A 71,788-nucleotide genomic window follows, 5' to 3' on the forward strand; every position below is an offset into this window, starting at 1 on the left:
GTCCGGTTAGCTATTTGTGAACAGTTCACTTGTCCGATAAAAGCTTAACGAACGAATATGACAAAAGGCCTCGTTCGGTTCGGTTCAATTCGTTTACAGCCCTAAGCAACTCTATTGTCGGTAAAACACAGTTGCATATATAAACAAAAGAATATCGTAACTACCAAAAGATCATGTACATAATCACATTTACTAAGACTATAATTTAACCTAAAACTCTTTGTAACTTCAAATTAATGTTAAAAACTTGAAACATAAATCGAGCAGCTACAAATTAAGCTAACTGCCATTGACCAATACCTAACACTTGAAATTATTCAGCTAGTTCATTTGCTAATAGATCATAAAACATCAGAAACAGATATAACACATGCGGCATTTCATCGAACACCTTGTGTGCAATAAAGCTGAAATAAAACACCTTGTGTGCAATAAAGCTGATATAACACATGCGGCATTTTATCTGCAATAAAACACCTTGTGTGCAATACAAACCTAACACAATTATTCATAATTTAGAGTCCAATTTCAAACAACAAAGCTGAAACCTAAGTTCACAAAACAAAATAACACGTATTCAGTAGCTTACCGCTACTCGAGCAAAGAGAAGCTAAATCGAAACACTAAATCTGAAACCTAGGTCGTTGGGAGTCAGATTTCAATCAGAGAGATAACCAATGGTGAATCTGATAGTGATCCGATTGGTGATTTGGTGGTGAACATTGACTGACTCGTTGCCGATCAAGTGTTCGATGAATTGAAATAGATGGTTTGATTGAGGTGTGGTTTGAAACTGTGCTCTCGTCTCCCGCCCTTTTTTTGCTTTTTAGAAAAAAAACCCTAGCGCCAGAGTATGTTTAAAAACTGGTTAACAAAACCAGTGAGTTGCGGTGGGAAAACATATTCGTTCGGTATTGGTTAACTTTGCCGCGGTGCTGGCATCAAACCATAAAAATAAATTATTGAATGTCGAATAAAATATAAATTTCATTCTTAATTTACAAAAGAGTAGATTGATTGAACAATTCATTAGTCAACACAATCAGTATCGGTTTAATTAATAACTCACTTGGTTAGTAACCGTTTTCTAAGAATGGAAAATCGCAACGGCACAATCTATATAGCCGGTTAGGTTAATACCCGAATCCGTTAACCAGGCCATAAAAATAAACAGCCAAAATCACAAATAAGAGATTTTGGGGGTGTTTGGGTAGGGTTTAAACAAAAAAGCACACGTACCATGTTTTATTGTAATAATGTAATTGTTAATGATTTATAACCTCTTAATGATAGTCTTTTAATGGTCATTAAGAGGCTACCTCTTAATGGTTCACACCCTCTTAATGATTAAGAGATAGTCTTAAGCCTGAATGGTTATGAATCGTTAAGATGTAGCCTCTTAATGACCATCAAAAGGCTACCAAACATGCCAAGTTACATTTTGTTTGTTATTGTTCAAGCAAACTTGCAATGTCAAGGTTAATAGAAGTTGTACCAACAATTTCTAAAATAAAAAGTAATGAACGCGAAACATTATGTGGCCCTCATTGATTAAAGGTATACTTGGCATTCTACAAATTTAGCAATGACAATGACGCGATGTTATCGTCACCGGGTTTTTTGAGAAGCTTGGTCCAGGTTTATACGAATATTTAGCCCAATACTACTATTAGTTTCTGATTAATCTTGTTGGCGAGCTTAGATGACAACTTTTGGAATTTTTTGCATGTGTGTGCAAAAACCTGTACCATTAATGCAAACATGCCTTTATGATAAGATATTGTTATTCGTACTATACATATATTTTGTAGTTAGGCATGATTAACCTCTTATAAAAATACATCGAGATTTTGGATTTCTTTCAATATATCCAATTTGTGTACATATATAATGTAACCGTCAACTTCATACCGACTAAATCATATATACAGTTGACGTAGTGGCACAATAAGATATTCATAAAGTTGATCGTTTTGCGTGTTGGATGGATTAAACGTACTAGGCATACACTCATGCGCCATACAGACTACTACGACTATTTTTGGATCGACGAAATAAGTTGTTTAAAACCAAGAATGGGTTGAATGGTAACAGCAGCAAATTTAATTTAACGTTAGTTGGGACACCCGCCACAACATGCTGGCTCTTCGCCTCTTCTACTAGTTTAATTAACAAGAATGTGTGTATCTTTTCTCCCTTGAGATTTAAATATTTCTTACATAATAGACTAACTTATCCGCATGGTGCTATGATATGTTCATATTATTACGTGTGTATAAAAATATGCATTTGTATCATGTTTATGTTTATTAATAAAAATCAATATTCATTATAGGTTGTTACATCAAGGGGAACAAATTAGTTATATACCCACTTTATAAAGTTATGATCCCAGTTTAATAAATTCACACAACTTATTCTTCGTATACCTCATTTGTTTGTAGGTAACTTTGCTTTATGTGGCTATGTGTAGTGGAGGTTTAATTAGCAGGTGCTAATAGCTAGCCAACACAACGAAAACGTGGCCGTCATGCTGGGGCGCTACAGACAAAATCACTAAGGTGTTGTTTGTTTTTTCAGAGATAAAACATCTGCAGTCTGCGGACCATATCTGCAGGCATCTGCAGCAGAAGAGGTGGACCAAACATCTGCAGACTGTAAGAAGAAGACTGTTTGTTTTTAACTAAATGAGCAATTTTTTGTTCATTTGTTAAATAAACGAATATCCTAACAAAAGTTTCATCAAATGTTCGGTTCATATACAGTCCTACTTAAGTTGATTCTGGGATTAAATTGCCTGGTCTGTTTTCTACTACTACTACTACTAGAAGCTTGTGTTCATGAACCAAATATGTGTCTGCAATGAACATATTTAAAATCAATGATATATAAAAAGTGAGAGATTGATTGATACCATCAGCGACAGCCATCTCGATATCTTCCATGGTTATAAGCCCCTTTTCCATAGCTTCCTTCTGGTCCTGTTCAGCAGATTATTCAGTTCAACAAGCTAATTTAAACATGGTAATAATGAATTAATAATACATAAATAGTGAATGAAAGAATAATACCCGGCGCCATTTCTTCATGAGCTTACGCTTACGCTTGCCGGAAATAGTGGTCTTTTGGGGCTTATGTTTCAGCTTTCCGGTAAGAGGGTCACCGTGCGCCGCTCGCTTACGGTCGGCGATGGCGGCTCTCCGCCGCTTCAGTACCACATTGAAGACGGCCATCCCGATATCTGCTTCTCCGTGACTAGAGTTTCAATTGGGCGTCCATGGTTCCTTATTTGTATTGTCGATGGAATAAGTTACACAATTTCCCCCTCATGTATTACGAGTGAAGTGTCTGATGATGAAGGAACAAAGAAGAAGAAGTGGAGAAGAGGTGAGAAGTCACATGTACAAGACTTCTGGGAGAAGAGGGCGCGCAGACGTTTTTTAATGAAACGTCTTCGGAAAAACAAACGCACTGCAGAGCCCAACGTCTGCGCGCCCTCTTCTCAGTGCAGACAAAAGTGGTCAGGAAGAGCTTTTGAGGAAAAACAAACAGCACCTAAAGGTTTAACGGACGTGAAGAGAAGAAAAGAAGGTGAACGTTGCACGAGGATGGTTTAACAAACCCTTAACCACTACACCCTTGAAAAATAGTGGCTTAGCTAAATGTATACGTGATCAAATCGGGTTGGTCAAAGGAACCGGAACCGGTTCAGAACCGGTTCCATTAGTCAACATCACTGTTTAAACCGGTTCCATGGTCGAACCGGTTAGGGAACCGAACCGGTTCCCCAACCCTCGGACCCGGAACCGGTGGAACCGGTTCTGACCGGTTCCTAAACCGGTTCTTACACTGTAACCGGTTCCAACCGGTTACAGTGTAAAATATTATTTTTTTTTCGTTTTTCGTTTCCGCTGCTTGTGTAGGTGATGATTTGTGTTCTTCTGATTTCTGAAGAGGCTCATGCTACTTTTGTTGTTCACCCACAGAGCAATGGTAAACAACATATTGAACTTAATGCTATGAGTGTCAGCGTGTTTGAATTGATTAGTCTGTATCGTGTATCGTGTAATGGTGAACTTAAATCTGTATCGTGTTACATTTGTTGAGTTTGCTATGTATTATAGTCTTTTGGCTTACGCAAGTCAAATGCTGAATTATAATCAAGAGCGGTGTTATACGATTCGTATTTGTATAAAATGTTAAATAAAAAAAACAATTAACATAAAATTCATTTTATTTACTTTAAGAAGTTCAAAAAAAAAAGGTTACATGTTTTAAAATATTAAAAAACAAACTAACAAAACATTAAACTTATAAATATAAAGTTGTGACATATTATTTCTAGAAAAGCCTTCTTGTTCGTCGTAATTATTGAGTGGCGACTTATTCATCAGAATTACTTGTAGAAACGCCTTCTTGTTCGTCGTGCACTCGAACATCAAGTGGTGTTTCGTCTTCCAGAGTGGTTACGTGTTGAACACGATCGATTGAGTCCAAGTGATCCTTCAAGCAAATGCACATCTCCACCGACTCCGAATTCAGTCTTGTTCTTCTCACCGATATTACCCTGCCACTAAGAGAAAAAGCAGATTCCGAAGCTACCGTAGAAGCTTGGGCGGTTAGTAAATCACGGGCCATGGTGGCAAGAATCGGAAACTCGGTTTCCTTTACCTTCCACCAAGCCAAAACATCAAAAGTGCCATATTCCTCTTCGGATAAACCGGTAGAGAAATCATATGCACTATACCTTCCTAGTTCGCTTGAAGGGGTGTTACCCCTTTGTTTTTTAGCCGTTACGTTGCGAACGGTGTTCATAAGGCTAATCATGGGGTCTCGTACTCTAGTAGCACTTGAACTTGATGAAGACCCCCCCGGCGTAGGCATGTGTATGTTTGACCCATATTTATTTATATAAAAGTCATACATAAATTTAAAATTCAAGTTAAAATCATTTTGTGCATCTGTTGAAAAGTTTGGGTCAACTTCATGCATATCTAAGGCTGAAAAAATTTCGTCTATCACACATTCAACCCCGTAACATTTAACATTGGGTTTAAAGCGGCGGCGCAAGTAAAAATCGGTGGCAATTCAAGAAAGTATTTTTTTAATTTAAACTTCATTGGTAATATGATGTTTGAAAACATTGGACTTTTATTTTCAAATTCTTTAAGATTGTTAACGATTAAAAATAACTCCGAAAGAACCAAGGGACTTGTCGGATAATACGTTCCCGATAGTTTCGTAGTTGATGTTTTAAAAACTTCAAGAAAAGTCGATAAGTCATTGATAATTTCCCATTTCTCATTTGAAAAGGGGATTGCCAAATCATTCTCGGCAAGACTAGAATGAAACATTTGTAAAGTTTCTCTTTGTTTCAAAGCACTTTGAAACATTATGCAAGTGGAATTCCATCGATGAGGTACATCCCAATTAACTCCCAAAGCTTTTCTTCCCGTATCTTTACAAAATTTTCTATAATCCATTTGTCTTTTTTTACTTTTCTTAAAAACTTCATGTAGCATTACTCTAAAATCGTTTATAACCGATGTAACCTCATCCGAAGCAAGTCCGTCTTGCACGATTAAATTAATGATATGTGCAACACACCTTGAGTGAAAAAATACACCATTGCAAATCGGCGTATATTTTAATTTTAATTTATCAACCGCCGATGTATTATTCGACGCGTTATCAAATGCAATTGAAAATATTTTATTTTCTAGTTTATAAGTTTTTATAACATAATCTAAAATTTCAAACAAATTATCTCCCGTATGTGGATACTCAAAGAGTTCGAAAGCAATGGTGCGTTTCATCATTTCCCACGATGACGGGTCTACCCAATGAGCGGTGACACAAAGATAAGATTCGGGTAGACCATGTGGAGCCGACCAAACATCACTAGTTAAGTTTATTCCCGTATTTATATTTTCAAAATATGCAATTAGTACCTCTTTGGCCTTCTTCCACAATTTTAAACAATAACGTTTAAGAGTATGACGACTTACGTGAGTGTATTGTGGTTGAAGCGTATCTCGAATCATGGCGGTTAAGCGAGGGTTGTCGAAGTGGCTAAAGTGCAAAGCTTCTTGAATCACAAACTTCGCCATACGATCTTGAACTCGATCAATTTGGTATGTAAATATTCCGCATTCACTATCCATTTGCGTTTGTTGCGACTCGACGTTCTGTTTCAACGCCCTGCAATACGGTGTTTCGATGTGTTTCTTCAAATTTGAATTCGAAAGTGGGTTTAAATAAATCCCACAAAACTTGCACCGAGCCTTCAATGAATGGTCACTCAATTCAACCAAATCCCAATTGCACCAAATCTCTTGATTACGATTATGAGGTACAATACGAACGAAACTTGGTCCGGCGGTGGAACCTTGACCAACCGATGATTGTGAGGCAGCCATAACAACAAATATGAATATAGAAGAAGAGAAAACAAGAGATTAGAGAACTCAGAACGTTGTAATAGCGTTTTTTTGTATTTTTTTGCGTTCGGGTTTGCGTTTTGAGTGTTGTGATGAACCCATTACACCAAATACCTATTTATACTAGTAGTGGGGTGTTTGGGGAGCCAAAAAACGGCCATTTTTGACCCCAACGGTCAAAAAACGGCCATAAAACCGTTTCCCAACGGCTAGAACTACTCCAACGGCTAGAACCGGTTCCGAACCGGTTCCGGTCGAACCGGTTCCAGAACCGGTTCCGGTTCGGTTCCGGTTCCTACCCGGTCCACCTCCAAAAATGTCAAACCGGTCCCGGATTGTCGGGTTGAAACGGAACCGAACCGGTTCCTACGAAAAACGGGTAGGAACCGGTTCGGTTCCGGTTCGGTTCCACCGAACCGGTTCCAGGAACCGGTTTTGTTGTCCACCTCTAGCTAAATGCATGGTAATTGCATAACAATTTAACATATTTTTTAAGTTAAAACTTAGTCTTATGTGCTATGCATAAACATCACTAAATCGCTAATAGATTATAGATCCCTTAATAAAATATTTGTTTATACTCTAGTATTCATGGTATTGAAAAAGATTAGTAACATGTTTTTAATATTGAAAACCAAAATTAAATTGGTGAAAAGTAGAAACTCATTAACACAATAAAAAACTGTTTGGTTTCACAATTTTCCCTAGCTTATTCTGCCTTTTACAAGTTTAAATTTGGTATATTAGCAACATTAGGTGTCAATGATATTGTTTGATAATTGATATGAGACGATTTTTAAACCAATCCGTAAACAAACTATTTCATTCCTGTTGGAGACAAAAAAATGCTATAAAGAACTTAAAAATTAAAATCAAGAAATTAACATAAACTTGTTAGATCCAATCTATTAAACCTTGTACACAAACACCAACATTCAAGAAACTAACATAAAACTATCAAAAAACAACCATGATCCAAAAGACTCAACTATTAACGCAACATCGCGCATGAACTTGTGATCGAATTATCAACGACTTGCCTCAACCGTGTGGGCTTGCATGAAAAAATCCTTAGGATGGAAACAAGACAACTGATCATCAGCCCAACATATCCTTAACGTGTCGTCAAGAATAACCCGAATCTTCAAATCCTCCCCGCATTGATCATATTCTTCAAGAACATAAGCAAGATCCTCATCAGACCGGACATGAACTAACGAGTCAAGATCTTCATAGGGCAACGTACACCTCAAACTCATAGACGGTCCACACGCATTATCCCACAACTTCACCACGAGCTCCGTGTAACTAATACCGCGGTCAACTTTCAGAATCCCATTCGTGCCACCTTTGTAACGGAGTTCACCGCCATTCTTACCGGGTGTGATTGTGCCGCCATAACCGTAGTGGAATTTGATCTTCTTGTTGTTGGAACTTGATGATGTTGCCATGGGTGTTTTTGATTGTATGAAAAATAAACTTGTAACCAAAGTACTTTGTTATATATACTTTTTCACGACCGCCTTATTATTTGGTTATTTTTTTACTAGTGCAAGGAATTTATTTAAGATAATAAGATTTCCTACTTATTGTTTAAATTCAAGATATTAGCCTAGATCTTCGGTATGCAATTAAATGAAAAATAATGTATATTGTTAGAAGAATTAGCATAGAGGATTTTGAATGAAATTAATTTCAATACAAATTTAAATTCTTTCACTAAATATTTAAATTTGAATTGGAATTTAGTTTTTCAATTATAAAATGGAAATCAACACTCCTTAAAAATTGGATTTCATTTTTGTATATATAAAATAGTTATTGTATTGAGCTGTTTAATTTGAAGATATTGTTCTTTTGGGATTTTTTTTACTTATAAAGATGGGCTTATGAATTGCTTCGGCCCAGATCGAATAACCAAGGAGCAAATGCCCAACAACAACAAGGGTTTTACCGCCTCTTGCTCTTTCATTATTTTCATTGTGCATGATTATTATCTTTTAAGATCTTAGGGTGTGTTTGCGATTCCTTATTTAAGGTGAAAATAACTTTTTGTGATAAGGTGAAAAGGTCTTGTGAGTATTTGATAGGGAGTTTTAAAAGAAGTGTTTGGATTAACATAAGTCAATAAGTTATTTTTTAAAAAGTGTTTGGTTTAACTGAATGATGTAAAATGACCAAAAAGGACACCAATTGCAACACATTTGGTTATTGATGCGATGCAACTGACGACAACACTTGATTGCAATGCTAATGGTAACTTCATTAAGAGGAACACCAATTGCACACATTTGGTTGAAAAGATGAAGAGAGCAAGTGTAATGCTCGATTTTAGTAAGAGCAGTTAGCAGCTAATTAAACTTAACAACCGAGGGCAGGGGGCGTGTTTGAGACATTTCATCGAACAGGTTCAGTGCATCATTCAAGTTCCTAACTTTATGAAGCTTAGACCGATTATCATCCAAGTGAATGGAAGCAGCTTTAATAATGTGAGTACCAAATTGTAAACCTAACTGTAAAGATGAGAAATGGGTACCTCTGAAAGCATCAACAGCAGCAGATTTTTGAAAGATTCATCATCATCATTAAAACCCATTTTGAAAGATTTATTTGTATTTTGATGATCGGCAGGGAGGTAGGAGGTGAAATAATGAAAGGGAGCTGGTGGAAGAAGGGTGAATTGAGTATTTAAAATGGATAAGGAGATAAGTTAGGATATCCCAACTTATACAAAACCCATTTTTTAGCCTTACCAATAAGGAGAAATGCATAAGGACTTGTTACTTCCGTAACACTAAAATAGAGAAAAAAAAACTTATTCATCTTAATAAGTTATAAGGAGTGGAAAATAAGGAATCCCAAACACCCCTTAATGTTAGCTGAGGGTATATCTTTTAAGATCTTAATAATATTAACTCTTGTTACCAATGATCATGGATGGAGAAATAATAATTTTAAGATCTTAATAATATTAACTCTTATTACCATAAATATGATCATGGATGGAGAAATAATAATTAGTATTACCGTGTGTTACAAGCCAATTTAAAAATACTAATACATAAAATTAGCATCTTTTTATTTGTAGCTTATAGTTGGAAAAATAATAATGATTTTTAATTTTGAAAATATCTAAAAAGTAAAATATCATCGGCTTATCAGGTGCTCCGAAAAGACATTAAGGGGCTGTTTGGTAGCCTCTTAAGTCATTAAGAGGCTACCAAATAACCCTTAACTAGTATTTAATGAAACCTATCTTTCATTCCTATTGAAAACAAAACTATATAATTAGATTTCAAAGTTTTATATATAAATAAATGTTTTCTAAGTATAATTATTATTTTTTTATATCAATTACTATTAGAAAAAAGAAAGTAAGGTTATTTTATATGAGAGATATGTGGGAAAAAATGGTGACAAATAATATGCAGACAACACGTGACATAAGTGATTATCGGTGGAAAAAAAGTAATTTCTTTAAACCGGTTTATGCAAACTTAATCCAAACCAATTTTAACGGCTAGGATCCTAAACCGATCTAAACCAGCGAGTCGATCCCAAACCAAATGCGTTTCACCTAAACCGTTTTGCCACCAAATCAGATCGTTTTTTACGACTATAGCTATTCGTTGTATTTTTATCAGCCCACTTAAAACCATATAACTTTTTTTTTCAAGGACAACTAAACCCTTAAACATAGCCCATGGCAAAGCCTAAAGTAAAACCATAAAATTATAACGTGATCATAAAGTAAGGGCGCGCATAGGTCGTTTGGATCAAAACTATTAATAATTGAGATATCGGTTAATTGATAATCATAATCATAAACGATCGCTTATAGAGGTTTAGTTATAAGAGGTTTAGTTATAAGGTTATAATTGATGACTGGTCAGTCATGAGTCGATTAACCGTAAATTTGAACATAACTAAAAGAAGCCCAAAACAATATAATTGAGCCTTATTTGAGGATAAAAGTTTGACTTTGAATTTGTTAAGCATAGAACAAATTGTTATTACATGTTTGTATAAATTATTATTACATAACATTAAAAATGAATACTACCTATAACATTAAAAAAAATTACATATAAACAATTCAGTTTTGTCATGTATGAAAACCTCGTAAGTTATAAGTATGCATTCTTGAGTTTTTTATTTAAGGGTTTAGAAAATAAAATATTATAATTTTTTTCTTTTTTCATTATTGAGTTTTGTTTTTAAAAGAAAAAAAAAGAGAATTGAAAGAAAAATTATGACTTTTTTCCTCCAAAACTTCCGTGTCAAATATGGCCTGATTGTGAAGGAAAGTTTATAGCCTATTACCATATTACTAATTTACCATATCTTAATTCTTTTTTCCATGTTGCTATGGGGACATAATAGTAAAGTTGCAATTTTTTTTCATATATTTTCTTTCTAATCTGACTCAAGAATGTAATTAACAATTTTTTTTTAACTCGAGAATGTCTTTTAAGTATATAATTGTTTTTTCTTTCTTCCTATATCCAATCTTATAATTTATTTTCCTTGTATTTTAAGCTTGAGAATGCAGTGTAACGATTTGTTATTGTGGGTTTTAAAAAATCTTTAACCGGCATACCAGTTTTTGGTACGGTTTTGTTGTATCTTCTAATTCGGTTTTGTTGACACCTATACCCAAAGTAACCATTTTTCTTTTTCAAAAATTGTTGACTCCTGACCTGACCTGACCTGACCTGACCCGACTCGATACCCGGAAATTACAAACTGTGCCATAGACCGAAACCTAATTCAGCAAACTCACTGCTGTGCAAATTCACTGCTTTCATATAATCGAATCAATTACAAATTCATCCTCAAACATCTCATCATCAGGTATGCATGCATAAAGTTTTAATCATCCATTTATTTTCATCTTTTATTACCATTTCGTTATATATAGATGATTCAATAAGTTAATTGATTTTGCATTTCTGGTGTCTAATTAATCAATGTGTAATAAAATTATTGTTTGATTGATATAGCACACCAACTGTTCGATGAAATGTCTGAATGAAGTTACCTTTGTATTTGTTGGTAATTAACCTTTGAATAGGCAAGCATCACTTTGACTAATAATTTTGATGTAAACATTAACAATAGTGATATGTTTTTAAAAAACAGGCCAACATGATTTTTTTAATTAATGATTTTTTTTTATAAAAGTTAGTGTTTGCTGGTAATTTTTTTATGATTTTTGACTTGTTTTCACGGGCTAATACCCGAGACCGAATTGCCCAAGAATTAACCAAATTTTCCGATCAGTTATTCAGTTTAATGTTATACTTAATTTCTGCAATTGTTCTTTATGTCATTATTATAATCTAAACCGGTAGGTAGTTTAATCAAAGAGAAACAACTAACTAACTAACAAGCATCAAGTTTATAGTTTAAACGCAAAAACTCTACACGCGTTCATATTTGTTGCTGTAAGTTTGTGATTTTAGAGTAATAATTTGCAATTTGTGCTTTTGAAGAACAAAAATAGGTTAAAATCAATCTTAAGTTAGTTTAAACATAATTATTTCACACACATTCATATTTGTTGGTGTAAACCTACATTTCACAACTAACCTAATGCACTCATTTGAAGATTAGGTAGCTATTTCAGCTGTATTTTGTGAATATGGCAAAGACGACAGTTGGTCTGCGACGATCCATCTTTACCATGCCTTTTCTCTCTGACAGAATTAAACAAACAGGTGATGTGCATTCTTATTTCATTCCTTAATTTTGTTCACTCTATTGTCTTTGGTGGATTTTTTTTAAATGAACACAAATATGATTTAGTGTGTGATAATAATAATAATTGTTAACAATAGTTAAGATGACTCAAATCATTGTCATCTCTTGAAGTCTGAACATACCAAATTTGTCACTGCAGAAAATGAAATTGTTCAAATGTTCCGGTCATCGAGTCCCAGAGAAGATACAAGAAACTCACCTGTCAATCAAAGAACATCAAGAAAGAACAACTCTGCAAGGACATTAGACGAGAGATTTATCAGGATATTAAAGATATTTAAGTGGGGCCCTGATTCAGAAAAGGCTCTAGAGGTACTAAAATTAAGAGTTGACCACCGTTTAGTTCGCGAAGTTTTAAGCATAGATGTAGACGTTAAAGTCAAGATGCAGTTTTTCAAATGGGCCGGTAAAAGAAGACACTTTGAGCATGATTCAACTACTTACATGTCTTTAATATATTGTTTGGCTGATTCTGGAATGTTTGGGGATATGTGGAAGATGATCCAAGAAATGGTACGCCAATCAGCTGTTATCGATCCTAAAGATTTATCAGAAATTGTGAAACTATTAGGCAAGTCAAAGATGGTCAACAAAGCACTCTCACTGTTTTATCAAGTCAAAGGTCGAAAATGCAAACCGACTGCAAGTACTTATAACTCCATTATTATAATGCTAATGCAAGAAAACCATCCGGACAAAGTATACGATCTTTACACCGAGATGTGTAATGAAGGTAATTGTTTTCCCGACACGATAACTTACAGCGCGTTAATGTCAGCGTTTGCCAAATTAGGTCACGATCAACCTGCTATAAGATTATTTGATGAAATGAAGGAAAACGGGTTTCAACCGAACGCTAAAATTTACACAACTTTATTAGCAATGCATTTTAAATCCGGTTGGGTTGAAAAGGCTCTAGATTTAGTGAAGGAAATGAAAGATAGAAACTGTGCACCGACTGTTTACACGTATACCGAGTTGATAAAAGGGCTCGCGAAAACGGGGAAAGTAGAAGAAGCGTATCGGGTTTATATAAACATGTTAAAACAGGGTTGTAAGCCGGATGTGGTTTTGATAAACAATGTTATAAACATATTGGGCCGGGCTGGGCTTATATCCGATGCTAAAAAGGTATTTGAAGATATGAAATTGTATCATTGTGAACCGAATGTAGTGACATACAACACTATGATTAAAGCTCTTTTTGAATCTAAAGGTTTGTCTCACGAAGCTTGTATATTGTTTGAGAAAATGAAGGAAAACGGGATCGTTCCCAGCTCGTTTACTTACTCGATTGTTATTGATGGTTTTTGTAAAACAAATAAAGTGGAAAAAGCGTTGTTGCTTCTAGAAGAAATGGATGAAAAAGGCTTTCCGCCTTGTCCAGCTGCTTATTGTAGTATTATTAACGCTCTCGGGAAAGCGAAACGTTACAAAGCTGCAAACGAGTTGTTTCAAGAGTTAAGGGAAAATTGTGGGTCTTCTAGCTCTAGGGTTTATGCTGTTATGATTAAAAATTTGGGGAAATGTGGGCGGTTGGATGAAGCCAAGGATCTGTTTAACGAGATGAAGAAACTGGGGTCCGTTCCGGATGTTTAAGCGTACAATGCACTTTTGTCGGGTATGGTACGAGGTGGTTTGATGGATGAAGCATATAGTTTATTTAGGGATATGGAAGAAAACGGTTGTGTGGCGGATATAAACTCGCATAATATTATTTTAAATGGTTTGGCTAAATCTGGTGGCCCGCAACGGGCGATGGCTATGTTTGAGAAAATGAAGCAGTCACAAATTAAGCCGGATGCGGTTAGTTATAACACACTTCTTGGATGTTTTAGTCACGCGGGTATGCTTGACGAGGCTGCAAAACTGATGAGAGAGATGAGGTTATGTGGTTTTGAATATGATGACTTTACTTATTCATCAATACTTGACGCGGTTGGAAAGATTGATGATGATCATGTACATGAAGCTGCATGAAATGATTTTTGTAAGCTTTTATTGTTTGATTCAGTTATTATAATATTGGAGTTGTGTGTTTTTTTGTTTCTTGGTAATAGTTATCTGCTGCAGCTAGACAAGCCTGGGTCGTGCTTAGCTCATTTAACCTATGAGAGTTGGAGCATGGCATTGGCCTGACTCGTTTATTTTTAATTTATAATGATAAGTATATAATTATATATTTAATAAGGGAATATCTCATAGAATAGTAACCAAGTTTCAATAGTGTTTCAATTAGGTCACATGCTCATTTAGGCTCTCGAGCTCAGCTTGTTCATTACTTTTTATTTTTAATATACTTTGTAATTATAATTGTATATATCGCATAATTGTTTAATAATATTTCAATATATGGTACTGACAAATATATAATTATATATATTATATTAAATTAAAATTGTATAATTCATAGTCTTGTTTAGGCCCGCAAGCCAATTGAACTCGATAAGTGAAGCTGAAGCTCGGGCTCGTTTAAACTCGGCTGATTTGAGCTTTTAGCACAGGCCGATCTCGAGTAGCTCATGAGAGGCTCGGTTAATTTACACTCCTAGCTGCCGCTGCTGCTCTAGTGATCTGTTTATGCTCTCGTGATCTTGTATAGTTGGAAGTTTAAGATCACCTTAAGGTGGGATGCCTCTTTTTCTTATCTATGGTTTACCTATATAATTTATAATTAGTTTCGACATTATGATATAAAGTGTATATGAATGGATACATCTTTCATAAAAGTAGTGTCACGTAAACGTTAGCTAATAATATAAATGTGTGTTTTTTTCTTATTAGACCATCTTTAATCCCGGCGTTTGTGAGAATCGCTAGGCCGATGTGAAAGAGACGCAGTGAGAAGACATGATGAAAAATATGTCTCCACGACTTCACGTGTGTTCAAGGACGGGAGAAGGAGATTTGCGAGCTTTCGGGTTGAGTACTATTAAAGGTGAGATTAAATGGCCTGTTATACGATACCAGGGTGTTATAATATTTGTTGTTTTCAGAAAAATTGCTCTTTTTCATATAATACTTGTCATCATTAGATAAAAGAATAAAAGAAAACTAGATGTGGTTGATATAGAATCTTAACTCATTTCTCTATAGCAAATCTATGAAAGTTCAAATTTAGATGACTTTTTCAGTGTACAGACTGTGGGCATTCGTATTAAATTGATTACGACCGGCCTTTTAATTCGTATAAAATTGAATAAGAAATTTAGGTTCAAAATACGTACTATTATTTTATTGTATCAGACTTTACTCCTTCAAACAGTCCTGGAAGAATGTTACAATTAAATATTAAATATAGAAAATGAATAATAAAATTACGCAAATTGTGTTAAGTCTAAATACGGATAGACTCAAGTCAGGTATATTATAGATTGAAACCATTGCAAGATATGCGGTGTGTCTCACATCGGTTGTATGAACATATGTGGGGTTTATAGACCAAATGAGTTCTCTCATCCACCATATTTATCTTTTTGGGCGAGTTCTACTGTTTGGATTGTAACATGATGGCATAGGGTGATGTTGCCACAGTGATGGCAACAGCGGCGTCGCGATGGTATAGTGACGGTGGTGGCGGCGGATGGCGGTGATGGTGAAGCATGCAACGACAATTGTGGTGGCAACAAATAAAATAAGGTGATGCTAACACGTTTGAAATTTCACAAATAAATAAGATGTTATAACCCGTTTAAGAAACCTCAAATTTTTGTTTGATGGTTAAGAAGTTATTTCACAAATAAATAAGGTGTTATAACCCGTTTAAGAGCTATCCGGATTTGATGAGACATGACCCGCGAAAAATATTGTTTGATGATGAAATGTTTTCACAAATAAATTAGATGTAAAAACACTCATTTAAGGACCATCCGAGTTTGGTGAGACTCGCATGAGAAACCTCTAATAATAAAATTAAGCAATAGGGTTGTCACTTTTACCCGAAACTCGAAAAAACCCGTACCCGAACTTACCCGACTTGAAGAACCCCCGAACCCGAGAAAAGACTACCCGAGCCCGAACCGAAGTAATTCGGGTTGGTTCTTAGGTTTGATTTATAATATTTGGGTCAACCCGAATAAACTTTTAGTTTTGAAATTAAATATATTTTTATGTATAATAAGCTAAGTCTTAGCCAATAAAGTTTAATTTGTAATCGACTGTTGTCATTCTAACTATTATGGATCAATTTCTTATTATTAATTTAAGGTTTCCGATTATTACTAATTGTAACCGTAATCGAACAACCAAATCACGCCCGATTGAATACGATTATGATACGAGTTAGTTTTACTCTTCTTTTGAATTGTTTTATCAAGTTAGGTTATTATTTGATTATATGTGTTATAAGCAAAGTAGAAGATGTTTTAATTTTAGCATTGTAGTTTTTTTTTTAAATTGGTTTTGTGTTTTTTTTTCTATAATACTCGAAACCCGATTAACCCAACCCGAAAAAATCCGAACCCGAAAAACCCGTGAGAGATTTGGGTTGGGTTTCGGGTCAAGATTTAAAACTTTGAAACCCGAACCCGACCAGAAAAACCCGAAACCCGAAAAAAGAACCCGAAGAACACCTTTATCAAGTAATTTGGTGGCTTAGGAGAGAGTGAAGAGCAACAATATAATGACACATAATGTTTTGATAGACATTCTCTATTCGTATAAATATAGATAGAATATTATACTAAAACATGTGAAAAACTTTAAACTAGTAATTAAGTTAAATAATAATATCAAGCATATGATTATTATTAGAGGCAGACGAAAGTCTTGGTTGCTAATGGCCGGACAAAAGGGGACTACGTACAATATGACGAATCAAATGACCTGGGCGGGCCATAGAAATTGTCAACGCCGTTGTTTGACCATGCTATGGTCGGTTTGGATTATTAATGAAGATGGTGATTAAACAAATGACCACATCATTGACCCATTCTAAGTCATAACTAATTGCCTAAGGAACTAGCATCATGTAACACATCACAACAAGACAATATTTTAAAAATAGTTTACTTATAATAAATAGTTTACTTTAGTCCAAAATTATAGCTTTATCATTATAATTCTAACATTCTATCACAAGTAACAACCAAGTCATCACATCATATTTTACCTGATTTACTTAATTTTCATTTCAATGGTTATGTTTAGTTACAAACTAAGATCATATTCATCTGAATCTCTATCTCCATCTATATAGTTTAACTAATTTAAAAACATTGTTTCCTCTAAACTTTGTTTATTTTTTAACAACCTCACACATCCGATTCTACGTCTAAATCTATATCCTATTCATGCACTTATTTTATTGTTTTTCCCGTGATTTTATACACTTCCAGATTTATATAGATTGATGAATAGTCACGTCTAAATATAAAGGGTAATTGATGCTTTTATCAAAAGTTTTTTTATTATAGAGATTTCAGGTTTTTTTTTATTTCATACTCTATATTATAGAGAAATTATAAGTTTAAAAGCTTAATATAAGTGTTTCAATACATATACGGCCATAGGAGAAAAAATGATTTATGTGTTATATTATAGTACATACTTTTTCATGTCTTGTTCTAATACATACTTTTTTATGTAATGTTCATCCCAACTTGAGTTCGAGTAACCCATTAAATATTTTCTAAAAGTAAGACTCGTAAAACTAATTATGAAGCTGTAACTGATTATATGAATTATAAAACAGGAAATAAGAGTTAAAATTAAATACATGAACAGCAATATTTTTGTATAGAAATATTATAATGACTATTTTTGTTGACGGAAAAACAAAAGGAGAGGGGGGTGTTTAAAGTTATAAATTTATAATGTTTAAAGATGTTTGACCTTTGGCAAGATCTGGTCTCATCTGGACCAAATATATGCTGATTTAATAACTTTTCATGAAAGTCTCATGCATGGTTGTACTTTATAGTTCTCTAACTTGCACATTCAGCGCGTGAAAGTTGAAACACATCATCGCCTCTTTTTTTTAAATAAAAGAGTTAATAGCCATTTTCGTCCCTGTGATTTGCTACTTTCGCCACTTCAGTCCAAAGTTTGAAATTTTGTCAATTTAGTCCTTATAGTTTTAAACATTAGCCAATTACGTCCCCACGTCTAACGGCATCCAACTATGCCGTTAGATTTAGGGGTATTATTGTCTTTCTCCTATTTATATTTAGTTAATGGTCAGTTTCGTCCCTATAGTTTGATACTTTTGCTACTTCAGTTCAAAGTTTGAAATTTGTCAATTTTATGTTTAATTTATTCAGTTTTTTTTGTTTTTTTTTTGTTTTTGCTACTTCAGTCCATGATGGAATTCATTGGTAATTTGGTAAAGTGGTCAGGGTAATTCTCTAAAACCGAACTATATCGAAAAAACCAAAATCGTTTATCTGATTAATGCATAATAGTTAGGGTTTAGAGATTAACATATCGTAGCAAACATTTGGGTCGAAATCAACATCAGGAGGTCGAATATCCCGTATTTCCATGTTTGCTCAAGAAATTAATGCACTAAATCGCATGTGTGTTCTTCAAATCGTGGTATTGTTCTTGAATTCGTCGGATTCAACCCTATAATTGTAGTCGATATGAAGAATTCAAGAACAACACCACGATTTGAAGAACACACATGCGATCTAGTGTATCGATTTCTTGAGCAAACATGGAAATGCGGGATATTTGACCTCCTGATGTGATTTCGACCAAGATGTTTGCTACAATATGTTAATCTCTAAACCGTAACTATTATGCATTAACCAAATAAACGATTTTAGTTTTATCGGTATAGTACGGTTTTAGGGAATTACCTTGACCACTTTACCAATGAATTCCACAATGAGGGAGAGTTTAGAAAATGTCTAGAAACTAAATACGAGGGGGGTATGATTATTGTTATCGACAGAGTAAACGTAAACCTGTTTTGGTCGATGCTTGATGGTTTTGGGCTTGGCTTATGCTCTTAAAGGCTATAGACAAAAAAAAAAGAAAAAAAAGCTGAATAAATTAAACATAAAATTGAAAAATTTTCAAATTTTGGACTGAAGTAGCAAAAGTATCAAACCACAGGGACGAAACTGGCCATTAACTAAACATAAATAGAAGAAAGACAAAAATACCCCTTAAACTAACGGCATAGTTGGATGCCGTTAGACTAGAGGACGTAATTGGCTAATATTTAAAACTATAAGGACTAAATTGACAAAATTTCAAACTTTGAACTGAAGTGGCGAAAGTAGCAAACCACATGGACGAAAATGGACATTAACTCTAAATAAAAAACTAGTTGATTGACTCATGCACGGTACGGTGGGAATAGGTGTGAAAATGGGATGTGTTATTCATACACCCTATAAAGGGTGTATGAATATCCAAAAATGATGTATAAATAACCATTACCGTGAAAATCGATTGATATGAGTTTAGTTTGTTACGGTATATGCGTTCACTATATATTAAACCATATGTGTCAACGAAACGATAAAGACTTAGATAAAATTCATATCGAAGCGTAGATAAAAATATTTTTAAAATGTCTTATTGTATCAAAACTAGTTAAAATAATATACGATATAAATTTAACTAATATTTCTAATAATAATGTAAAGTTTACTTTAAAATTTAATTTAACTTTGTCAAATTGTTAACCAAATTATTAAATTTACTAGACTTAAACTGCCAAATAAGCAGACTTAAATTAATGTTTTATATGTATGTAGTGGTTTAATTAAAAAGTAAAAAATTTTCATCTGGTCAGTGTTATGTAGATATGAAGGTTTTTACTAATTGTTTTTATTAGACAATATGATTGTTTAATTGAAAACACAATTATTTTTTCACTATAAAGACAGGAGGCCATTTTATTTGAAGTTTTTTTTGCCATGTTTGTTTGAACAAATGATGTTTTGCACATGGATGCAATTAACACATAATGTCAATTAAGACATGTGTTTTGCACTTGGGTGCCAATTTACACGTAGTATTTTACACGGTGCTAATTTATATATATGATGTTTTTCGCGCGTGTTTACACACAACTTTTGTAATCTTTCTCATTTACCCTTTCACTCCCAAAATGCATGGCGCGCTTTAATTGCTTTCTGGCCTTTTTAGCGGACCACACACACATACTCTCATACGAAACGTACGAATCAAAGAATAAAAAGTGAAGTTGTGGCATAGATGTAGTTATATTAACTTAATTACTTTAGTTATGATTTATGAAATAATCACGGTACAAAAAAGCAACTAGTCACATGCATATAAATAGTGAAGTTATTTGCTTAGCTAGAGTAATCATATAGTTATACCCAGTGTAATTGTTAAATAACATATTTTGAATGTGATGGAGTTTTATGTATATGTTATTTAATTACTCTACTCATGAAAACAACTACTCTAGTTATATACTTACATTATTTCTCTATTTATGAAAATAGTCACTCTAGTTATATGTTTAATATCTAATTATGTAAATACTCTGCTTATGAAACTAATTTCTTAATATTATAGTTTTTTTCTCTCTTCATGCAACTCAATGTTCCTCTTTCACCCATTAATATCAATTTATGACAAGCACAAATGCAACGACTTGATTTATATGATTGAATTTGCATGACATGTTAGTTCAATTGAACGAGTTCGTAAAATTTCAATTGATTGATTCAATTAATTTCGCATGAAACCTCTTGTAGAAATTCATGCTATGTTTTTTTTCAATTGATCAAGATGCATGCATGCATTGTCTCGTTTTTTTTACGACACATTATCCTATAGTAAATATTAAGTTGGTTTAAAATACTGTGTAGTTATATATGATACTGTTAAGTACAAATTATTTCCTTTATAATTATGCTAGATTTCAGATTATGTCTTTTAACTTAAAATAAGTGCAACAAATATCTCTGAACTTCAATACTCGTGCAGCGAAAATATCAGCAACAAAGTGTGAGAACAAGAACCTCTCCACGCCACCTGAAACGATTTTTGATTCTTCTAAGTTAGCACAAATAGACACATTATCTAATATATATAATAATATATATAAAAGAGAGTTTTGGTGTCGCGATGCATTCTACTGGACCAGGTGGCGATAGCTTACTCGGACATACCATTTTGATTAATTTTTTTGTTTTATTTTCATTTTTTTTTTTGCTTTGTTTTTATTTTTTTAGTTTAGGAATGGTAACATAAAATGACTGAATTCGTGTTGACTCACCGTCTTAACACTCGTGACTGACAACGCTTGCATTTTACTAACACTCAACTTTTACCAAACAAATAAACGTTGCTTTAAATATCTTAAAAATTTATATTTTAATCTTTTTATATGTTAATTTGACCGAATTCTTGCCAACTCACCGCCTCAAAACTCGGGACCAAGAATGCTTGAGTTTACCAACACCTGAGTTTTACCAAATAAATAGTCACCGTTTTAAATGCTTATTTCTTTTTATTTTTAATCCTTTATATGTTAATTTGACGAGCTTATTTTTTAGGTTCTAACGCACGGATTTTACCAATGTTATTTATGACATACCAAACATAACTGATACTAGCCGAATTCGTGTCGACTCACCGTTGTTACACTAGAATTTTACCAACGCATGAGTTTCAAGGCCCGGGTTTTGCCAATGTCCGGGTTTTACCGACCGAATAAATATCTCTTTATTCAAAATTTATTTTTCAGGTTTAGTTTCGGTACCGTAATGAATGTCCACTACTGCAACGCCACGAGTACATAAACAAATCCCAACTAAGGATGAGATCGGGACCGCACCGGTACCTACCGGTCCCGGTCCCGAAAATTGCGAATTCTTGGTACCGGTACCGAAATATTCGGTTCGGGACCGGGACGGTACCGGGATTAAAGGTAAATATTCAGGAAATACCGGTCCTGTCCCGTAACGTACCGGTCCCGGTCCCGTACCGATACCTGTACCGATTTTGCTCATCATTAATCCCCACTGCCCAGGTAAATTTCTAGTTATAGTATAATATAATTTCACTTTAAACATTAAAAATATTAGTAAATTCTTGTTTTTACATTTTTGCTGACTAAAAGAACGAGTACTTGTTGGAACATCAGTAAAGAAGTGTGTGGTCAAGAACCTATCCACGTCATCCTCGTGTTGAAACAAATGCATATAATATAATTTCACTTCAAAATTTGAAAATATATCTGAATTTCTGTTTTTTGACATCCATGTTGACTAGAAAAACGAGTACTGGTCGAAGCATCATCGATGGCGTGTAAGGGAAATAACCTCTCCACGTCACATATGTGATATGTATGAAACAAATCTCGACTAGATTATTTTAATGTCATTTTAAACTTTAGAAATATCATAAATTTTCGTTTTTACATCCATACTGAATAAATTAACAATTACTGACTAAAGCAATAACAACTAAACGAAAGGTCAGTAGCCTCTCCACGTCACCCCCGTCTGACGTCCCTCACTTAAAAAGCAACGCTTAATGTCTCCTAAAGTAAGAAACCTATTAACCCCATCTCTCTTTTCCCACCACAAACAGCTTGCCGCCCCATACCACCCTCTATCAAGTCGCCGTTCACAGAATTTCAAACCACGAATCACGGGTCCCGGTTCTCAAAAAGTTTAACTTAATTCAAAATCTCTAGTTATTTTTCAAATAGGTACTTTATTAAACTGAATCAACTTTTTTTTATCAACCGTTAAGATTTTCTATACTGGGTTCATACCCATAGTTCATACCCATATCTCAATCCATTATTCCTATTTTAGTATTTTCTAATATAGTATTTTTATCAAAAACATTTATGTCAAACATACCTTTTAACTTTTAAGTTTAAGGTACCATGAATATATGTCCTCCTAAATGCCACGTATGGTTAACCCAATTGACTGTCACGCGCTTAAGCAACACGTGAAATTAATAATTTAACAAAATCCTCCAAATAACTTCTATATTTGTATCTAGACCGTTACTGACTTAACATAGTTTTCAACGACTCCGTCATGAACGTGTATATATATACTTGTCATTAGCCAACACCAAAAATTATATTAAGCTTTCATCAAAAGTTGTACAACAATATTATTTTTGCTCTCATAACATGTCTGGCGCCATTGTAACAAACTCGCAGGGGTTTGTATCATCACCTATCTTTCGTCAACCTCCGTCATCACCGTTATCTATCCGTCACACATCTCCTAAGCCGTCATCTCCGGTTTCGTCTATAAATAAGCATGCTAATAAGTTCGTTGACTCAAATGCTACACCGTCTTTCCTTTCTAAGAGGAAGAGGCCAGCTAGGATTCAGATTCCCATAGCACAAGTGAGTTTTACTAATGAGGTTGTTAAGCCGGATGATGACGTGGCGGAGATCGAAGAACATGGGGAGGAGTACGCGGTTTATTGTAAGAAAGGAAAGAGAGGAGCTATGGAGGATCGGTTTTCTGTTGTTTTAAATCTCGTTGGAGATTCAAAACAGGTAAGGTTTAAACAGTTTTTAATTTTTTTTAATATAGCTATCGTTCTAAAAAAGTAAAAAAAAAATGAAAATACATTGTGTAATATTTCCATTAATGGTATTAACTATTAAGTATTAACATTGATATTTAATTGATATAGGCTTTCTTTGGGGTTTTTGATGGCCATGGAGGTGTGAAGGCTGCGGAATTTGTAGCGAAGAATTTGAATCGAAACATAATGTACAAATTTGCTAACAAATGTGAAGATGAGATTGTTGAAGCTGTTAGGGAGGGGTATCTGGCTACTGAAGAGGTAGGTCCCAGCAGAGCCCAGTTGGACCCGTAAGACTCACCTTGAAGAGGAACGTCTGCGCAGAAACCAACTGGATCCGCAGGACCAACCATGCTCAGAGACGTGACGTCCTTACGCGCAGTACGCAAGCTGTTCCCGCAGGAAATGCCTCCCAATGGTGAAGGACTCCGCCTGTCCCCGCAGCCTCGGATACAAGCCATCAGGGAAGGCCACCCGCGCAGCAAGGCTACACGCACAAGGCACTTAGCTCTCAATCACTCAGTGTCACCTGAAGGAATGAGCGAAGCCGGGAACTATCCCGCACAAGGGCGGGAGGGGGAATACTCCCGCCCAAATAAGCCAGTCCGTACGATACAGGAAGATCTTCTGTACTGTACCTGACGAGGTATGGGAAAAAGATCTGACTAAAGATACGACAGCTTATTGACAACAGTATGGCGAGCAACATGCTCCTGTACTGTGTCACTATTAGCCGCTGCCTACTCACCAACTACTGCCATACCACGTGCGTAGCCGGCAGTTGGTGGAAAAGGAATAGTACACAGCAGGCCTGGTCACTATCAGCCGCTGCCTACCCACCAACTACCAGCAGGGCACGTGCGTAGGCCACTGTTGGTGGAACAGGAACACTGTTGCAGCCGGCCACACCTCCTTGGAAACCTACCTTCAGCTATAAATACCACAAATGGTATGACCATCTCATCTTAACATATCTTATCATATTATCATCATATTATACCTGATATCTGCTCTAGCAATATCTTAATATACACTTATATTTAAAGAGCAATCTAGTCTGATTCTCACGCCGGAGGGTGGTCACAAGGAGGAACCCCCCCTTCTCAGTGACAAGCTCACGGTGTCTGTTTTGCAGGTTATCAGAAGAACCATCTTCTCAGGGTCTAACCCCTCGTGGGAAACATCTATCTAACCCCCAGGTTACCAGTAATCTGCCCGGGGTTCGATTAGTGTTTCTTCGTTGGCGCCATCCGTGAATAAAGCTAGAACATTTTTCTCCAGTTTTTTCAAACTTCTAAGATGGTTAAAGAAACTCCGGTAACCACAACCCCAGCTACTGGGGGGAATACCGGCAACACAGTTTTTACAAACACTACCCCGGTTACCCAAGCCGGGGCAAGTAAAGTAAATTTTACAAACACTACCCCAGTTACCCAAGCTGGGGCAAGTGCAGTAAATAATCGCTCACTGGGATTCACCGATACCCAGTTAGAGAAACGAACAAGACTCCCCCGCCAAACACTCGATGAAGTTAAGGCATGGGCGGAGGCACGTCAAAAGGAATTCCAAGCTGAGTTGGACGAACGCTTGCGTTCCGTCCAACAGGCTGACGAATTCGAATAATACTGGGAGGATGACTCGGAGGAGTCCGACTCCGACGCGAACCCTCGCCATAGGGCAAAAGGGAAGCTTAAGGAAACGGACTCCCAACCGAAAAGGTATTTTGGACAAGCCTTCAAACCAAAAAGCACATGTGGAAATCCACGAGACTTCTCCAAAACATTCAGATCAAACGTTGCAAATGCGGGAACGTCCAAATTTGCAAGGGACATTGCAGAAGCAATTGCCCCAAAAAGTGCCAAGCAAATGTCCAGCATAGGCACATGTGATGGTATATCCGACCCGGATGATCATTTGAACAGATTCATAGCGGGGCCAACCGTCTGTAGTTGGACGGAACCCACGTGGTGTTACATGTTCCAAATGACGCTTGTCGGGGCTGCTAGAGCGTGGTTCGATCGACTACCGGTCAACCACATCTACGACTGGGCAGACTTCCAACAGAAGTTTAGCCAACACTTCAGCCAGCAAAGAAAGTATACCGAGGAGCAATGGACAATCCTCAAGTGCATTCGAGAAAAAGAAGAATCCTTGCTAGACTTCATCACCCGCTTCAATTCGAAGAAGCTAAGTCTGGGTAACATTAGCGAAGATCTTGTTCGCGCTGCCTTTATTCAGGGCGCGAACGACCCAGAGCTCATCCGCACCTTAACGGGCAAAGACGGCATGCCATCCACATGGGATGCCATCATGACAGCAGCTAAACGCTTTGCGGAAACAGAGAAGCAACTGGGTAGAGATCTCCCACAGAGCACAAACCTCTACACCCAGAAAACAAGGGAAGACAACGTCCTTACCGCCCGATTAAACAAAAAACGGAAGCTAGGCATTTGGCAGTCAAGGGTAAACTTTGACACCTCATCCGGCTTGCAGCATCGGTTAGGCGGAGGGGATAATGTACATACAAACAAGAACTCCAGATGGACGCCGCTCACCAAAAGCGTCACCGAGATATTCACTACTGAGGAGCTCCCATGGCCAAAGCCACAAATAATCCGACATCGTCATAATGCTGATCGGAGTAAATACTGTGACTTTCACAGGACAAAAGGCCACAACACTGAAGAATGCATAGACGTAAAGGACATGGTCGAAGCATTCGTCAGAGATGGGACGCTCGCGCACCTCGTGGCGCAATGAACGCTGAGCAGGCTGATGCGTGTAGAACCTCGGCTGGGGAAAACACGAATAAAATTCCAGCTTCAATGTGGAGACTACATGCTGCGTAAAGAACGAGATTCCGAACAAGGTGCGTATCGGCTCGATGGCACTCCCATCCCAACAACATGGAAGGGAGCTCATTTACACAGTTTGCATGTAAATCAATTCCAAATTTGTAAAGAAAAGGCCAAGAGCCACTTCTAATGGAAATGATTCTCCTTAAAACATCGACACTGATGATTTTACATTTATACTTTTATGAACTATCAACACTAATATGCCGGTTTTCACCGCATAATTACGTGGAAAGTCGTTGCATGGGGAAGGCGGCAAAACCCGCATAAACCCAAAAAATGACAAACCTTCACGCAGGTCAGTTGAAGGGGAAAAGTTCAGTTATCCCACTAAATGAAAGTGCCGGTCTATCCGCATGAATCATAAGAGGAAACTGAACACTAACCTATTAACAACCGCGCGTCGAACGGTTAATTTATTCAACACTAATATGCCGGTTTTCACCGCATAATTACGTGGAAAGTCGTTGCATGGGGAAGGCGGCAAAACCCGCATAAACCCAAAAAATGACAAACCTTCACGCAGGTCAGTTGAAGGGGAAAAGTTCAGTTATCCCACTAAATGAAAGTGCCGGTCTATCCGCATGAATCATAAGAGGAAACTGAACACTAACCTATTAACAACCGCGCGTCGAACGGTTAATTTATTCAACACTAATATGCCGGTTTTCACCGCATAATTACGTGGAAAGTCGTTGCATGGGGAAGGCGGCAAAACCCGCATAAACCCAAAAAATGACAAACCTTCACGCAGGTCAGTTGAAGGGGAAAAGTTCAGTTATCCTACTAAATGAAAGTGCCGGTCTATCCGCATGAATCATAAGAGGAAACTGAACACTAACCTATTAACAACCGCGCGTCGAACGGTTAATTTATTCAACACTAATATGCCGGTTTTCACCGCATAGTTACGTGGAAAGTCGTTGCATGGGGAAGGCGGCAAAAACCGCATAAACCCAAAAAACGGCAAACCTTCACGCAGGTCTGTTGAAGGGGAAAAGTTCAGTTATCCCACTAAATGAAAGTGCCGGTCTATCCGCATGAATCATGAGAGGATACTGAACACTAACCTATTAACAACCGCGCGTCGAATGGTTATTCAAAACAGAGAATTTCTAACAAAAAGGATGAGGAAAACCTACACGCAGGTCAGATATGGGTAAAGTTTAGCCATCCTCCCAAGTGCAAGTGACGGTCCTACTCGCACAATCACGAAAGTGGAAGCAAAACTTCACACCTATTATCTACCACGTTCAAAGGCTAACTTATCCTCAAAAAGGATGAGGAAAACCTACACGCAGGTCAGATATGGGTAAAGTTTAGCCATCCTCCCAAGTGCAAGTGACGGTCCTACTCGCACAATCACGAAAGTGGAAGCAAAACTTCACACCTATTATCTACCACGTTCAAAGGTTAACTTATCCTCAGAAAAGATGAGGAAAACCTACACGCAGGTTAGACGCAGGTAAAGTTTAGCCATCCTACTAAGTGCAAGTGACGGTCCTACCCGCACAATCACGAAAGTGGAAGCAAAACTTCACAACCTATTATCTACCACGTTCAAAGGTTAACTTATTCTAAAAACACTTGGAAAATTGCTAATTTAAACTAAAGTATGGAAGTCATATAACGTTTATAAAGCAAGGAATCCAATAAAAGAAGCGGTCTTACCCGCACAAAGATTTATATTTCACAATGATTCATTACAAGAATGGCTGGGTAACTACCCGCCTACAAGAAAATAAATCTATACAAGCTAAATCTATCCTAGCAGTGGGAAGGGATCTTCAGGATCAGGCTTCAGGGCCACTTCCACTTGGACCAGCACCGTCAGTAGAGCGTGGCAGTTCAAGGAAAGCCTTAAAAATAGCTAGCCCATCATCAGCAGCAGCAACTTCATTCACCTTCTCCACCACCGGATGCGGGAAGGCGGCGTATTGATTCACTGCTTGGTCGTAAACAGCTTCAGTATCAACATTGTACAAAGGGAAGTTGGAAGGCGGGATGCCTTTCTCAACGAACCCTAGACCAAGCAGGAAGCCGACCTTTTCCCTATCTTCGTGAGAAGCGTTGAGGGCTGCGCTCATAGCATCGTCATACGACGTCTCAGCAAAGACTCGATGCACAACCTACAAAGAAAAAATACAAGTATCAGAACCTTTTCTATTTACAAAGAAAAGCGTAAAGACATGAAAACATACCTGAGACAACGCTTCTCGAAGAAGCCATTCCTTGGCAACCAGAGCTTCTTTGAGGGCAGCTTGAGCTTCGTTACGGGCGCGTTCGGCTTCACTCTTGTTGAGGTTGGCAAGCAACACTTCTTTAGCCGCAGCCTCTTCGACGCCCTTTAGCTTCCGCTCAGTATGGTCAAGCACTCCCCTCTGGTCCAAGATCTCCTGGAGCTTTTTGGCGTCTTCCATCGCCAAGGCATCATGAGCCTGCTGGAGAGCCTCTAATTTGGCTTTAAGCTCTTCATTCTCCACGCGTAGAGGCTCAGCAACAGCTTCAGCCTTGGTGGCCCTCTCGGTTGCGTTCCTCGCAGTTTCCTTAGCCAGCCGAAGCTGTTCATTAACAGCTTGGGCAGCCTTGGAACGGGCCTCGAGTCGAGCCTGAACTTCAACCTCGAGGGCCTTGAAGGCCTTCTCCTTTTCCGCAGCCACTGCGGAAAGCCTTTGGTTCTCCTCCCGGACAGCCCGCGCTTGAGCTACTTCTTTAAGGCGAGCTGCTTTTAACTTGTCGTTTTCACGACAAAGCAGCTCGACACGCGGCTGCATCCGGTCCAGGAGAACCCGAAGCTCATTGGTTAGCCTACCCTCCTGGTAGCTAGCCATGGCTTCCCCCAACGCACCACTGGGAGCAGCGTGACGAGCCCATTCCACTTACTCTTCAGGGGTGCGAAGGGTTGTTCCTCGGCGAATGTTCCATCGTGGAACATACACTTCATTGGAATCCGACACTGCAAAAGCACAAAGCAGTTAGGAAAAGATGATAAAAAATAAAAATAAAATAGGTCAAAAGAACCCTACGCACCTGTAGGGTCAATTACAGGCCGATAGCCGCCGAACCCATCACCTGAACCCAACGGAAATCCATCCAAGAGGTCAGGCAGATGGGAAGGTGGCAGAGATTGGCGAGAAGCCCCATGCTTACCTGATGGATCGGACGTCGTTGCCGATGGCGGGGGCATGGTAGCAGCCGCCGCGGTCGCCGCCGCGGAATCCGCAGCAATAGTAACCGCCGGCTCGGTGAAGGATGCTGTAAAAATAGCACTCACAGCCGGCGGTGACGTCATCACAGCTGGAACAGTCGGCTCAAAGGAGTGAGCAACTGAACCAGCGGATGCAGGCGCAGGCGCAGCCGCCTGGGTCGTCGCCTCAGGTAGGCTGACCGGGCATACCGTCATTGGCGGGGAGATACCACTCTGCACTCCACCCTGGAATGCGTCAACATCCACGCCTGCGTAAAGAAGATAAGTGTTAACGATATTAAACTATGAAGATAAAAGCTAAAGGAAATTTGTACTTACGGATTTTCTTGAGTCTGAAAGTACGGACGGGCGGGATGAACCCGATGGGGCCGGCCTCTTCACGCCGGTCACCGTTGTCATCCTGGGCTCTTCGGTGACAGTTGTCACAGCCTCCGGAATGGTGATCTTGTCACCACCGGGATTCCCCGCCACCTCTTCGCTCCCGGTCTCCGAGTCAGACAGAGGAGCTGGATCGGCTGTGGAGGCCACCTTCTCCTTCCCCTTCCCTCCGGCAGCCTTCTTCTTCCGCACCAACGGAGGACCATCTGCGGATTCCTCATCAGAACATACGATTAGAGGAATTCCAGCAGAGGTTTCAACATTGAGGGGTCGAGGGTCGAAGAGCGCCTTACCTGGCCGACGGGCGCTAAGGATCTCATGGCCTAGCAGATAGACCTCCACGAACCGATCCGCCGTTTGTTCTAGGATGGGCAACTCGTTCTCGTCTAGAGCGCGAGTACCCATCCGAGCGGGACCGTCAGCCTCACGCGGGTTCAGGAGCGACTGCAAGTCGTTCCCCTCTGAAATAAACAGGAAAGAAGTTAGAAGAAATTCAAAATCAACAAAAAGAAACAAAGCATACCGTAAGGAACAGAGTTCGAACCGTATTCGAGGACGATTGGGATCTTTTGCGCATCGGCAGCCTTCCACACCCGGCTCATCCCCAGCATCACCATCCCGGACTCCGCAAACCGGTAAACCGGAGATTGGACCCGAGATATCTTCGCAAACCATTCCGCCTCCTGGTAGTTGGAGGCGTGAAGGCTGGGAAGTGCTTGCCCGTTCTTGAATTTCATGGCAATGGGGATGGCGCGAGCGGATATGAAGAAGAATTCCCGCTTCCACGAGCGAAGACTGCGTGGCAAAAAGCAAGCTGGCAACAGCTGTTGACAGGACGCATACGATGAATTTCGCGGCCACGCGCCCGAAAAATCGCGCCCACGCGCCTGAAAAAGCGTCTGGAATGACCATGTACTGTCACGTCACCATAACTTCCTGCACGATCTGACACAGTCAGAAGAAACCGTCGCACGACGTTTCAGAGTTTTGGACTGTTCTTTCCACCAACTCTTCGAATTTCAAAATTCAAAAAGATTAAAAAGTAAGCGGGAAAATACCTCTTACCTTGGCAAACAAGTAACCGTAAGACGGATGCGGGTACAGTGTAAAGGCAAAACCCTTCACATACCTAGCACCCGCAGGGAATTGAAGCCAAGAAAACCTTGGCGAACAAGAAACCGTAAGACGGATGCGGGTACAGTGTAAAGGCAAAACCCTTCACATACCTAGCACCCGCAGGGAATTGAAGCCAAGTATACCTCGGCAACCAAGTAACTATAAGACGGGTGCGGGTACAGTGTAAAGGCAAAACCCTTCACATACCTAGCACCCGCAGGGCTCTTTGAATAACTATAAGACGGATTCGGAGTTTTTAGAACAAGATGTTAATGGTGGTACTTCTTGTGTGACCGCATTGATTCGTAAGAGCAACCTTATAATCTCGAATTTAGGTGATTGTAGGGCGGTTATGAGCCGAAGTGGGGTTGGAGAGCCTTTAAGTGTCGATCATAAGCCTTCAAGGGAAGACGAGAAAGAAAGACTCGAAAATTTGGTAAGAAATTGATTTTTAAACATGAAGCATGTAAAATGTCATTGTTATTCAAATCTAGGAGGTTGATCAAGTTGTTGTAATTATAGGGTGGATATGTTGATTGTCGCAATGGTGTTTGGCGGATCCAAGGTTCCCTGGCGGTATCGAGAGGAATAGGAGATAAAGATCTTAAGAAATGGGTGATTGCAGAACTGGAAACAAGTATAATAAGCATTAAACCCGAATGCGAGTTTTTAATCCTTTCTTCTGATAGGATTTGGGATATGGTAATATCTTACCATATACATTTTGTTAACATATTTTATCTGTTTTAACATGTTACATATTAAATACGACTTTAACCGATCATTTTATTAAAACCGCAGTTGCTATTTGCTAATTCACTCTACATTGATGTGTCTTTTCAGGTTAGTAACCAAGAAGCAGTCGACATTGTCCGCCCCTTTTGCATTGGAACTGTGAAACCGGATCTAGCATCCGCGTGTAAGAAGCTTGTAGGCTTATCAGCAACAAGGGGTTCTTATGATGACATGAGTGTTATGATCATCCGGTTGCCTCATTTCATGCCATGAACATATAATAAGACATCAGTCATGCCTAATTTTGAGAATCCAACATCAATTGCACACAAAACCATTAGTTGTTGGAATCAGTAGCTCTTCATTGTTGATCCTGCTCACAATCTTAATTAAGTTGCTTATTTGATTGTGTTTTTTCATTTTTATGGGACTTGCAAAACAATATTGCAATTGTTTTGAGTTGACCAAATAAATGTTAGTCATTAAATAACTTAATAATGTTATTATTATTTCTTTTCTGTTATTTTGGGCCATGAAGATTATAAGAATGCGAAGTGTAGGGTCAAAAAAGTTAGGAGTCATGCCTAATATTTGAGAAACCAACATCAATTACTCACAAAAATATTAATTGTTTGGACCAGGTACTTTTTCAATGTTGATCCTACTCACAGTCTAATTAAGTTGATTACTTAATTGTGTAATTTTATGGGACCCATAATAAAATACTACCAGTGTTTGAGTTTTTTTTAACAACTAAATGTTACACTTTACAGGGATTGAACCTTCTATATCTTATTCTACATTCTAACACCTTACCACCTCATCCTAACCAAAATTGGAAGTCATTAATTAACTCGATAATGTAATTTTTTCTGTTATTTTGGGCTATGAAGATTAAAAGAATGTGTAGGGTCAAACAAACTAGGCTTAGATAGCTAATAAATATATAATTAAAATGTAGTCATACCTAATTTTTGAGAAACCAACATCACACAAAAATATTATAATTGTTTGGACTAGGTAGTTTTTCATATTGTTGATCCTACTTACAATATCAACTAAGTTGATTATGTATTTAAGTTGATTACTTAATTGTGTATTTTTATGGGACCCACAATACAATATTGCAGAAGTTTTGAGTTGACCAAATAAATGTAAGTTGTTAATTTAACTTAAGTAATGTTATTTTTACTCTTTTTAGGGTCATGAAGATTAAAAGAATGTGAAGTAGCAACTGAGTCAAATAATTTAGGCTTGATATGCTAAAAAATAAAATTTATGTCCAAAAGTAGACGTTCTTGATTCGTTTTATAAACCCGGTCAACATGTTGGTGTCTGCCGTTATATTCTAAAGTAATGGTTTTGCATGCTTTTGACTTATTGTTGGATATCACATTTTGGTTCGTGTTGACCGGTTCATTTAGCAACATAAACATATCCACAATCACAAATTATGAGTTTTATTTCTTTTAGCGACATAATATATCCACATTTGCGTTTGTGTGAAGGCCTAAATAAAAATGAGATTACATGACCTTAACATTGCAATTAATAATAATTATAATAAAAGAAAAACGCTTATAACGTGCCTCAAACTCATGATTTACAACTAAAAGACACATAGGTTTTCAACCAAATCAATTTTACTCGTCATTATAACATATATAAAAAATATATATCTATATATAATATTTTTATTTCAATGATTTAGTAGTCTTAATTAGTTAATTATGTGTGAACCTTAAGTCCTTACTTGAGTTTGATGACCCAAGGGCCGACCTTGCTCAGTAGTCAATATACACACCAACCTTTAGGTGGTTAAGAGAGTCAATAGACGATAATTTGAGATTTCAATAACAGAGACATTTTTTAACCCTTTATTACTCTCGTATTTCACACTCATTTGAAGACTTTAACTCTTAGGCACTCTTTAAAACCACAAAGGCCGGATTCTGGCTTTTTATTTGAACGGCCAAGAAAAAAAATCCCAGTTACCCAGGATAATTTAATGGCAAAAGACAACCTCATACGTCCGTGATTGCAGACAACGCTAGGTAGCCCAAGTCAATTAACTTATGTTTTGGGGAAAACCCACCGTGTGAAGGCCGCTATAGTAAAACCCGGTTGAGATTAGTATAGAACTTGAGACCATGCACATTCTCCCAAGTCTTAACTCACCCTCCGAAGTTAGTCATTTAACTTCATCAATAAGTTATAAATACGCAATTCTAAACACCACTACATCTTCGTTTTGATCTACTCAGCATGAACCAAGCACGCACGGTACGTAAATCTCTACACAAGGTTTATCGTACACACTTGTTTTCGCAACTTTTAAGGTTTGTGATTGAAGTGGAATTAGGATACATGAACAAACAACAAGGCCTTGTTCATGTTCGTATGTTAAGCTTTTATCGGGCAAGAGAACGGTTCACGAACAACTAACTGAACGGAATTTCTTGTTCGTGTTCGTTCAATAAAGGTATAAGTTCACAAACACAAACGAACGAACACAAACACATGTTTTATTTGATTTGGCTAACCGAAACAGTGATTGTCAAGTGTCAACGGTAGGGTCCAGCTACCAAGTTTATGTAGTCGTGTAAGTATTTTAATTAACATTCATATTCATATGTTAATTTTACGTATAAAACAATCACATAATACTCGTGTATATATATATATTATTGTTTTATAGTTAATAATTTTGTTTAAATCTATATATGATAAGAGTAGAAAAGTCATTAAAAAGTACTCCGTATTAAAAACCTTTAATGAACAAACATGGCGAACATAAACTAATAGTATCGAACGATGATGAACACAAGTGAACGAACATGGCCTATGTTCATGTTCGTTCATTTAGTTAATCAGACGAAATTCCTTGTTTATTTGTGTTTGTGAAACATCACCTCAGAACAGTGTGTGATTATTGATATGCCAATGCAGCCATTGAGGAAGCCAATCGATGCTACTTCAGCACTACTGAATCCCAATTTAAAGCTTTTCGCTTTAAAAGGTACAACTTATTGTTTATTAGGTGTTGAACGGGTTGTGTTTGTGGGTCCAACCCGACTTAAACCCAAAAGTTTGGCACAAACCTGAATATGAAGATCGTGTTAGACACGTGAACCCGAACACAACCCGTTTAACCCGAAAGTTTTATAGTTTTCTTTTTTGTTTTCACATATTAATACTTCAAAGTTACATTTTTACAACAGAAAAAATAAAAAAACTTATATAAAAACAATTAGATATTAATTGCAAACCTTATGTCAATTTCCATTTTAGTTTTAGGCATATATAACCATTCAATTTAATAAATTAAAAATATATGTGTTAAACAGGTCAACCCCCGAACCCGACCTGTTTAGCTAAATGGGTTCAACCCTAAAAACTGACTCGAACATGTTTATACCAAACCTAAACACGCGTATTTCATGTTAGGCTCATGTCGTGTCACAAATGTTGAACCTTCTGGTAAACATGCCCTGGTCTTTGGCTGCCTGCAATTTGAACATTTAGAAATACATTAGTTTCTGCATATAGCTAATTTATGATGTGTTTTTCTTGAAGTTCAACTCCCTGAGAGTACTATGGATTACGTAATGCTATATAGTGTCGAGACGAAAGGCAAAGTGAAATCTCATAACATGCCTGAGCAGGTGACTGTGTTTTATAACTTAACATTTTAATTATCTGCAACATTTACATTTGATCACATTTCATTCTCTAGGTTATCTTTTGGAAGTGGGTTGCCCCTAAGATGTTGTGCATGGTAACCGAGACGTCGGTGTATCATTGGTTAGTTGAAGGTACATTGCTTTCTTTTTGTTTTTTGAGTTTTGCCACATCAGCTGAACAACTCGGTGTTCTGTTCCTTCGGTGTAGGTGATTCTGAACCTGTAAAGACGTTTGATAGAATGGCCAGTTTATCAAACAGTCAGGTAATCTACAACATATGTGATCCATCCGAGAAATGGCTGGCGTTGATTCGAAGTGCCCCTGGCTCACTAGAGGTTTGCTGTTACTCATTAGTTAAACGTGAACGAATTGCAACTTATCTTTATGAATCATTTTATTTTTAATAGTTGCTTATAGATCATCTAACACAAAGCTACTTTTACTTAATAGTTAATTATGCTTATACGGACTAAAATCGGTTTCTCTTATGTATTCATTGCTCTTATATGTTTTTTCAACTTGTATAAATACTTACAAGTATATCATGTGGCATAGGGTCATATGCCTTTACAATTGGGTTATGTAGTTTTTAACTGTTTGTCAATTCTTGGTTCTTAGTCTGATTATGTTCATGTATGTGAATATTGTTTTTAAATGATGGTAAATAGTATTTTCTAGATGAAAAAATGAACAGTTCATAGAGACCCCAATTAGTCAAAGGAAATATGCAAATAGGGGTGCGCATGAAACCGAAAAAAACTTGGTTTTATGTTTTTGTAAAAGGTTTGGTTTTGCATGTAACAAACGGGTGAAAAAACAGAATTTATAATACATTTATTTTTAAACTTTTTTTCTTATTTTAAGTAATTAATAAGAATTTAATAAACATGTAACTCAAATATTTTAGACCAAATGTATTATAATCAATTAAGCTTTAATTAACATAAGATTTAGGCCAAAATTCATTATTTTATACCGAAAACCAAAACCGAAAGGTTTTCAAAAATTCAAGTTTTTGTTTCGTATTTGACCAAAACTGAACCAAACCGAACCATGCATAGTCCTATATGCAGCTGTGATCTGTTGATCAACAGAGAAGTCAAGCTCTTGAAGCGCATATGATAACTGATAAGTATAAATCCTTAACCAGTTACTGAGTTCCTGATTAGTAGAGCAGTTATTTATCCTTGTTTTCAGCATCAGTACTTGGATGTTCATGTTTTTTATTATCAGTGTTTTCCTGTGATCGACGAAGCAGCATGTACGTCTTTGTTTCTAACTTGTAGCTGTTTTACCTTGACAGAGACCCGAATCAGTCAAAGGAAATGTGCAGCAGTATTCTGTTGATCAACAAAGAAGTCAAGAGCATGCGATAAGTATCCCACGCAATCCTTACCCAGTTCGTGACTAGCGGAGCAGTTATTTATCTTTGTTTTTAGTATTGGTACTTTGGATGTTCTTGTTTTTGATTTGCAGTGTTTTCTTTGTAATCAGAGATCAGCCCCTCTCGAATCGGGCCGACTATCTTTCAGTGAATTCTTTAATCTGATTTCAGACTTTCAGTATGTTTTTATTTTTTAGCTAGTTGGATGCAAGTGATCACATATTTATAAGTGATCCCTTTATTATTGTTTTCCAAACACTTAAGCTTTTATACACCTCTCAAAATGTATAAAAGTTGTGGAATGTTATTTGGCTATTTACATCTACTTTCAGAATTTGTACACAATTAAAACTATGTAAACAGTTAAACACATGTACATCTACCTACAGAATTACGACATTTCATATTTAACAATTTAACCTACTACTTAATAGTTACATAATCTATCCTAAGCTTATTTATAAACAAGAGTAAAATGATCATATTGTTCTCATGTGCAACTCACATGATCATAACCAAACAAATTAACGAGATTAGGGTAAAACAACACCGCCTGTATAATGCAGAAGCTAAAACATGAAAAACGATTGTTGTAAATACCTCAAGTAAAAGATAGAGTTTGACCTACTATATATATTTAAAACCCATACGACGGTGTCACGGTGGATTTGATTGGTCTACGTGACACCATTCCCATGCTGACACTTCATTTTTTTTGTTTAATCTTTTTAGCCTACGGTTTAGTATCTGTACCATCGATAACGATCGAATTATATGTTTACGATTTAGTTGCAATTCCGTCGTTACCGACCGAATTCGTGTCGATTCTCCACTGCAAAGCGCGGGTTTTTGTTATCGGCGATACAGTCCAATAATTCCAGCCGAATTCGAGTCAGTTCTTGGGCTTTTTTATCCGTTTAGATATACTAATTTGTTGTATTTTGACGGGGACGATTTTGTTTTCTTTACTTTCGTTTCCGTAACTCAGTACCGATCGAATTCGTGTCGATTCTTCGTCGATTTAAAGTGAACTTTACAAAGAGTCAAAAGCACGCATGATCAAAAGTCTCCCTCTTTCATCTGCAACACTTTGAACAATCAAACCTGCAACATTACACAGCTACTCAACATGTGGATTATAACCGCCATACGAATACTACTAGTCTCCGCAATGATGTCCTTAGCAACACACTTCTACTTACTCCTATCCTACGGCCGGACCAACAAAAACAAAGCCGTAGGGTTATTCCACCCGTACATTAACGACGGAGGCGGTGGCGAGCGAGTCTTATGGTGTGCGGTTAAAGCTGTTCAAGAACAACGGCCAGATCTCGACTGTGTTATCTACAACGGCGATCATGATGCTTCGCCTGACAGTCTACTCCGTCGTGCCGTTGATCGGTTCGGTGTTAACCTAATTTCACCTCCCAAGGTATAATTTCAACTGTTGTAATTTGTAAACCCTAGGTATTGAAATTAGGTGAAATGATATGAATATGTGATGAGTTAACGTGCATTTGTATTTTGTTTATTGATTGTGATGGATCTGATGTTACTATTGTAGTCTCATCATCATCATCATCATCATCGTACTCAGTATATCCCACCAATAGCAATGCTATGGTAGGGTCTGAGGAGGGTAAGATGTAGACAGCCTTACCTCTATCCCATAGGGATATAGAGACTGCTTCCGGTGAGACCCCCGGCTCGATAGTAGTTTTGCATCAAGCCTTGGACATAAGGCACATAGCACTCAATCATCGGGACACCGGCTGATTGGTGCATGTGCCCTTGTCTTTCGGCTATCAACGCCACCACATGATGCCTGATTAACCTTCCGCCACTTTTAACGTTATTTTCATGAGATTAGTAAAATAATGTCAAAATTAGTGCAATTTTACTTTTGCCCACCTGAGGGTTCACACATATATACATTATATGCGCGCACCGCAAGCAGGGCGTCATATTGTAGTCTGATAAGTGAAATTTTAAGTGTTGTAAACACTAGTTGCTGAATCACAAAGTTTAAGATGAAATTTTGTGCAATATGTGGTACTGCCTCCGTCCCATTATAAGTGTCCTAGTTTGACTTTTCAAGTCTTTTTTTTTGCAAACTTGACCGTAAATATTTTTGTTCGTGTCATATAATACTTGATGAAAATTATATCAATGTAAAATACATTTAAAACCCAATCCATTCATATATTTTACATCAAGTATTATATAACACAAACAAAAATATAGTCGGTCAAAGTTAAAGAAGAAAGACTTGAAAAATCAAACTAGGACACTTATAATGGGACGAAGGGAGTATAAGTTAACCTACACTTGTATGATTGTGATTAGGGCTGTAAATGAACGGAATCGAACAAGGTCGTCTTGTTCATGTAAGTTTGTTTAAGCTTTTATCGGATACGCGAATGGTTTACGAACACTTAACGAAACGAATTTTTTTGTTGGTGTAATGGTTCACAAACACAAATGAACACAAACAATGTTTTATTTGATTTGGCTACCAATTTTGTGTTGGTGTTTTTTCTTAACATTCATATTCATATGTTAATTTACATCTGAATTAATCACATAATACTCATAGTCATAGGTATCTTTGTTTTATAGTTAATAATTTGCTTAAATCTATTTGATAAGATTACAAAAGTAATTAACAATATTAAAACTTTTGATGAATAAACATTAACGAACATAAACAGCCATAAATGAACGCATTATCATTATCGTACGTTCACACGCAAACGGACATGGCCTCTGTTCGTGGTCGTTCATTTAGTTAATTAAACGAAATTCCATGGTCATGTTTGTTCGTTTATTAAACAAATGAACATAAACGAAGTCCGCTGAGCGTTGGGTTCATTTACACTCCTAATTTTGTCGTATCTGATTTTACAATCCTAATTTGTTGAAGCTGTTTTGCCTAATCTGCTAAGTAAAGTTTATGATTTCTGTACAATGTTTATATCAGGTTGTGCATTTACACAAAAGGAAATGGATAGAAGAAAAAACATATCCTCGTTTCACTATGATTGGTCAAAGTCTCGGTTCAATCTACCTTTCATGGGAAGCTTTGACCAAATTTGCTCCATTATATTATTTGGATACAAGTGGATATGCATTTACTTATCCACTTGCTCGGCTTTTCGTGTGTAAGGTTATTTGCTACACACATTATCCCACAATAAGCTTAGATATGCTCTCACGAGTCCATTCACAGAGTTCCATGTATAATAATGACGCCTTTGTTGCTAACAGGTTTGTTGCATATTTCTTTGATTTTTTGTTTTTTTTGTTATAGCTAATCTAGTATGAAAGACTGAAACAGTACTTGTTGTGACAGTGCTTTGCTATCACGGCTCAAACTCGTTTATTACACAATTTTTAGTTGGATGTATGGATTTGTTGGCTCTTGTGCAAATCTTGCTATGGTAAATTCTTCATGGACACATTCGCATATTGAGAAGCTTTGGGGAATTCCAAATCGAATTAAACGAGTTTATCCTCCTTGTGATACAACCGGATTGCAGGTTTGCTTTGTATTCTTTACTAACTTCCACTAACTTCTGCTGTAAAAAAACATGGTTTTGTTCATAACATAATAAAGAAGCTTCATAGCCAATTGTGAACTTAACAGGCACTTCCACTTGAAAGAAAAGCAACACCACCCATAATCATTTCAGTGGCTCAATTTCGACCAGAGAAGGTGTGCATTTTGCATAAAGACCTTATAAATTTGTTGCCTTGTGAAATCTTTAAGAACCGGTTTCTCATTTTAGGTTATTTAAAAATTGTATGTCAGGCGCATACTCTTCAGCTTCAGGCTTTTGCTCTATCCATCAGTAAAATAGGTTCAGATGTTTCTAGACCCAAACTCCAATTCGTTGGTAGTTGTAGAAACGATGGTGATGAAGCAAGATTGCAGAATCTTAAAGATTTAGCTGTTGAACTTAAGGTTGAAGATGATGTAGAGTTTCATAAGAATGTGAGCTACAGGTTTGTCTCACTTTACTTTATATATATATATAATGCTATATTAGAGGCTTGGGTAATTGCTTTAATGGGTCTGGGTTTTAAACATATCAGTTTTTAGTACGGGTTGTAATGGTCCCGCTCTTGAAACTAAAAACATGTTTATGATTACTAATGATGTTATTTTAATAATCTAAGTTTTTAAATGACACTATCTAATAAGTGTACGCTTTAAAAGTAGACTTTGGGCGAATCTTAACATATTTGAGCCATTTGACCCGTTCCCATTTTAGCTAGTTTCTCTGATTTGACCCCTTTGTAAACGAACACGAGTGGGGCTTGTTCATGCTTGCTTCTTTAATTTTACCCGAATGAAAATAAACTCGCTCTTGTTCGTTTATTTATTTTGTTACTCAATTATCCAAGGATTGGTTCTTAAATCTTAAGTTTGATTGAGGTGATGTGTTGAATGAACATAAACGAACGAACGTAAATGAACACACATATGCGAATGTAAATGAATAAACATAAACGAATGTAAGTAAACAAACTTAAATGAAGTAAATTAACAAACATAAACGAATGTAATGGACGTTCATGAATGTAAATGAACGAACGGGACATGTGTTCATGTTCTTTCGTTCAATAAATAAGCGAACTTTCCACCAAATTATTCAGAAAAAGTTCACTGAACGTTCAGTTTGCTTACAGGCCTACCACCAACAGGCAACAGTTCATAAGTAAATGGATCAAAATAATGCTATTCTCATACCACCATATCAGTCAACAAGCTTTTGACTTTGTTTTCAATGCAGGGAGTTAGTAAAGCTATTGGGGGATGCGACAGCAGGGATTCATTCAATGATAGATGAACATTTTGGCATTAGTGTTGTAGAGTACATGGCTGCAGGAGCCATACCCATCGGTAACTAAACAAACCATGCTGGATTACTTTTATTATTACCTATTTGGGCTAAATGACATGTTTAAATTGTTTACAGCTCATAATTCAGCTGGACCTAAGATGGACATCGTGTTACCAGAAGAAGGGAAGGAAACCGGGTTTCTCGCCCAAACTGTTGAAGAATATGCAGACACAATTTTGAAGATTTTAAGGATGTCAGAATCCGAGAAGCATGAGATGGCTGCAGCTGCAAGAAAACGGGCTAGTAGGTATTCAGAGCAGAGGTTTTACGAAGATTTTAAAGCTGCGATTAAACCAATTTTAAACCCGTGAACTTTAAGATCATGAAAGATAAAGACAAGGATGCCCAAAGTCACTTCTTTTAGGTGGTAAATGCGAGTTGATGTTTCCACACGGGTTAAAATACCCTACTGATGTGATATTGTGATGTGTTTTGATGATATACGCCTGTATAGGGTATGCATGTGTATGCCAGGAGGTCTTAAAAGAACATATGTTTAAAAAAACATGGTTGAATACTTGACTTGATGAAAGTACTAACTTTTAACACATGTTACATTTCATTGTGATAAAGGAGTTAATAGGGTGCTTCACAGTTTATTTGAAATTTATTTTTTGAAAATTGAAACAAATAAGAATTTTGGTTAGAATTTAGAATGATGATTCAATTTGAAAATTAAAAAACAAAAAACAAATTTAGGATTTGTTTGGTTCGAATTTTGGTTTCTTTAATACCAATTCGAATAACAGACAACCTTCAATTGCAATGTGTAGTCATCTTAGAGTAATTAAAAAGGTATAATTGACTTCCTGTAATTTGACTATGATTTTTATCATTTTAATTTGCTAAATTAAGGGACTTTTGTCATCTTCATAGCTTCTTTTTTATAAATCTAACCAGAATTGATACAAACAAAAACAAATATGTAATGTAGAAAATTGTTAACATTGATTACTTTGAAAGCATCATACATTACTCCTATTTAAAGTTTAAACCATAAATGCAAGAGAGAGATAGTTACATACCTTTTATACTTACTATCTAAACATCGGTTTTGTTGCAACAATTTTATCTTAGTCTTTGAAAGGCCGATAGCGTTAAAAAAACAAAAGAGGACCACTTACAAGAAGCAAGAAGCCTGAAACATACAAGGAAAGAAAAGCACAAAACACAAACCAAACATGAACCAACTTATAAAGTAAAATTCACAAAATTAAACTTATACCATTTACCCCAATCCAAGCTCGAGCGTTTGCTTCTATGCTTCACACAACAAAAGAAGGCCGATTTGATATCATTTACCACTTTTGGACACACCGTAAAGGGGAAACTATCAAAAATAAAAACCGTTCCTTTATTTCCAAATCACCCAACACGTTATCGCTGATACGGACATTCATCGAATAAAAAATAACCAGTTTTGGTATCTTAACCGGATCGTGGATAATCGATCACAATCATATATGTATCTTGTAGACCAAAAAAGTAAGTAAGTAAAAATACAAGGACAATATTGTGAAGAAGTGGAAATAACAAATTATAATCTGTTAGCTACATAGTAAGGGTGTGGGTGGAACACTTTAGCGCCACAGATTCATTTCCACTGTTATTCTCCCCAATCTTAATAATTTTATTAATGGTTGGAACGTGAATAATTGAAATCTAATCCAATGGTTATTTCGTTTAATTCACTCGTCGGCTTCACTTCCACGGTATCTTCATCTTCTTCTCTATTATCTCCTCGTTTAATTTGATATCTACAGTTTAAATTTCATTTATTTTAGAACGAGTAACTGTACAGTTAATTTGAGTAGTTGTAAGTTAGCTCAACAGGTGTTGGTACTGATTCAACTGTTTATCATGTTTGATTGTGAATCTGATTAAATGATTTCTGAACTGCTTGAAAATCATGGTTGCTTTTGAATTGAATTCCAAATCTCCAACACATGAGGAACGAACATTAACGCCTGCTTTGTTCGTTTAAAAATAATAGAAAATAATTAAATATTATTCGTTAAGTGAAGTATGTTTATTTGTGTTTGTTAATTATGCTCGCTTAGATTTTTAACAAATGAACATAACCGAGCACAAACATATTCGTTTTTTTAAAACGAACGAACGTGAATACAAATTTTTGTTCTGTCAACTGTTTATGTTCGTTTACATGCCTATACACATGCACAATCTATTGAAAACACAGCTTTTTTGAATATTAACATTCAGGCAGTAAGTATCACAATCCAAATTAATGTAGAGATTTGATAAGTTATCAAAGATCATGAGTTCACTTATCTAATGTTGAAGACAGTTTTGATGATGTAACATTTGAAAACTGTACACAGGCTAACCATCAAACCGCCCCACGAGTGTTCATAGGAGTTCCAATACTGAATCCCAAGCATTTTCCGACCCGTTCTAAAACCCTTGTTTTCAGTAAACCAACACTTTTAAGAAGTGTAAAGCCTCTTTTGGTTGCAAACAGTGACCGCGTTACAACAGAAACCAGTGACAAAACTTCAGATAATAGTCAACCGTCACCTGCTTCTGAAGCCAACCTTTCTGAACCGAAACAAGATACATTGAATGCAGACACAAACAGTTCTCCAAAACGATTGAAATTAACTGCACGCGAGAAACTAAAGGCAGCAAGGGTTCGTAACCGTGAGTCAGAACCAAAAACCGATAAGAAACCAGAACTTGGGAGCAAAGTGCTAGAAGCGTTGAGGGAAACCGATAGAATTACAGGGAAGAAGAGATCCGGGCTTCCAGAAGCACCGACAAACATGTTGGATGACAGTAAACGAGGAATGCCGAAAAAAGGTTTGACCTTTGAGTTACCGGTTGGTTGGGATGTGTTTCTTATTATCACTTCTGTTGTTGTCATCAGCACCATAATGTTTACAACAACTTACATTGTTTGGAAAGTGGGTGCTATTCATTTTAATGAGTATTAGGATTTTGTATCTTGTTTTAAGTTAAAAGCAGATTTTATACTTGAATTTATATAAGCTTATTTTCATCTTTTGGTTCATAGATAAAATTACAGTTAAAACTGTTTGTATTTGGTACATGTATATGATTTCATTTGTATCAAACTTGTCAAAAAATACACAAAAATGATGTTTTTTAAATATTTGATTAGTTTTTAGTTTATAAAATAAAAATTGGAAGATAATATTTCTCATCCAATATTCCAGTCTGACTATTATTGTTAAGTTTCAAAGGGCTTTGGGCTGGCGACCGGCTGGCCTCTTTTGTCCTAATGGTTAACGATTCGATCTCCACAATAGAGTATTAGATGGATTTAATAGGTGTAACTTTGAGCAGTTAAAACACATATCAGATGACGTTAATATAACATGTTAAATTGTTAGACGATTTTGTATCCTTTATCCTTGGTATCAAACTAAAATTTTAAATAAAGACATTTTAATATTGTATAACACGATGAAAATATGAGATTCCATGCATAGTTGTTATAGATCGAACATCTAAACCGAAGCAAATTGGCCGGGTTGAAATATATATGGTTTAGATTTTACTGTTTTGCAGTTAACTCTATGGTCGGGAGCTTGGAACTGGCCTTATATACCGAACTGACTCTTTAAGATTTGTTATTTTTATTTTAGGTATATGATGTTACATATAAGTATTATATTTATGATCCATTATCTTTCTTACGCTACGCTTTTGACCACAGATAGAAAATAAGTTTTTCTTTCCCTTTGCAAAACGAAAATAATATATATTGTCGAAGCACGAAATGAATCTTACCTGATCCATGACGATGTTTCCACGGATTTTCGAGATGAACGAACCACGTCTTGATCTTCTTCTTCTGCGGCTGCGCCCGTGACCTGCAACGTTGAGACCTGCAATGGTTTCGGGGGAGTGGAGGTGACTGCTAAGATATCCTGAGGATTTCTTGTTCACAGACACAAAAAGTGGTGGTGGCTCCTACTGAGCATGACCCCATGATAAGGAGGTGGAGACCTCCTTATATAGAGTCTCATGGCCACCATCATGGTACCCTAATGGGCCTAGCCCAGTTAGGGTTACCTCCACAAAACCCCCTCGGCCCAATAACATTGTATTAGTCCATGCGATAAAATAGGCCAAACATAATAGATTTAGGGTCGTAGAACCGGGTTTTAGTACCATACCCCTACAAGCCCCCCAAGTCCAGTGTTGCTCCTGGGCGCGCAAGCGTCTAGGTGGAGCGCTGGACTTTATAAGGTGTGAGGCGATTTTTTCCCCTTTTCTTTGGCCTTGTCTTTATTGTCTTTTGAGTTTTGAGAGGTTTTCTTCATGATGGTGACATGTTGTAATAAAAGCCTGCGCGCGAGGCGACTTACGAGCTATAATAATAATGAAGCTTGCGCGTGAGGCGACTTACGAGCTATAATAATAACGAAGCTTGCGCGCATGGCGACTTATGAGCTGTAATAATAATGAAGCTAGCGCGAGAAGCGACTTACGAGCTAAAATAATAATGAAGCTGGCGCGAGAGGCGACTTACGAGCTAAAATAATAATGAAGCTGGCGCGAGAGGCGACTTACGAGCTAAAATAATAATGAAGCTGGCGCGAGAAGCCACTTACGAGCTATAATAATAGAGCCTGCGCGAGAGGCGACTTATGAGCTTTGAGAATAATAATTAAGCTGGCGCGGGAGGCGACTTACGAGCTTGTAGAATAATGAGAGCCTGCGCGCATGGCGACTTACGAGCTGAGAATAGTAAAGCCTGCGCGCGAGGCGACTTACGAGCTGTAATAATAAAGAAGCTGGCGCGCGAGGCGACTTACGAGCTTGCAGAATAATGAGAGCCTGCGCGCATGGCGACTTACGAGCTAAGAATAGTAAAGAAGCTGGCGCGCGAGGCGACTTACGAGCTGTAATAATAAAGAAGCTGGCGCGCGAGGCGACTTACGAGCTGTAATAATAAAGAAGCTGGCGCGCGAGGCGACTTACGAGCTTGTAGAATAATGAGAGCCTGCGCGCATGGCGACTTACGAGCTGTAATAATAAAGAAGCTGGCGCGCGAGGCGACTTACGAGCTTGTAGAATAATGAGAGCCTGCGCGCATGGCGACTTACGAGCTGAGAATAGTAAAGCCTGCGCGCGAGGCGACTTACGAGCTGTAATAATAAAGAAGCTGGCGCGCGAGGCGACTTACGAGCTTGTAGAATAATAACAGCTTGCGCGCGAGGCGTCTTATGAGCTGTGAATAATAAAGCATGCGCGTGAGGCGACTTACGGGCTGTAAGAATAATAACAGCTTGCGCGCGAGGCGTCTTATGAGCTGTGAATAATAAAGCCTGCGCGTGAGGCGACTTACGGGCTGTAAGAATAATAACAGCTGGCGCGTGAGGCGACTTACGAGCTGTGAAAGTAATAAAGCCTGCGCGTGAGGCGACTTACGGGCTGTAAGAATAATAACAGCTGGCGCGTGAGGCGACTTACGAGCTGTGAAAGTAATAAAGCCTGCGCGTGAGGCGACTTACGGGCTGTAAGAATAATACCAGCTTGCGCGCGAGGCGTCTTATGAGCTGTGAATAATAAAGCCTGCGCGTGAGGCGACTTACGGGCTGTAAGAATAATAACAGCTTGCGCGCGAGGCGTCTTATGAGCTGTGAATAATAAAGCCTGCGCGTGAGGCGACTTACGGGCTGTAAGAATAATAACAGCTTGCGCGCGAGGCGTCTTATGAGCTGTGAATAATAAAGCCTGCGCGTGAGGCGACTTACGGGCTGTAAGAATAATAACAGCTTGCGCGTGAGGCGACTTACGAGCTGTGAAAGTAATAAAGCCTGCGCGTGAGGCGACTTACGGGCTGTAAGAATAATAACAGCTTGCGCGCGAGGCGTCTTATGAGCTGTGATAATAGTGGAGCTTGCGCGTGAGGCGGCTTACGAGCTACTTTATGTCACGCGCCACGTGCAGATGTTGCATGCGCGTGCGCGTAGACTTTGGTTTTATGTTATGCGCCACGCGCAGATGTTGCGTGCGCGTGCGTGTAGACTGTGACATGTGCGAGCATGTGATGCGTAAGCATGTGATGCGTAAGCATGTGTAATATGCGTGAGCATATGTGATGCGTGAACATATGGTATGAGGATTCCCAACCCTTAAGTTTGGCGCGTAGCCATATGGGATATTATGAGGATTCCCAACCTTGAAGTTTGGCGCGTAGCCATATGGGATATTAGGAGGATTCCCAACCTTGGCGCGTAGCCATATGGGATATTAGGAGGATTCCCAACCTTGCAGTTTGGCGCGTAGCCATAAGGGATATTAGGAGGATTCCCATCCTTGAAGTTTGGCGCGTAGCCATATGGGATATTAGGAGGATTCCCAACCTTGGCGCGTAGCCATATGGGATATTAGGAGGATTCCCAACCTTGGCGCGTAGCCATATGGGATATTAGGAGGATTCTCAACCTTGAAGTTTGGCGCGTAGCCATATGGGATATTAGGAGGATTCCCAACCTTGAAGTTTGGCGCGTAGCCATATGGGAAATTAGGAGGATTCCCAACCTTGAAGTTTTGGTGCGTAGCCTGATGCGCGCATGCACGGCGATAGAGTGGTGACTCGCAAGTGCGTGTGCATGGCGGAGGTCTCTTGCGCAAAACCCAGATGGTGGTTTCCGCGGCGGCACATGCACGGCTGCGGAGTGAGAACCCCCGGGCGTGCGTACATGGCGGCGGAAGTCTAGTAACTTCTGGATCTGCAATTTAAGAGTCAGATCTGCAACTTTAGACCTAAAATCCAGGTTTGTAATCTAGACCTAGATCTGTAAATCAGATCTGGACAGATCTGAAGCCCGTAGCAGATTTAAAACCATCACAGATTCGGAGATCCTGAATCACAGATTCACAGATTCGGAGATCTGATCATTCGAATCACGGATTTTCCTTCTTGCCCAGATCTGGAAGCCTCTTTTTAGATCTATGGATCTTTTTGAGCTTTAATAGAACAAGCTTTGAAGCCTTTTTCTGTAAACTTCCAAATCTGTGTTTTTCTTGGGAGAGATCTGACAGGCGAGATGAAAATCGAAGGGCAGTTCGTTGCGGTCCCACGGATGGCGCCAATGTCGAAGCACGAAATGAATCTTACCTGATCCATGACGATGTTTCCACGGATTTTCGAGATGAACGAACCACGTCTTGATCTTCTTCTTCTGCGGCTGCGCCCGTGACCTGCAACGTTGAGACCTGCAATGGTTTCGGGGGAGTGGAGGTGACTGCTAAGATATCCTGAGGATTTCTTGTTCACAGACACAAAAAGTGGTGGTGGCTCCTACTGAGCATGACCCCGTGATAAGGAGGTGGAGACCTCCTTATATAGAGTCTCATGGCCACCATCATGGTACCCTAATGGGCCTAGCCCAGTTAGGGTTACCTCCACAAAACCCCCTCGGCCCAATAACATTGTATTAGTCCATGCGATAAAATAGGCCAAACATAATAGATTTAGGGTCGTAGAACCGGGTTTTAGTACCATACCCCTACATATATCAATATGACAATATATGTAAACGTGCATCAACTAAACCCAACCAATATATAAATGCAAAAAAGTATGATTATGAAGAAACACTAACCGGACCCCGGACAGATTACTGGTAACCTGGGGGTTAGATAGATGTTTCCCACGAGGGGTTAGACCCTTGGAAGATGGTTCTTCTGATAACCTGCAAAACAGACACCGTGAGCTCGTCACTGAGAAGGGGGGGGGGGGGTTCCTCCTTGTGACCACCCTCCGGCGTGAGAATCAGACTAGATTGCTCTTTAAATATAAATGTATATTAAGAGATTGCTAGAGCAGATATCAGGTATATTATGATGATAATGTGATAATGTAATGTGTTTAGATGATCATACCATTTGGGGTATTTATAGCCGAAGGTAGGTTTCCAAGGAGGTATGGCCGGCTGCAACAGTGTTCCTGTTCATCAACAGTAGCCTACGCACGTGCCCTGCTGGTAGTTGGTGGGTAGGCAGCGGCTGATAGTGACCAGGCCTGCTGTATACTATTCCCTTTCCACCAACTGCCGGCTACGCACGTGGTATGACAGTAGTTGGTGAGTAGGCAGCGGCTAATAGTGATACAGTACAGGAGCATGCTGCTCGCCATACTGTATCAGTGAGCTGTCGTATCTCTGATCAGATCTTTCGCTCATACCTCGTCAGGTACAGTAAAAGGTCCTTCAGTATACAGACTGGCTTATTTGGGCGGGAGTATTCCCCCTCCCGCCTCTGTGCGGGATTGCTCCCGGCTTTGCTCATTCCTTCAGGTGACACTGAATGATCGAGAGCTAAGTACCTAGTGCGTGTAGCCATGCTGCGCGGGTGGCCTTCCCTCATGGCTTGTATCCGAGGCTGCGGGAACCGGCGGAGTCCTTCACCATGGGAGGCATTTCCTGCGGGAACAGCTTGCGTACTGCGCGTAAGGACGTCACGTCTCTGAGCATGGTTGGTCCTGCGGATCCAGTTGGTCTCTGCGCAGACGTCCCTGTTTAAGGTGAGTCTTGCGGGTCCAACTGGGCTCTGCTGGGACCTACCTCTTCAAGTCCCCCCAGTCCAATGTTCTTCTCATGAGTGTTTAATAAAGTGAGGTGAACTTTTGGACTTGAGCAAAGGGTATTGAAAAGGGTTTTGTAAGGTTTTCCATGGGGATTCTTTCCGCGGAAGTCCTTGTCACTTGCAGAAATGCCCGAGTTTCCTGCTTGGTCTTTGGGTATGATGCGGGTAGGTCTGTAACCTCCTCGCAAGTCAGGAGCATTGAGTCCCAGTTGTATGGATTTTCCATGAGGTTTTGGTAGTTTTGAACATAGTGATCAATTATGTTAAGACCACCAATTCCATCCTGGAGCTTCAAACAACGTAGTTCTCGACGTTCCCGCTATGCGGGGATGTTATTTCCGTTTCCGCAAGCATTGCCCAGAAGATCCTTCTTGGTTTCAATTCCCAGCGGAGCGCTAGGTATGTGAAGGGTTTTGCCTTAACACTGTACCTGCTCTCGTCTTACGGTTACTTTACTTCCAAGGTATTCCTGGCGTCAATTCCCTGCGGGTGCTAGGTATGTGAAGGGTTTTGCCTGAACACTGTACCCGCAGCCGTCTTATAGTTACTTGGTTGCCGAGGTACTTGGCTTCAATTCTCTGCGGGTGCTCGGTATGTGAAGGGTTTTGCCTTTACACTGTACCCGCATCCGTCTTACGGTTACTTGTTTGCCAAGGTTTATTTGGCTTCAATTCCCTGCGGGTGCTAGGTATGTGAAGGGTTTTGCCTTTACACTGTACCCGCATCCGTCTTACGGTTACTTGTTTGCCAAGGTTTATTTGGCTTCAATTCCCTGCGGGTGCTAGGTATGTGAAGGGTTTTGCCTTTACACTGTACCCGCATCCGTCTTACGGTTACTTGTTTGCCAAGGTTTATTTGGCTTCAATTCCCTGCGGGTGCTAGGTATGTGAAGGGTTTTGCCTTTACACTGTACCCGCATCCGTCTTACGGTTACTTGTTTGCCAAGGTTTATTTGGCTTCAATTCCCTGCGGGTGCTAGGTATGTGAAGGGTTTTGCCTTTACACTGTACCCGCATCCGTCTTACGGTTACTTGTTTGCCAAGGTTTATTTGGCTTCAATTCCCTGCGGGTGCTAGGTATGTGAAGGGTTTTGCCTTTACACTGTACCCGCATCCGTCTTACGGTTACTTGTTTGCCAAGGGGTAAAGGGGTATTTTCCCGCTTACTTTTTAATATTTTCGAATTTTGAATTTTGAAATTCGAAGAGTTGGTGAAAAGATCAGAACAGTCCGAACCTCTGAAACGTCGTGCGACGGTTTCTTCTGACTGTGTCAGGACGTGCAGGAAGTTATGGTGACGTGACAGAACATGGTCATTCCAGTCGCTTTTTCAGGCGCGTGGGCGCGATTTTTCGGGCGCGTGGCCGCGAAATTACTGGCACACGTCCTTTCAACAGCTGTTGCCAGCTTGCTTTTTGCCACGTGTCATAGTTTCATTGCACATTCGATTTCTCTCTCCTCCGCATTAAATTCACCGCATTAATTGCGATTACTATATAAAGGGGGAGAGGGTTATTTGCAATTCACACTTTTCACTTCTTCTCTTCATCTTTAAGGCGATTTCCGGCGAATACTCCTTTATTCAATCGAGCATTCTCTCGAAATCGTTCTCTTCTTCCTTTTCAATATGTCTTCTCGTGATGCTGAGGCTATAGCTGACGACAGGGGTACTGCTGGCGAGTGCCAGTGTGCTCTGCCCGGCGATCAGTACCGGTATGTTGTCAGGAAGTTCATGCTCGATCATCTCGAGCCTGAGTTTCCTGAATCCCACCAGACCGTGTACGATGCCCCCAGAGGCAAGATCGGGGTTTATGCTGCATTTTTTGTCTATGGGAATCTTAGATTTCCATTGACTAAATTTGTTTACCGTGTCCTTGAGAGGCACGGTGTTCATTTGACCGAGCTGCACCCCATGGCGATTGCCAAGATTCGCCATTTTGAGTGGGTGTGCCGGATTTTGGGCATCGAGCCCCATGTGGACCGCCTGATGACCTTCTATACCTGGAGGTGCATCCAGGGGTGGTACACCCTGACGACCCGTATTAAGGGTCTGAAGATTTGCGACACCGAGCGCAGTCTTCGCGCGTGGAAGCAGGAATTCTTCTATATTTCTGCCCGCGCCATCCCCCTTGCCATGAAGTTTAAAAATGGCCAAGCGATACCGAGCCTTCACGCCCCCAATTACCAGGAGGCGGAATGGTTTTCGAAGATATCCCGGGTCCAATCTCCGGTTTACCGGTTTGCGGAATCCGGGATGGTTATGTTAGGGATGAGCCGGGTGTGGAAAGATGCGTCTCAGGTTCCCATCCCTCTCGAATACGGTTTGAACTCTATTCCCTATGGTATGTCTTGTCTTTCTTTTTGATACAAGTTTGTCTTCTAACTGTTTCTTTTCTCAGAGGGAAATAATTTGGAGTCGCTTCTGTTTCCGCGGGAAGCCGACGGTCCCGCGCGGATGGGTACTCGTGCTTTGGACGAGGGCGAGTTGCCCATCCTGGAGCAAACAGCGGATCGGTTTGTGGAGGTCTATCCGCTGGGCCACGAGATCCTGAGCCACCGGCGGCCAGGTAAGGCGATATTCTTTCCTCAACCCCTTAATGCTGTACCCGCTGTTGGAATTCTTGACCTGTCTTCTTCTGAGGAATCCTCAGATGCTCCTCCATTGGTGCGGAAGAAGAAAGCTGCTGCCGGCGGGAAAGGGAAGGAGAAGGCCTCCACGGCTGGTCCGGTGGTTCTATCTGACTCGGAGTCAGATAGTGAAGAGGTGGCGGGGAAGCCCGGTGGTGAGAAGACCACTGTTCCGGAGGCTACGACCGTTACCTCCGGAGAACCAACGAAGACGACGGTGACCGGTACCAAGAGGCCGGCTCCATCGGGTTCCTCCCCGCCCGTCCGTACGTTCAGGGTCAAGAAAACCCGTAAGTACAATCATAATGTCTTTGCAGATTTATTACTTCTTAAATTTATCTAACACTTTCTTCTTTGTGCAGGCGTGGATGTTGACGCATTCCGGGGTGAAGCGCAGGGGAGTATCTCCCCGCCAATGACGGTAGGCTCGGTCAGCCTTCCTGAGGCGTCGACCCAGGCGCCTGCGCCTGCATCCGCTGGTCCAGTTGCTCATTCCTTTGAGCCAACTGTTCCGGCAGAGATGACGTCACCGCCGGCTGTGAGTGCGATTTTTACAGCATCCTTCACAGAGCCGGCGGTTACTGCTGCTGCTTACAAGGCGGCGACCAAGGCGGCGACCACAACAGCGACCACGGCGGCTGCCACCATGCCCGCGCCACCGGCACCGATGGCCGGACCATCAGGTACGCGCAGGGCTTCCCGCCGATCTTTGCCACCTTCCCGTCTGCCTGACCTGTTGGATGGATTTCCTTTAGGTTCAGGTGATGGGTTTGGCGGCTATCGGCCTGTCATTGACCCTACAGGTGCGTAGGGTTTCTTTCTTTTTCCCTTATGTTTTTTATCATCTTTTCCTTACTGCTTTTGTTTCTTTTGCAGTGTCGGATTCCAATGAAGTGTATGTTCCTCGATGGAACATACGCCGAGGAACAACCCTTCGCACACCTGTGGAGTGCGTGGACTGGGCTCGCCACGCTGCTCCTCCGGGTGCGTTGGGGGAAGCCATGGTTAGCTACCAGGAGGGTAGACTAACTAATGAGCTTCGGGTTCTCCAGGCCCGGATGCAGCCGCGCGTCGAGCTGCTTTGTCGTGAAAACGACAAGTTGAAAGCAGCTCGCGCCAAGGACATATCTGAGGCGCGTGCTCTTCGGGAGGAGAACCAACAGCTGGCGGCAGCTGCCGCCGACAAGGAGAAGGCTTTCAAGGCCCTCGAGGTTGAAGTTCAGGCGCGACTCGAGGCCCGCTCCAAGGCTGCCCAAGCTGTGAATGAACAGCTTCGGCTGGCCAGGGAGACTGCGCGAAACGCAACCGAGAGGGCTGCCAAGGCTGAAGCCGTTGCTGAGCCTTTGCGTGTGGAGAATGAGGAGCTCAAGGCCAAATTAGAGGCTCTCCAACGCGCTCATGATGCCTTGGCAATGGAAGATGCCAAGAAACTCCCGGAAATCCTGGACCAGAGGGGGGTGCTTGACCACACCGAGCGGAAACTTAAGGGCGTCGAAGAGGCTGCCGCAAAGGAAGTTTTACTTGCCAACCTTAACAAGAGCGAAGCCGAACGCGCCCATAACGAAGCTCAAGCTGCCCTCCAATGGCTTCTTCGAGAAGCGTTGCCTCAGGTATGTTTAGTTTTATCTTCACGCTTTTCTTTTGTAAGAAAAGGTTCTAATACTTGTGTTTTCTTTGTAGGTTGTGCGTCGAGTCTTTTCAGAGACCTCTTACGATGATGCTATGACCGCAGCCCTCAACGCTTCTCATGAGGATGGGGAAAAGGCCGGCTTCCTGCTTGGTCTAGGGTTTGTTGAGAAAGGCGTCCCGCCTTCCAACTTCCCTTTGTTCGATGTGGATACCGAAGCCATTTATGACCAAGCATTGAACCAATACGCCGCCTTCCCGCATCCAGTGGTGGAGAAGGTGGACGAAGTAGCTGCTGCTGATGATGGGTTAGCTGTCCTCAAAGCGTTCCTCGAACCACCCCGTTCTTCTGACGGAGCGGGTCCAAGTGGAAGCGGCCCTGAAGCTTGATCCTGAAGATCCCTTCCCATTGCTAAGATAGACTTGTATAGTTTTATTATTTTTTTTTTAGGCGGGTAGTTACCCGGCCATTCTTGTAATATATTCTTGAAATATTAATCTTTTTGCTAAGATTGTTATTTCCTTGGGTTCCTTGCTTTATAAACTTATGACTTGCATACTTAGTTTAAATTAGCAATTTTCCAAGTGTTTAGAATAAGTTAACCTTTGAACGTGGTTGATAATGGGTTAAAGTTTCGCTTCCTCTTTCGTGATTGTGCGGATAGAACCGCCACTTGTACTTAGTAGGATGGCAAAACTTTACCCATATCTGACCTGCGTGTAGGTTTTTCTCATCTTTTGAGGATAAGTGAACCTTTGAACGTGGTTGATAGTAGGTGTGAAGTTTTGCTTCCTCTTTCGTGATTGTGCGGGTAGAACCGTCACTTGCACTTAGTAGGATGGCAAAACTTTACCCATATCTGACCTGCGTGTAGGTTTTTCTCATCTTTTGAGGATAAGTGAACCTTTGAACGTGGTTGATAGTAGGTGTGAAGTTTTGCTTCCTCTTTCGTGATTGTGCGGGTAGAACCGTCACTTGCACTTAGTAGGATGGCAAAACTTTACCCTTATCTGACCTGCGTGTAGGTTTTCCTTATCCTTTGAGGATAAGTGAACCTTTGAACGTGGTTGATAGTAGGTGTGAAGTTTTGCTTCCTCTTTCGTGATTGTGCGGGTAGAACCGTCACTTGCACTTAGTAGGATGGCAAAACTTTACCCTTATCTGACCTGCGTGTAGGTTTTCCTTATCCTTTTTAAGAATTTTGTTTTGAACCGTTCGACGCGCGGTTGTCGATAGGTTAGTGTTCATTTTCCTTTCATGATTCATGCGGATAGACCGGCACTTTCATTTAATGGGATAATTGAACTCTTCTCCTTCAACTGACCTGCGTGAAGGTTTGCCACGTTATTGGGTTCGTGCGGGTAAGACCGCCTTCCCACGCAACGACTTCACGTAATGTGAATGCCGTCACCAGTGTTGGATAGTTTAACCGTTCGACGCGCGGTTGTTGATAGGTTATTATTCAGTTTCCTTAATGATTCATGCGGATAGACCGGCACTTTCATTTTTGGATGCTGAACTTTTTCCCCTTCAACTGACCTGCGTGAAGGTTTGTCACGTTGCTGGGTTCGTGCGGGTAGGACCGCCTTCCCATGCAATGACGACGTAATTATGCGGTGAAAACCGGCATATTAGTTCAGAAAAGTATAAATGTAAAATCATCAGCTTCGGTGTTCTTAAAGAGAATCATTTCCATTAGAAGTGGCTCTTGGCCTTTTCTTTACAAATTGGAATTGATTTACATGCAGACTGTGTAAATGAGCTCCCTTCCATGTTGGGATGGGAGTGCCATCGAGCCGATACGCACCTGGTTCGGGATCTCGTTTTTTACGCAGCATGTAGTCTCGATTTTGAAGCTGGAATTGATTCGTGTTTTCCCCAGCTGGGGTTCTATACGCACTCGCCTGCTCAGCCTTTATTACGCCACGAGGTGCGCGAGCGTCCCATCTCTGACAAATGCTTCGACCATATCTTTTACATCTATGCATTCTTCAGTGTTGTGGCCCTTTGTCTTGTGAAAGTCACAGTATTTGCTCCGATCAGCATCGTGACGATGTCGGATTATTGGAGGCTTTGGCCATGGGAGCTCTTCAGTGGCGAATATCTCAGTGACGCTTTTGGTGAGTGGCGTCCATCTGGAGTTCCGGTGCGACTGTACATTATCCCTTCCGCCCAACCGATGTTGCAAGCTGGATGAGGTGTCAAAGTTTACCCTTGACTGCCAAATGCCTAGCTTTCGTTTTTTATTTAGTCGGGCGGTGAGGACGTTGTCTTCTCTCGTCCTCTGGGTGTAGAGGTTTGTGCTCTGTGGGAGATCTCTACCCAGTTGCTTCTCTGTTTCCGCATAGCGTTTTGCTGCTGTCATGATGCCATCCCATGTGGATGGCATGCCATCTTTACCCGTTAGGGTGCGGATGAGCTCTGGGTCATGTGCGCCCTGGATGAAGGCAGCGCGAACAAGATCTTCGCTGATATTGCCCAAACTTAGCTTCTTTGAGTTGAAGCGAGTGATGAAGTTTGGCAGAGATTCATCTTCCTCTCGTATGCATTTGAGGATTGTCCATTGCTCCTCGGTATACTTTCGTTGCTGGCAGAAGTGTTGGCTAAACTTCTGTTGGAAGTCTGCCCAGTCGTAGATGTGGTTGACCGGTAGACGATCGAACCATGCTCTAGCAGCCCCAACCAGCGTCATTTGGAACATGTAACACCACGTGGGTTCCGTCCAATTGCTGACGGTTGCCCCTGCTATGAACCTGTTCAAATGATCATCTGGATCAGATATACCGTCATATGTGCCTATGTTGGGCATTTGTTTGGCACTCTTTGGGGCGATTGCTTCAGCAATGTCCCTTGCAAATTTGGACGTTCCTGCATTTGCAACGTTTGGTCTGAACGTTTTAGAGAAGTCTCGTGGACTTCCACCTGTGCTTTTTGGTTTGAAGGCTTGTCCAAAATGCCTTTTCGGTTGGGATTCCGTTTCCTTACGCTTCCCTTTTGCCCTATGGCGAGGGTTCGCGTCGGAGTCGGATTCCTCCGAGTCATCCTCCCAGTATTCGAATTCGTCGGCCTGTTGCACGGAACGCAAGCGTTCGTCCAACTCAGCCTGGAATTCCTTTTGTCGTGCCTCCGCCCATGCCTTAACTTCATCGAGAGTCTGGCGGGGGAGTCTTCGTTTCTCAAACTGGGTATCGGTGGATCCCAGTAGGCGATCATTTACTGCACTTGCCCCAGCTTTGGTAAGTGGGGTAGTGTTCGTAAAATTTACTTCACTTGCCCCGGCTTCGGTAGCCGGGGTAGTGTTCGTAAAAACTGTGTTGCCGGTGTTCATCCCAGTAGCTGGGGTTGTGGTTACCGGAATTTCTCTAACCATCTTTGTAGAAGTTTGAAAAAACTGGAGAAAATTGTAGTTCTAGCTTTATGCACGGATGGCGCCAATGAAGAAACACTAACCGGACCCCGGACAGATTACTGGTAACCTGGGGGTTAGATAGATGTTTCCCTCGAGGGGTTAGACCCTTGGAAGATGGTTCTTCTGATAACCTGCAAAACAGACACCGTGAGCTCGTCACTGAGAAGGGGGGGGGTTCCTCCTTGTGACCACCCTCCGGCGTGAGAATCAGACTAGATTGCTCTTTAAATATAAAAGTATATTAAGAGATTGCTAGAGCAGATATCAGGTATATTATGATGATAATGTGATAATGTAATGTGTTTAGATGATCATACCATTTGGGGTATTTATAGCCGAAGGTAGGTTTCCAAGGAGGTATGGCCGGCTGCAACAGTGTTCCTGTTCATCAACAGTAGCCTACGCACGTGCCCTGCTGGTAGTTGGTGGGTAGGCAGCGGCTGATAGTGACCAGGCCTGCTGTATACTATTCCCTTTCCACCAACTGCCGGCTACGCACGTGGTATGACAGTAGTTGGTGAGTAGGCAGCGGCTAATAGTGATACAGTACAGGAGCATGCTGCTCGCCATACTGTATCAGTGAGCTGTCGTATCTCTGATCAGATCTTTCGCCCATACCTCGTCAGGTACAGTAAAAGGTCCTTCAGTATACAGACTGGCTTATTTGGGCGGGAGTATTCCCCCTTCCGCCTCTGTGCGGGATTGCTCCCGGCTTTGCTCATTCCTTCAGGTGACACTGAATGATCGAGAGTTAAGTACCTAGTGCGTGTAGCCATGCTGCGCGGGTGGCCTTCCCTCATGGCTTGTATCCGAGGCTGCGGGAACAGGCGGAGTCCTTCACCATGGGAGGCATTTCCTGCGGGAACAGCTTGCGTACTGCGCGTAAGGACGTCACGTCTCTGAGCATGGTTGGTCCTGCGGATCCAGTTGGTCTCTGCGCAGACGTCCCTGTTTAAGGTGAGTCTTGCGGGTCCAACTGGGCTCTGCTGGGACCTACCTCTTCATATTGGTGTTTGGCCGTTATAACTTGCACAATCAGTTGCAACAAACATTAGGTACTATTAGGAATATGCCTCTTGAGTTTTTGTAATATTATTTATACAATTTCGTGGAGTCTTTTTATTGGTTGCTGGTTCACATAAATTTATTTTCCATCTAGATTTTCTTGAACAAATTCAAATGACATTAAAATAAAAAATATGTGCCTATAAAATTGTGTATTGGTTTTCTTTTTTTTTGAAATTTCTAATTGTGAATTGTAATTATTTTACGTGTTGTGCAAAACTCGGTATAAACCAGTTTTAAACACTGATTCAATGAGCATCCAATTTTATAAAACTTATACATCTACTAGGCTCAACTCATTTTGACTTGCAAGAGTTCAAGCTGTTTCGAGCTCTTCTTCTAAAACTCGAGCTCGGCTCGTAAGTCGTTTTTTCAAGCTCAAGCTTTGCTCGTTTATCATTTTTAATTAATTTATACACATTTTTTAATTATTTTTATATCTTTTGACAGAATAAAAAACCTTAAACGAGCCTAAGCTCGACTTGAGCTCGAGCTCGTATATTACCTTAAACAAGCCAAAGCTCAACTATTCAATGTAAAACAAATACATAAAAGTCCAAAAAAGATCAAAGTTAAAATTACACAACTCACAAGACTTGTTAAGGCTCGCCTAGCCAAGACGAGCTTCTCATACAAGACTCAATAACTAAACGAAGTTTATTTAAGACTTAGACCCGTTTCAAACTTTTTTATTAATCCGCTTAAGTTGCTCACCAATAGCTCGGCTCATATACACCCATACTAATTTGATGTGTATATATATATATATATATATATTTTTGGGTATTTTACATAAATTGATCAAGTCATATTATCGTTATGGATTTATTTTCAGTTTCAACTGAAAACTTAATAAAAAGAAATAAATTAAATAAACAAAAACAGACGCACGAGAAGCAGTTTATGGGTCATGCCAACTACTCTCCTTCCCAAAGCAGTTTAATCGCGTTGTCCGTACGGCCACAACAAACTCCCATCTAAATCCACCAATGACCTCCTCCGGCAAAACCAAACGCTCCTGGACTCCACAAGAGGACGCCACACTAGTCAAAATGATTAATCAACACGGCCCCAAAAACTGGTCCTTGATCAGCTCCACCATCCCCGGTAGGTCCGGCAAGTCATGCCGCCTGCGCTGGTGCAACCAGCTCAGCCCCTCCGTGGAACACCGTCCCTTCACTCCCGACGAGGATGACGTCATTGTGAAAGCGCATGGCCTGCATGGTAACAAGTGGTCCACTATCTCCAGACTTCTTCCTGGCCGTACGGACAACGCGATTAAAAACTACTGGAACTCGACTCTCCGGCGCCGGCGAGTATCCGACGGAGTTGGAGTTGCAGCCGGAGATGAGGTTTTGAAACGGTCAAGGAGTGAGTCAACGGTGAAGAGGCGGTGTTCGCGTGTGTCGGCGGACCACGGTAGTTGTGGTGGACCGGAGACGGTGCTCACGCTGTTGCCACCCGGGGAAGTTGTTGTAACTGAAAAGATGGGTGACGTGGAGTATGACGTGGATGAGCAGTCGACGGTTGAGATGGGGGACACGTGTCTGGTGACGGTTATGAAGCGTATGATAGCGAAGGAGGTGCGGGTTTATATTGATGAGTTACAGGCCCAGGAGAAGGTATGTTTTGATAATGGGCCTGGGTTTGGGCCGAAGGTTCATGATTGTGATCCGATCCAAAGTTTAGCCCCAAAAGGTTAGAATCAGAAACTTTGAAGTTATAAAAGTTTATTAGATGTTTTGGAGTTTGTTTTTTTAAATGACATTGGAAGTTGGACAAAGTTAAATTTTTATTTTGATGAAAATTTATAGTTCGTTTTGTTTGTAAACTCGGTTATAATTTTATTTAGGGTGAGCAAAAACTGAATCGTGATTGAAAAACGAAATGTTAATTGAAATTAACCATAACTGACAACACTGATTGGTTATGTTTAGGTGAATGTGGAGAAATGACCATTCAGGTTTGGTTACGGTAAACGTGTCTTCGTTAGCCGGCTTTACCAAAACCGAAATGAACATTGTATGTTTGTTTTTAACAAACTTTGTAAATCTTTTTCTTTCATTTATATCTATATTTTTAGGCTTTTAGCTTCGCACATTTCAATTTGTACCGAGACAATGAGCCTGTAGCTTGGAACATTATAATTGAACCATTTTCAACTAGACCAAAGGAAAATAAATTTAAACAAAGTACATTGGAGTATTGGACATTTATCCGAAACTGGCACCCTATGGTTAACCAACCATTTGGTTATGGCTATGGCTATGGTTATGGTTATGGTTATGGTTATGGTTATGGTTATGGTTATGGTTATGGTTATGGTTATGGTTAAGCCCTCATAACCTAACCATATGGACTTTGTACACCCCGACTCAATAAATCGTGTCATTGCCATAAGCGTAAAGATGAACTTCAAGAGAACTCAACTCAACTTTTTTGTTGCATCTCTTCTTACCATGTGCAGTTTATAGGCCCATGTGGGGTGATTTTCTATTTCCATATTATTGTGTAGTTTTCACAAACCGAAGGTATGCAAATTGTGCATTAGCTATGGTAGTTACGAGATAATAGTAAAATGCGTGTGCTTGATTCACTGATTCACATAAGGTTAATTGATTGGGACCTTAAACTTGAAGGCTTCCATATTTGATTTTACTGATATAATTTCATTAAAGAAAAAAGAATGCTGCACTACTCCGATCATTCCCATACTTTCTCTGTAGTATTTGTAAACTCAAACTATATAGCTAAACGTGATTGTGGAGTTAGAATTGAAGCCGACCTACACGAAACATGTGAACTTTGTGTATGTTAGTGTCATTTGTCTTGTATCAGAAACCCGCCAACTTTTTAAGTCATACATAAAGTGAACAAATTACATAAACGAAACCCCATATTCTTGATTGAAAATGTCATATCGTGCGTTATACTCGTCAAAACCTCAAATAAAATTTGTTGAGAACGACAAACAGCCACGCATCTAACACCATTTAGACTTGGTATAGAAATCCGTTAGTTGTAGACTTGTATATCTAGCATTCCATACCAACCACTAGTCCCACTACTGTACGTTTTCGCCACAAGCTAACGGATGCGTTAGTTGTAGACTCCCAACAGATCACCCACTTTGATTCCTTCCACCAAGCACAATTATTTTAAATGTGAATTTTCTCTTATTCACAACCATTGCAGTCAAAATTATTTTAAAGGTGTAATGCATTTGTATAAATCATCTCTCCTATCAACATCTGAACAGAGACTTGCTTAGAGGCTGTTTGGTTCATTCAGATTTAAATGAGCCAGATCTGAACATGAGTCTGAATGATTCAGACTCAATTTTAACCATTCAGCTGCTTTTCTGCCTGGAACCAAACAGTCTGAAGTCTGAATAAATCAGATGAAAACTGAATGGTTCCATTCAGATGTAAATAAACAGTCTCTTAGAGTTACAATTATGACGATTCAGATGACCTAAGCAACCATACTTTCTAGTGTTAACAACTACACACGAACACATATGAATTGAAGTCGTTAACTATTACAGTTCACAAATACAAACAATTCAGTAATAAACTCAATTAAAGAAACAGACTCGGCTGAATAACATTCTCGACTAATTATACCTGCTAGTGATACACTTGTCCTAATAAACTCAATTAAAGAAACAACTACACTTGTACAGACGCCCTATTCATCCCAATTAACTTTTATTCAGTGTACTAAAATACAGACAAAGCTTCTCTGTGTTTAAATTATGCTGAAAACAAACTATAGCAGCAAAAATCAAATGATATTGAACTACAAAAACTTATTTTTGACTCAAAATTTTTATCAAACATCAAAGAGGTGAAGAGGTGAATTGTTTGAAATTTGAAAGTAAAAACATGTATTCAGCATCAGAGTTCTAGGGATGATGATTAAATGAAATCAGTACCGAACAGATAATTGTTAGTATAAATTTGATACTCACCTTTTGAGATTTTGAGTATTGATACTTTACTTTTGGCCTTCTAATATCGTATACCGTATCAGTACCAAACCGGTGAGATATCGAGAACTGTCAATAACATTACAAAAAGCACACACTATGTTTTTCGAGATCGGAACTTTTGGCACTGGTCCTGTACCACGCTCATCCTTAACAGCAAGGTTGAGATAGACATGCACAAATCGGGTACAGTTGAAAAACCCGAACCGGTTCGGAACCGGTTTTTTCACACCGGGTAGGAAATGGCACCGGTCCCAGTCGAAACAACAAGATGCCCCAATGTTTGGGTTCATTACGATTTGTGTCTAATGACCGACTCACAAGAGATGGCTCGTTGCAAATATTGCTCGAAGTTTCTTAAAGCAGGGTCCAACTCGACATTACGAAAACATACGAATAAGTATTGTCGAGAGAAAAGAAGTTTGGATGCTAAAAAAGCGGAAGTGGGAGAGTCGTCCGGCTCTACAACTCAAGCATCTACCACCGGTTACAACGCTTAATCGTTGTAGAACGCCAGATTAAAACGACGGACTTTGTTTTTTAGTTTTAGTTGTTATGTTTAGTATCGTTTATGTTTTAATAATGTTTGTAATAGTTATTGTTTAAAGAAAAATTGGTTTTTATTCATCTCAACTATTATCTTTTGTTCATTGTCGGTCCCAACTAACAAATTTATCACTTGTGGTCCCAACTTTTAATGTATTCGCTCATAATGGTTCGCGGCTAACAGAATTCTAACTCTGTTAGTTTCAGGTCGCCGGAAAAACATTTTTGGTCGGAAAAGTCAATTTTATTTGCCGGAAAACATCACCTGAACGCCACCACCACCACCATTTGACTCACCGCCAACCAACCACCTTAACTTAAGCACCATCAACTGATTCCGACGATGATTCTAGGGTTCCGATGACCTCAATAATTGGTGCTTTTACTAGAAAAAGGTTCCTGAAGGTACGATACAAAGTTACCATAATGTTTGGGACAAAATTGTTGAGTTTTCGGGGAAAAATGTGTGTTTTCTAGCCAAAAAACGTTTTTCTGGCGACCTGAAACTAACGACGTTAGAATTCTGTTATTCGCGGACCGTTATGAACAAATACGTTAAAACTTGAGACTGTCAGCAGCCAATTCGTTAGTTGGGACCGACAGTGACCAAAAGACGATAGTTTGGACCAATAAAAACCATTTTTCCTTGTTTTGTTAAATATAATGTTCGTCGTTATTAAAAAAGTAACAAAAAATTAATCATGACCAACAAAAGTAGTTATTATTAAACAAATCAAAACTAAATATTAGTTGAACTTGTTACAAATAATTTTACTAAAACAAATAAAAAACACAAATTACAACTCTTCTTCGTCTTCACCATCGTCTTCATTCTCGTCTTCACCCTCGTCTTCGTTATCGGAAGAAAGCCCGTCCTCCGCCTCCTCATCGTGAATAGGACGCTCTATTGGTATTGTAGGAACCGAATTCGTGAATTGAGTAAATAAACAGAAAATTAACAAACAGTTTTATTACTTATACAATACAATACAAGAATCTGAAATACAATACAAAATCAAAGAAATAAACCAAATACAATACAAAAAAAATGTAAACGGTTTGGCTGAGGATCGTGTTGAACACGGGGCCTTAAAACAATATTTCGAGTCTCCCAAGAGAACTCGTTGTTTCCCAGGGTACAACAGCCGGAGCAGCAGTACTGCCGGAGTTAACCGTAAACCTGAAAAAGGTTCGAATAAAAGAAACCAGAAATGTAAGAAGAAGAAGTTGGAAAAACCTTGCAACAATGCTTGTGTTGTGTGTAAGGTTTGGTGTGTGTTGCAACTTAGTTTACCTCTCTATTTATAGAGGAAAAACAAGGCACAGGTTCTCCATCCCACCAATGTGGAATACACCACTATAGTATTTTCTTTCAAATACACACAATCACACATCGATATCTCATTCATCAATGTCTATTAGTGTGCATTTGTTGTGTCATAACAACCTACTAATGCACACGTAACAAATTTTCCAACAGGTATTTCGTCTTCAAAGTTCGCCTTGTGTTGTACACGATCCACCGCATCCAAATGGTCCTTTAGGAAAATGAAAACCTTTAGAGACTCGGGAGTTCATTTTGTTCTTCGCATAGATAACACTCTCCCACTAAGAGAAAAAACTTATTCGGAAGCAACCGTTGAGGCTTGTACGGCAAACAAATCACGAGCCATGGCGGATAGAATGGGAAATTCGTTTTGTTTTCCTTTCCACCAAGCCAACAAATCAATATTGCAAATTTCGTCGACCGTTGCGCCCTCAACATAGTTTGCTCCACTATATCGACCAAGTTCGCTAGTTGGTGTGTTTCCTCTTTTGCCTCTTAGATGCCGATTCACGAACCGCATTCATCAAGTTTATAAGTGGGTCATTGCACGGCCTACTAGTTGTTGTTTTTTTCACCAAAGATGATCTCGTGCTTGGACAATACATTTGAAAATAATGGTCACAAAGGTCTTGAAGGTTTTTATTGAACTTTTCCTTCGCTTCCGTCGACAACTTCGGGTCGATCTCGTGCATACCCAAGTTGTCGAATATTTCCTCAATCGTTGTCTCAACCCCATGAACATTTCTATAGGGGTTTAATGCGGCGGCACAAGTAATGACCGGCGGTATGTTTTCAAAATATTTTAAGAACTTTTCCTTCATCACCGCAACAATATTTTTGAAGAGTTTGTTCTTCTCCGTAAAGTTTTTAAAAGTGCAAGACATGTAGTACAATTCTTGCAAAACCCAATAACTAGTAGGATAATAGACTCCCGATAACTTTGTTGAGTTTTTGAACACGTCAAGATACCCCAACAAAAAACCGACATTCACCCAAACACTTTCCGGAAGCATATCGGCATCGCGTTCATCAACAAGATTGTTATGAAAAGATTGTAAAGTTTGGCGTTGGGCAAAATCACACTTTAGCATATGACAAGTTGAGTTCCAACGGTTTGGAACGTCCCAATTCGGCCCCAAATACTTTCTTTTAACCGACTTGCAATAGTTCTTATATTCAAGATGTCATCTTTTACCACTTTTGAAGACATCTTGTAACATAAGTCTAAAGAATTTTAAATCGTCACAAATGTTTTCATTGTCGAGACCTTTTTGAACAACCAAGTTGATGATATGTGCAACACATCGAACATGAAAAAAATCTCCGAAACAAGGTGGTGAATATTTAATGATAAATTTTTCGGCCGCCTTAGTATTGTTTGAAGCGTTGTCAAACGAAATCGAAAATATTTTATTTCTCAAGTTGTAAGTTGTTATAACTTCATAAAGTAATTCAAACAATTTTTCGGCGGTATGTGGGAACGGGAAGTTTTCAAAAGCGATGGTGCGTTTCATCAATTGTCATGTCACCGGATCAACCCAATGAGCGGTGACACATATGTATGATTCGGGCAACCCGTGTGGTGCCGACCAAACATCGGTAGCACACTCCCACAACTTGATACAATGACGTCTTAAGGTAGTACGACTTACATGTATGTATCGCGGTTGTAGAGTTTCTCGAATCAACGACGTCAAATCCGGGTCATCAAAGTGATTAAACGGCAAACCTCGTTGAATAACGAACTTTACCATTCTATCTTGAACTTGAGTCGTGTTGTAACGAAATAGTGTACCATCTTTACCCAAGTCAATTTGATCGGTCGCGCCAATCCCTTTCAACGCCTTGCAATATGGCTTCTCGATGTGCTTTCTCAAAGTCGAGTTGGAATCGTGCTTTAATTGTGTTCCACATAGTTTGCAACGAGCCTTTTGATAACCTTCGACATTCACAACCAAATCCCAATTCTTCCATATGTCTTGGTTGCGGTTATGGGTGACGACCGCAAGAACATTTGGGTTCTCCATAGGAGGAACGGGTTCAATAAAAACACTCTTCTTAGCCTTCTTGTTAGTTTTTTTTATGGGTGCCATAATAATATTTAGTTGGATGGTCGGGTTTGCTAGAGGAGAAGTATTTTAGTTTGTTTTTGAGTTTGGTGGTGAAACAAGTAATGGAAAACAACTTATATATAGGTTTTGGGCTACAAGAACCGGTTCCAACGACTATATTACCGTTGGAACCGGTTACAACGGCTCTTTTGTGTCTCAAAAACCGGCATTACCGTTGGAACCGGTTACAACGGCTATTTTGTGTTTCAAAAACCGGTTCCAACGGCTATATTACCGTTGGAACCGGTTACAACGGCTATTTTGTGTTTCAAAAACCGGTTCCAACGGCTATATTACCGTTGGAACCGGTTCCAACGGCTAGTTTGACCTGTGTTTGACCTTGTTAAAAAAACCCCCCGGAACCGGTTTTTTCAGGTAGAAACCGGACCGGGTACAATTAGGAACCGAGTAGGAACTGCTTGGGAAATACAAATAGGGGAACCGGGTATGATATTCGGGTACAAAAATACCCAAACCAGGTATTTGGTCCATCGGGTAGGAACTGAAACCGGTTCCGAGTCGGTTCCACTGGTTCGGTTCCGGAACCGGTTTTTTTGTGCACGTATAGGTTGAGATGAGCTTAGTACCAAAACGAAATACATACCAACAATCACTATTAATGAGTGCTTATACCGATACCAAATAGCTTTGTATAGAACAGCTACTGAAAGCAAAATTTTGATAAAATACACTGTACCAAATCAAACATACGATACCAATCCAAAAAACCTTAAAACATCAACGGTAGCAATTTCGATACCAGTACCTGGTTCCATTTGATCATCACTATATTGGATCTAATTCAGTAAGAAATTTAAACAGTACAATATTAAAAAAATCACTGATTAAATTTCTGACCAACAGCGCACACAAGATCCATCACGTTAATCTAAACTTAAAAATTGATCAAAGATGCAAACAAAATAAAACAAATTGAAAGATTTTTCAAGAAAACAATCGGTTTTGGGATTCTGGGGATGGGCAGATGATGCCGGTTCCAAACAAAAAATTCTCAATACCAATTAATTACCAACTTTCTAAGGATGAGTATCACTTCTTTCAGTACATGTATTTTATTATTTTTTTTCCCCTTCAAGTATCGTGCTTGTAGGGGTATGGTACTAAATCCGTGGAAACGTCGTCATGGATCAGGTCAGATTCATTTCATGATTCTACAGTATTGTATAAGTACAAAACCAGTACCATATTGAGAACTTTCAGTACCAGAATATCCTTCCCATTCATGATGCATTTGGTACTTTCTAATCCCTAAGGGTAGAGATGACGAGAAATACCAAAATTCACCATAAATGAGTCGTTATACTGGTACCAAAAGAACTCAGTATAATACTGCTATAAAAAGCAAAAGATAAATAAAATACTGGTACCATACCATAGCACATACCGCCATTCAAATCAAAAATATTGATACTAAATTAATATCAACAACGCCAGTTTTGTTACCGGTATCGGGTCCATTTGCTCGTCCCTATATTCTGTTCTATCAGTATTATATTCAAACTATAATATACTATATACTATACCAGCACACTAAAAAAAAACATTCTTGTTCAAGCTCAACTCAAGAATATAACCTACTCTATGCACAAATCAAATAACCAGATTAACAAATGTAAACAACCAACACATAATAACAAATAAACAAAATAAATAAGGCAAAACCAACCAATTTAATAAAAACTCATATCACCAAAATCTGGTATCCAACAAGCAATTCAACTAAACAGTACGACAAATCCAAACAGAAGGCACAACACGAAAACTAAAACAATATTATTAAAAACAAAGAGATTAATATTACTTAGATCTCTGTCTCATCTTTCGACGCTTCCTCTTCAATCTCCTCATTCTCTTCTTCTTCCACTAAAACATCACAAATTCAACCAATTTCATTAAAATAAAAACTTATTTACATTGATCTAATATGAAAGATAATATAATAATAATAATAACAACCCAGATTGTGAAAACATACCTTGGCTCTCATGGTGATCGGAAAACCAAAGATGGGTCTTCTCTGGTTGGATTAAGGTTATGAAACACTAGCCGCCGGTGTGCAAATGTGAAAGTTGTGTGTGTGAGAGATATTTAGGGAACCCTAAATATTATTGGATTGATGGGTTTGTCTGGGCTTATAGTTTGTTGGGTCACTTAAGCCCAAAAGGTAGATTTTTATGTTGGGCTTTCTTATCCAACTTTTTTTTTCCGGTTAACGAATCAACCAAATGACTAAATTTATCAAATCAGAATATAGTCTATTTTTGATCCGAGAAAAACCTCATATAAGATCAACGACATTGAACACTCGCCCGAAGGGACGACAATACGATAAGATAAAATTCGTTCAGTTCAAAGTTCCAACTAGTGAACGCCTCGTATTTGTCTAGTATCTCATCATCACCTGGTGCTGCCGAAACTAAATGATGAAGTCGGGAATCGAACCTTGGTCACATGAAACGAAACACCAAGTCTCTCCCTTACCATAACTACATATATTAAATAAAAATTTAAATATAAACTATTTATGTAACCATAAAACGATATCTAAATTTAAGTGTTGAAAATATATAATTATCAGCTTTCATATGAAAAAATACTTGGATAATCTCTAATTGAAATTTGTTAATCATCTTCTTCTTTTAGAGCTTAATATAAAAGCATTCAATGTTCTCTCTCAAAACAAATACTTCTTTTAACGTCTAACTTTCCAGAACTTATCAATCAGACAAAAAATAAAGCGTTGCAAAGTAAGCCACGCGTTCCATTAAAATTTTCACAAAAAACCGGCAGTCTGCAAGTGTAATAATTGAAAACGTTGGTGGAGGGTAACATAATTGAAACTGAATTGAAGAAGTAAACTATTGGAAGTTGAAGTGACACATGATGTATCATGTTTTTCAAATTTGCTATATTAACTACTGAAAATGGAATAAAATTCGCACCTATTTTCCACAATTGAATGGGAAACTTTCACGTAAAGAACCTTAAGAATGGGACACCCACAATGGGTGGTCTAGTTTGCATTTTGAACGATACGTGTACACGTAATAATCGGCCATCTATGCACACATGATATATGTTCGGTCATTTGAATGTTCGGTCATTTAGTAAATTATATAAAACTTCGATTTGATAAGTAACTGGAATTTTCACCCATAGATCTATTTCGGTATATATTATTACCAAAATGGCTTTTGTCTAATGAAATTAAAATGTTAGATAAAACTTATAAATTGTGAGTTAAAATCTCGTGGATGACAAATAAAAAAAATATATCGTGCAAAATAATTTAGTAATCATGTTTATGCTTTTAAATTGATGTGTTTGCGAGAGCTGATTTATGCTTCCATTGTTGTTATTTTTAGGGGTGAGCAATAACTGAATCGTTAACCAAAATCGAACCGAAAACCATCGACACGAACCGAATTAACCGAAAGTAACCGAACCACACCGAACTTTTCATATTTTCAAATTTTTTTCCTTTTATTTCATGTATTATATGTATTAATAGTTTAATACTATCATTTTCATGTATTTATATCTTCATTTCATGTACTAATATCTCAATTTTATATATTTATACATTTATTTCATTTAGTTATACCTTTATGTATTTAAACATTAATTTCATACATTTTTAAGCAAAATTTTAGCTCTAGTTTAATATTGGTTATTAACTAAAAATAACTGAACCGAAACGTGTACACCTCTAGTTTTTTTACAATTAGTGATAACTCCTTCCAACCGGTTTTCATTTTGATCTATGTTTCATATATTTAGTTTTATAGTTTATGAAAAACACTAACGCAATCCGATTTAGCCGATCACAGGAGGTAAGAAAAACACTATAGCAATAAGCAAGTATAGACTCATATCATTGTACCCTTTTACATGGTCACTTTTTCTTTCTCCAATTTAGATAGGCCTTTGTTATTTTTATTGTTTATTTTTTTGAGTTGCTTTGGCCTATTGAGTAGAATAATAACTTTAACAAAACCATGTCTTTCTTCAAAACCAATAAAGTTACTTTAATTTATCCTTCATCTATTAAAATTTAATATATTGCATTACATTACATACATTGGATACTAACAAAATAACCAAAAAAAATAAAAAAGTGAAAAAGAATTCACCGAGTCAAACAGGTGAGTCAAACAGGATTTCTGCTCTACAAATCGGACAACTTGAGTGAGTCGTGAGCCACTTATCTATACACTCACAATGATAACCATGACAACAAATTGGCAACACTTTCACTTTCTCCCCTTCATCTATCAGTCCAAGACATATACAGCACTCCGACTCTCCACCCGTTGATACCCGAGGGTGGAGAGTGATCGGGAGGCTGTTGATCACGGCCGCATCCAAACCATGCGGCCGTGAACACAGTTGCACGTGTTGGGACAACGTAGTCGTGTCGGATACGGCCGAAGAGGAAGATCGGCATATCCAACGAGCGTAGAGGAACAAAAGTGTTATTAACAAGATAACCGAAAATAGTACGATGAT

At 39.0% G+C, this 71,788-nt stretch overlaps 5 protein-coding genes, 1 long non-coding RNA gene and 2 pseudogenes across 7 annotated transcripts; 5 read left to right on the top strand and 3 right to left on the bottom strand.

The window, feature by feature from the left end:
• Positions 1-7,468: 7,468 nt before the first annotated feature.
• Positions 7,469-7,891, bottom strand: LOC143629230 (RAF-like serine/threonine-protein kinase 20). The gene has a single exon (XM_077098554.1). The coding sequence runs from the start codon at positions 7,889-7,891 to the stop codon at positions 7,469-7,471; it is 423 nt and encodes a 140-aa protein (XP_076954669.1).
• A 3,767-nt stretch (positions 7,892-11,658) lies between these two features.
• On the top strand, positions 11,659-14,483 carry LOC143629259 (pentatricopeptide repeat-containing protein At3g16010-like). 2 transcript variants are annotated; one of them, XM_077098576.1, is made up of 2 exons: positions 11,659-12,249; positions 12,286-14,483. In XM_077098576.1, the coding sequence occupies exon 2, from the start codon at positions 12,360-12,362 to the stop codon at positions 13,800-13,802; it is 1,443 nt and encodes a 480-aa protein (XP_076954691.1). In that variant the 5' UTR covers positions 11,659-12,249; positions 12,286-12,359; the 3' UTR covers positions 13,803-14,483. The 2 variants fall into 2 exon arrangements, with proteins under 2 accessions (XP_076954691.1, XP_076954689.1); XM_077098574.1 differs by having other exon boundaries at positions 11,659-12,160; positions 12,343-14,483.
• Positions 14,484-22,795: 8,312 nt separating this feature from the next.
• On the top strand, positions 22,796-32,844 carry LOC143629180 (putative protein phosphatase 2C 53). The gene is made up of 5 exons (XM_077098521.1): positions 22,796-23,670; positions 23,811-23,963; positions 31,501-31,695; positions 31,782-31,961; positions 32,103-32,844. The coding sequence occupies exons 1-5, from the start codon at positions 23,293-23,295 to the stop codon at positions 32,265-32,267; spliced, it is 1,071 nt and encodes a 356-aa protein (XP_076954636.1). The 5' UTR covers positions 22,796-23,292; the 3' UTR covers positions 32,268-32,844.
• A 5,293-nt stretch (positions 32,845-38,137) lies between these two features.
• Positions 38,138-42,551, top strand: LOC143629261 (GDP-Man:Man(3)GlcNAc(2)-PP-Dol alpha-1,2-mannosyltransferase-like). The gene is made up of 7 exons (XM_077098577.1): positions 38,138-38,494; positions 40,043-40,329; positions 40,415-40,601; positions 40,709-40,777; positions 40,874-41,067; positions 41,859-41,968; positions 42,045-42,551. Exons 1-7 carry the CDS (start codon positions 38,192-38,194, stop codon positions 42,278-42,280), a joined length of 1,386 nt encoding a protein of 461 aa, XP_076954692.1. The 5' UTR covers positions 38,138-38,191; the 3' UTR covers positions 42,281-42,551.
• A 982-nt stretch (positions 42,552-43,533) lies between these two features.
• On the top strand, positions 43,534-44,998 carry LOC143629181 (uncharacterized). Its single transcript, XM_077098522.1, has 2 exons — positions 43,534-43,681; positions 44,312-44,998. Exons 1-2 carry the CDS (start codon positions 43,640-43,642, stop codon positions 44,921-44,923), a joined length of 654 nt encoding a protein of 217 aa, XP_076954637.1. The 5' UTR covers positions 43,534-43,639; the 3' UTR covers positions 44,924-44,998.
• Positions 44,999-60,272: 15,274 nt separating this feature from the next.
• LOC143629231 (transcription factor MYB73 pseudogene) lies at positions 60,273-61,075 on the top strand (annotated as a pseudogene).
• Positions 61,076-68,936: 7,861 nt separating this feature from the next.
• LOC143629182 (uncharacterized) lies at positions 68,937-69,404 on the bottom strand. Its single transcript, XR_013152896.1, has 2 exons — positions 69,255-69,404; positions 68,937-69,142 (listed from the first exon to the last, which is right to left on the bottom strand). It is a non-coding gene; the product is annotated as an uncharacterized LOC143629182 (long non-coding RNA).
• A 1,984-nt stretch (positions 69,405-71,388) lies between these two features.
• LOC143629183 (RING-H2 finger protein ATL66 pseudogene) overlaps positions 71,389-71,788 on the bottom strand; it is a 602-nt pseudogene continuing 202 nt past the window's right edge.

This window comes from Bidens hawaiensis, unplaced genomic scaffold, assembly GCF_021521415.1.
Source record: "Bidens hawaiensis isolate Kalapana, Puna unplaced genomic scaffold, B.hawaiensis_p1.1 tig00005179_1, whole genome shotgun sequence".
Lineage (NCBI taxonomy): Eukaryota > Viridiplantae > Streptophyta > Magnoliopsida > Asterales > Asteraceae > Bidens > Bidens hawaiensis.

What these genes read in the sequence shown, in the direction of transcription:
- LOC143629230 (XM_077098554.1), bottom strand. Translation starts at nt 7,891, where the DNA reads ATGGCAACATCATCAAGTTCCAACAACAAGAAGATCAAATTCCACTAC.
- LOC143629259 (XM_077098574.1), top strand. Translation starts at nt 12,085, where the DNA reads ATGGCAAAGACGACAGTTGGTCTGCGACGATCCATCTTTACCATGCCT. An exon ending in TGACAGAATTAAACAAACAG is followed by an intron (nt 12,161 to 12,342) that starts GTGATGTGCATT and finishes TTGTCACTGCAG; the next exon opens with AAAATGAAATTGTTCAAATG.
- LOC143629180 (XM_077098521.1), top strand. Translation starts at nt 23,293, where the DNA reads ATGTCTGGCGCCATTGTAACAAACTCGCAGGGGTTTGTATCATCACCT. An exon ending in TCGTTGGAGATTCAAAACAG is followed by an intron (nt 23,671 to 23,810) that starts GTAAGGTTTAAA and finishes TAATTGATATAG; the next exon opens with GCTTTCTTTGGGGTTTTTGA. An exon ending in CTGATAGGATTTGGGATATG is followed by an intron (nt 31,962 to 32,102) that starts GTAATATCTTAC and finishes GTGTCTTTTCAG; the next exon opens with GTTAGTAACCAAGAAGCAGT.
- LOC143629261 (XM_077098577.1), top strand. Translation starts at nt 38,192, where the DNA reads ATGTGGATTATAACCGCCATACGAATACTACTAGTCTCCGCAATGATG. An exon ending in CATAAGAATGTGAGCTACAG is followed by an intron (nt 41,068 to 41,858) that starts GTTTGTCTCACT and finishes TTTTCAATGCAG; the next exon opens with GGAGTTAGTAAAGCTATTGG. An exon ending in TGCAGGAGCCATACCCATCG is followed by an intron (nt 41,969 to 42,044) that starts GTAACTAAACAA and finishes AATTGTTTACAG; the next exon opens with CTCATAATTCAGCTGGACCT.
- LOC143629181 (XM_077098522.1), top strand. Translation starts at nt 43,640, where the DNA reads ATGGTTATTTCGTTTAATTCACTCGTCGGCTTCACTTCCACG. An exon ending in TCGTCGGCTTCACTTCCACG is followed by an intron (nt 43,682 to 44,311) that starts GTATCTTCATCT and finishes AACTGTACACAG; the next exon opens with GCTAACCATCAAACCGCCCC.